Source organism: Apis cerana, linkage group LG13 (assembly GCF_029169275.1).
Source record: "Apis cerana isolate GH-2021 linkage group LG13, AcerK_1.0, whole genome shotgun sequence".
Lineage (NCBI taxonomy): Eukaryota > Metazoa > Arthropoda > Insecta > Hymenoptera > Apidae > Apis > Apis cerana.
Window position 1 is genome coordinate 10,859,989 of NC_083864.1, and position 72,089 is coordinate 10,932,077.

The window sequence follows — 72,089 nt, forward strand, 5'->3', positions numbered from 1 at the left end:
TAGAAGTAAATTATTTTATAAAAGAAAAATTATTTTATTTTTCTTAAGAAGCATAATTAAAAGTTTCGACTTGGACGAGAAGAATAATTCTCTGCTTCGACGAGTGTAACGTCCAATCATAAATAATTCATTTCGTTGAACATGAAAGAATATTTACAAAACATGCGAAGAATAGTTATGAGAAGATATATTACGCTAATTTACATGAAAATGGTACTTTTTGCATATATTTATTTATAAAAGAATTACAATTTCTTTCTTGATTTAATTAATCTTTTTAATAGAGAGCATAGAAAGTAATACAATTACGATCGAAATTTTAACATATATGCTTTTTCTTTATCATGATTAATATATCATGATTTATCATGATTTATTTATTGCAATAATATTATTGCATCTATCAATTAATATATGAAATGAAATATTATATTTTTGCATATGATACAAAAAATTGCATCGATTATCGTATTCAAAATTCTATTATAAAAGCAAAATTGATCTTTATATGTTTTTTATTTATCTATTTGCAAAGATTTAGTAAAAAAAATCTAGAAGTATGCGACATATCCGAAAATATCGATCTTTTTCCGATCCGTGTCAATATTTTCCCTCGAGAATAATATTTTTGCAGGAACACGATACTCATCGTGGATCCGATCGCGAAAATTTCGGATTTCTTGAAAATGTGAAAATTCTCCAGAATCTCGACGAATCGAATAACAGTTTCTTCAGAAATTAAAAAACTAAAAAACTAAAAAAATTGCAGGAATCCCGATAAATCTCGTATATTTTCGAAAGAACCCGTTCCAATACCGAGATAAATTTTCGACTTCTCGCGACTTTTTCTTTTTTCTAATAACGAAAAAATTATTTTCCAAATTCCACTCGAAATTCATGTTCCAAAGTATACAAAGTGTTAATACATTCGCGGAACATGCGTTCGTAATCTTTAAAATCTTTTTCCAATTTCTTCTAAGAGTTTCACCGTAAGTCGGATTTCACGCGTCAATGTTTCGCAGTTTCACAGCATGAAAAAAAAAAGGATAAGACATAGGTAAAGCTAGTTCTATCGGTATTCGCTTGTACAAGGTATGCGGTATAAGGTTCCTGGGCCTTTGACCCCACCGAGCTCGTCATGGAAAATCCGTCATGGCGACCCCTTCTTTTCCATGGAAGACCTCTTTGTAATGCACGATGGCGGAAAGCATACGCCGTGGTATTTCAATCGTGTCGCCTGTGCATCATGACCGGCGCAATCGCGAATGCAACGACTTTCATTATTCCCCTCGCTCTTCCGTGATATCGACGTTTCATTGCACTCGCCAGATCAAAGAATCGCTCCTTTCTCCAACTTCTATGAATACCTTACGTGGCCAACAACGTCGCTATTTCTGCTTTATTTTCGTCCTCTTACGTTCCATGTAATAAATCGTCGTCCACGCATTTCCACAATTTATGCGTTTTATAGTTTTGCAAAATCGTTCGTTGCGTAATCATTATATCTGTGTAATATTTACACGCGTGAATTCGTAAAAGATAACGATAACGTAAAAGATTCGATATAACGCTCGATCGAATAACCTATATATCAACACGTTTTCTAATCTCCTTTTACGGCCGCAAAAAAAAAAAATGTATCGAAAAATAGAATACACGTGCACGAAGTTTTAAGTCTGAACGTAATAAATAATTTAATATTTAAATTAGTTCGAGTTATATTACACGTATAGAACGTTCCATGCTTTCTTCGAAATTATATTTCAGGTATCGAGAGATGGAACGATATAAGATAACGAGACTTCGAAATGTTTTAAAATAATATATAAAGAATAAATCGATTTAATTAAATTTAACAGGTTTATCGGGCAAAAGATTTTTCAAATCGCGCACAATGAGGCGAAATGAGTTAGAACGCGAACAGACCATGCTCTGTTCGAGGATTAAGTTTGTTTAGAACGTTCGAACAACGAACGACACAATAATTAACGAGGGCCCATTAAAAGAACCGGTCTCGCTAGGGAAAAGCAAGCTGTTAGCAGGTCTACAATAAGAGAAAAATCCGAGGCCCTACGCTATTTATTGTTGGAGCTACGTTAGGCTCTGTTCACACGGAACGATCACGGACACGCGATTAGAGTAGTATCGCAGATCGATCGCATTCGATCGCAAACGAAATCACCGGTTAAATCGATCGTTCAACCTTCGCCCGAATCAAAATATCACCGCGCGCCGTAAGAATCTCGTTCGCCAACGTGTCGTTTCATCCATCCAGAGACAAACTTCTTTTCTTCCATTGATCGCATATCGATATATACAACAATATCGCGTATTGGTGATCGATCATAAACAATCACAAATTCCTAACGATACATCTTCTTTATTTTTTAACAAATTCAATAATGTTAACGTAACAATTTATCTTATTAATATCTAATTTATTCTTTATTTACGAACATTTCGTTTCATTTTCGGACGTTATTTAGTTTCGTTGATTAATTTTCTCTATAAATAATTTAAACTTTCTCAAACCGGTAGCATAAAAGCGATACTTAAATTAATTGGACGTAGAAAAGTCCGATTATTCTTTTCTCTGTAAGAAAGACATTAAAACTTTTTCTTTTTTCCTTTTTTTTAAACAACTTAGAAAAATCGAAAGAAATATGCGTTTAAAAATTAATATTTTTCGAATTGTAAATATGCTTCGTTTTTTTACAATTACAGAGAAAGTATTCCACGTATTCCCTCTTGGTTTTATCGCATGCTTAATACGTTACATGGGTGGGAACATTGTCCCAAGTGACAAAAAATTGCTTATAACTTTGAAAATAATAATTTTTCCATTTACACGTTTATTAGGATCTTTTTTTCTTCATTCGATCGAAAGTTAGGAAATCGTGTGAAGGAAGCCTCACGGATATGCCCCAAGTGTCCCGGGAATACAAGTTTGCTCGTATATTTTTCCATTCCACCGGCGAGTAAATTGCGACGTAAACACTTTAATTTTATCGAGGTGTAATAGATGTTACGGCCAATTTTTTATACGTTTTGTAATTTGACGGAAGATAAAAAGGACAGCTCGAGACGAGTTAGAGCGTGAAATGAACAAGTGTCGGAAGATAGAACTGTTGACGAATGAAATTGAGAGTGAATAGATAAGATTTTCTTTTTTTTTTTCTCTAAAAAAATGAAGCAGGTTCATTGAAAATACTCGGAAGAATGTAAAAGACAAGCGAATAAATACGACATATACACGTATATACAAATATATTTCATCTTATATACATTTTGTTCGAGATTCATCAAATATTTCTTATGTCAAATATTCTTATCTGTCCAACGAATAATTAATAAGCGTATACGTCGAGAATTTTCGTAACGAGATAGATGTAGGAAAAAGCTTGTTTACTCTCTGTATAATACGACTCGACGCATCAATCCGTTGTTCAAGTTCTCTGGTTGTAAAGTTTTTTTGCATCGATCCACTTTGTGATCGATGACACGATCCATTAATGGACGACTTTTATTAATTTACTTTGCCTTCGATCCCCACTCACGTCGATGAGTCAATGGACTATTAACATATAACGTATCGTTCGTCTCGTTCGAGCCTAGCCTCATTAGTTACGCGTCTCTTTGAGAATTCAAGGCTTCCATTATACTTTTTACGGTAGCGTACGCGTACTCAACCTTGCGTACGAATAATAACCGCGCTCGATTTTAATTATTTCACCGCGGCAAACTCGTTCCACCGCGGGACGATATGCAACGAGATCATCTCTTATATTTTTCGCGTTAAAGTATCATCGTCGAGATGGCCTTGCGCCAAGGTCACGCTACTCCTGCGCCCGATACGCATAATAAACACGGATAATTACTACACGAGTATTTCGCTGCTTCAACTTCCTTCGCAATTACCGATGCCATATATAAAAAATTGGTAAAACACGCTATTATTACGACACAACGCAAACATTTTTCCCCCTTTCATATTTTTCTTACAATTCTTTCGGATATTAATCGCGTTAAAGAACGTAATTCTTTTCTTTCCCCCTCGATGACAAAAAAGGGGGTAGCGAATTTCGCACGTTAATCATCGAAAATAACGGCAAGAGATAGGCGACACGGCCGAGATTATCTTGACAGAGATCGGATCGGAGCCTTCAACATCGAAACCTTCAATTTGAGAAGGAGAGCCTCTAAAACGAGGAAGTTGTGCCCGTTATTGTAAATACACGTTTCGCCTCCCTCGATCATTTTAACGCGGCCATTAGAAAGAAGAAGAAGAAAAAAAAGGAGAAGCAGCATCGGAGGATCGAAGCATCGAAGTAACGCGAATCGACCGCGGATGCAAAAAAGAAAGCGACGACGAGGGAATAGCGTTGAGATCATTACGCAACGTGTGACAGGACGTTGTCATAAAAGAGGAGCTTGCATAAAATAAGGAGATTCGTAAAATTGAAATAACGTACGATGTTCGTTATTTTTGAAACGTTTGCTTTACCGGAGGGTAAATCGCTTTCAGATTTGGAGAAGAAGCGAGACGAAATTGTCCGTGCATGCGTAATTAAGCTGTCAGAGTGAAAAAACGTGGTGACATTTAAGGCGAAAAAGAGAAGTCGTCGGGTATAAACGAACCTCGCGTTAAGACGAAGAAGCGGACTATGTCTACGTTTAGGACAGAGAGATTCGCAGAGTTCAAAGAGGGAGACATCGAGTACTCCTGGAAATCGTAAAATCTTTCAAAGATGGAATACTTGGAATTAGGGGTCTTTCGAAAGACAGGCACGGACTATAATAGGTATTGTAAATTTATAGGAAACAAGTTTTAGAAAAAATAATTTTCGTTAGATACAGAGTTAATTGCTGATTTTATTTCGAATTAATTATTTTTTAAATCCATTTTTTGAATATTACAATATCAATTTTATAGGTATTGAATAAATCATTAAATAGCTGTAGAAATATCGTAAATAGAAGCATATTTGTATCACTATATTATTGCTATATACCGAGACTTTATTTTATCAATATCTATAATTTGTAATTTGCGATTGTATATTAAAATAAAGAACGGTAAGAAAAATAATAGAGAAACAACGTTATCGCATATCGGTATAGTATATTCCTTTTCGGAATTGAAATAAAATACAGCTTCGTTGTTGCAGGGTGGTTAGTTTCGAGAATCAATATCGTTCGATCACCTCCTAGATAGATAGACCGCGATTGTAATCTATTGCTGATTTTTAACCGGTTAAGTTATTGTCGTCGTTCCTTAAAACATCGAGGCGTTTAACGCGAAAGATCGAAGCTACGGTTAAAAAAGAAGAAGAAAAGGAGAGCCGAGGGGGTCCAGGAGAACCCGTTTTACGACTCTTACTTCTTCTTCCCTCGTGGTCATCGTCGGCCATCATCTTTCCTTTTTTTTTCTCTCTCTTTCTTTATTTAGCTTTATTTCGTCCGACATTTTCGACCGGGAATCAAGCAAGAATTCGCTACCGCAGAATTTCACCGATCAACCTCTTACTCTTTTCTTCTCTCCTCTTCCTCTGCTTCTTTTATTCCCTTTCGCGAATAAGATCGGATTCATCGCGTTATCCGCATTGTCTTATCTCGCCTTGTCTCAAATTTTTCCCTTTCTTTCTCGATAACGATGGACATAAAGACGACGCGTCACTAATATTCGTTCGAATCGAATATCGTCTTTGCAAAGTTCAGTCGTTCGATGTAACGTTACGCAATACGAACGCATAAGGAACGAGGAGTACCGTGGGAAGGGAATAATTGAGAAGGAAATTTAATCGAAAGCCGATCAACTGTCGGATGTGGGACACGCGACAAAATAATCGTTCCGAACGATTCAGAATTCATTTCGTTTCTCCGTTTCCCCCGATGCCCGCATATCCTCCAATTCCATTCGAACTGATTTGTAAATTGCTCGTCCACCCGCTTCCCTACCTAAACAATGGTGTTACGTCAGAACAGTGAGCTCGTGTCCGCTACGAAAATACGGGTCTTTAAATTGCCATATATCTCCCCTCGTGCATCCACCGCGCTTGGCCATATGGTTTCGCGTTAATAAATTAATGGGGCCATCTCGCGTGCCGCTACATTTTCGTACGTAAAGGGTGTAAATTGTTCAAGCTGCGTCGTTGCTAACTTTTTCTTCTTGCACGTGTAGAAAAAAAAATGTTCAACCGATTAAGGATGATAAACCATCGTTGTATAATCAAAATGAAAAAAGTGATAGGATAATAATGACGTTGGAGAGGAATATAATTACGCGTACATCTCAGTTTCGGCAATCGACGATTGGAGCAATGCCTATTATTATCTGTAAATATTTAAATGTTAATAATTACGGGGAAGATTTGTGTGATTTTTCACATAGATTTTTAAAATTAAGAAATCTTGACATATCGCGTCTTGCCATCTCATCGGAGAAATTATCTCTACTGTGTATCTCGATGATGAAACTTCACTGATTTCAAATAGGATTTCTTAGGGTCGCGAGTTCGTAATTTCACTTGTAAAGATTCTCCATATTAGAAGAGATACTCGTGTTTCGCGTGTGTTCGGGCAATCGATCCGCTCGAAGCGATTTTCACTCGCATTCAGCAAAATTATTCATCGGTCGGTCGCATGCAAATTATCTCTCCAGGGAAAGGTGCACGCGCGCGCGTATGTGTGATGTCCCTCTCGTTACGCTTTTGCACGATAATTCGTTTACGTTCGGAACGGTCGTGTTTCTTCGAGATCTTCGAATTTATAGCGGTGTTGCTTTATGATGTATCTTTGATTCAGCACGTTCGATAATTCGTTATATCAATTTACTCGATATTAATTGGAAATATATAGAATATTAGAAATATATAGAAATTTCCTCGAACAAAATTTCTGATATATAATACTGTTATTGAATCGCTAATTTTTATTCAAATCCGTTCCACAAATTTTATTATTTATTACTTATTTATTTATTATTTATAGAACGATAAAGCAAAATTTAAAAATAATAAAATTTCTACTTTAACGATACATCGAAATCATAATTTTCAGATTGCTAAATATTTTAAAGAAAGTTTATCCATAAAATCCTATATATCATTCAAATATCGTTTAATATATTCCAACCATTGAAAAAAATATCTAAGATAAAAAAAATTTTTCGAAATCATCGAAAGAAATGTCAAATCTCGACGAGACGAAATCGCGTTTAAGAAATAGTGACAAAATCGAAATCCTTCGTAGAGAAAACGTTAAGAGCCATTCGATGCGCCTTTTACGATCCGGCTTTGCATTCGAATCGTGGAACCGTGCAGCAATGCACCTTCTTAAATATTCTCTACGTATTCCCGGTACAACCGTGTGATTTCCTCCTACTGAACGTTTTTCTTTCTAAACGAATCCTCAACGACGATTGGAAGGGTCGCCGATCCTGAATAACGTTCGATCACCTTGAACTTTCTTCTCGCTTCTTGCGTACAGCGTGCTATTTCCTCAGTTATATATTCCTCGATTAGGGACGCATGATTCCACGGAATATGCTTATCAAAATCTACAAATTTTAGAAACTCGTTGTTACAAAGCTAGAATTTAACTTTCTTCTCGCGAAGTCTCGTGTGTTTCAATTTTTAGTCATTTATTGATCACATTTCATTGCTGTGATGCAGAGAAGAAAAATATTTATGAAAATATCTAAGAATACAAGTACAGAATGTGTTAAACATATTTTGAACACATGTATACGTGCAATTATGTTCCAAAGTATTGACGATATAAACCATTAATTATACGTCATATTGTTTTATATCGATTGACATTAACGTTTGATTGAAGTCATTTTTCGAATATAAATTTCTATAAATACAATGTATAAAAAAATTTCAATAAATTAATTATTCACGTTAAAACTGTCTATTGATGGTAAAGATTAGTAAAGATTGGCTAAATATCAACGTCAATCGATGCTTGACAGCAGCTAACACGATTAAAATATTTTAGACATTCTCGTATCACGTCAGAAGTGCCAAATCATCTGTCTTAATCGCCAATTAAGAATCATTCGAGCTTTCTTAGCTTTTTCTTCTCGAAAAATTTGTCGAATAAATTAATTGTGCCACATTTTATTTATTTATTTATTTAATTCTTTTCTTTTCTTTTCTTTTTTGCTTAGCAAAATAAGAAAGAACTTCTTCATTTCGAATAATACTTTTAAATATTTATTTCAATCTTTCAATCAATTAAATCTCATTTAATATTAAAGATATATGAAAAAGATATATAATGGATGATGTTTTAATAGTTTAAATTTACAAAATATAATTAATATTTTAGCATCAATCATAGAATATTTCGTAAAAAAAATTAAAGTTTACCAAGATTTGCTAATAGTAATAAATTAATTTTAACTAATTTAAATAAAATTTCATACTTTATTCGAAAAGAGAGAAGAAAAGAAGAGACAAAATTTGAATAAAAATATAAAAATAATTTAATATTCAAAATATTCAGAAATATATCTTGTTAGAAATCTTGAAATATCCTTATTTGGAGATTTCTTATGTCTTTTTTTTTGCACTATGAAAAATTAAAAATGTCAATTAGTAAATAATTAGTTTTAATAGCACAATCCAAATTCTATGCTATAATAAGTAATTTCTATAAAAAATAATTCATTATTCCGTATTTCGTTTCGTTTAATGATCAAAACGTTAACAAAAAGATGGCGATACTTACTTGAATACTTCCTACATTAAAATCCTTGTTATTCTTTCCACACCAATTCACAGGCTCCCTCTGTTTGACAGTAGCGACACTTACATGCGGAATTATTCCTTCCAGTTAACACCTCCTTTGCCATAGCCGGATCGAAAGGATTGCGTGATGAGAGAAAAAGAGAGAGAAAGAGAGAGAGAGGGAGAGGGAGAGAGAAAGAGAGAGAGGGAGAGGGAGAGAGAAAGAGAAAGTGGACAAGGTAGTCGGTAGGAAATCAGGGCTCAGAGCAAGATTTCTGGACAATCCCCAACCAGGCACCTGCGGGCATGTTTGTAAGCTGAAAAGAAGCGTTGACGAAAAAGTAAGATACTATGGAAGAAAAGGATACCTAAGTAAAAGGAAACCTTCAGGCTAACGTATACCTACGAATGTTGGAGAATGGGTGATATAAGCGAGATTATATAACTCAAACTTCAATTGCTTATAATTTAATAAATAAGCTTTAACCAACATTTTTATGTATCAACTTCGACATCAATCTTTCAAAGCATCGCGAACATGTTAACATTTTATATATGATAAACGGAATAAAAAATATTTTTCCAATATCTCGAAAACTGAAGATCCACTAACATATAATATATTTCAAGATCATCGAAATCGATTAGATGATTCCTAAATAATTATTCTTGATCTTATATCTATATATGTGTACGTTGAATTTCGATTTTCTCAAAAAACGAAGATATAAACGGTGAAATTTGATCGATGCTTTTTATTTACTTTTACATGTAGAATAATCTCTCGAGAATTCAATACTTGATTTATTCAAAAGCGGAATCTTGAACATAACTTATGTTTATTCTTACATTCTTTATTATTCTTTATCGTACGTAAAATCACTCTCTTCCTGTTTATACCACCTGTCTTAGAAACACCCTGTATAGTAGAAAGAGGAGAAGGACAGAGATAGAGAGAGAAAGAGAGGAAAAGAAATGGAAAAAGAAAAAAAAAGAGAGAAAGGTAGAAGAACGAGGAAAAAAATTAGACGCATCTCACGGATGGGTAGACCGGTTCGTCTGGTCCTTGATTTGAAGCCAACAGTGTGTCTCTCTTCTTTTTCTTTGATTTTGATCTCCCTCGATCCTCCCTCGGTTCGCTCCGCTCGATTCCATCCCTGCGTAGTTGTCGTCTCCGATCAGGTCACCCCTCCACCCTTCCATCCTTTTCCATCCTTTTTCCCGAGGGCGTTGCCTGCTTCCTCGTCTTTTCCAGATTTATTATTTTGAGACCACGCAATAAGATCGCGTATCTTTAATTGAATCCACTGTCTCAACTTTTCCATGAAACGTTATATGGACAAGATGAAAATTTGAAGTAAGCTAAAACTGAAATATTTTAGTAAAAATATATGATTTGATCTTTTTTCTTTTTATTAATGTTTGAAACTATCAGGAAATAGTATACGATTCTGTATCGAGTCAACGTTAAAAATACGCCTTTTCTATAAATATTTATTTATAATGTTTATAATAAATAATGAATCAAATAAGATGAAATTTAACTAGAATTCATTGTAATAAAATTGGAAATGTTAATAATAAATGAAATAACAATCTACTTTTCAATAAACCTTAATATAATGAAAATTTTTGATTTTTTTAAAAAATAAGTTCGCAGCAGAGAATTTATTCGAGTTTAATCGATCGATCGATCAAAAGTTGCCTGATGTAAACGGGATTTTATGCTATATTGATAAACGCTGACATAAGAATTACTGTCATAAATCGCGACATATTTCACGCTGTCATGAAAAAATTACATAACGCTCAATTCATTCTTTTACGCGTCAAGTTTTCGACAGAGGCAGAGGAAAACGTAGTGTATCGCGTATAACATAACCTCTTGCGCTTCGTCATTAATTTGTATTCTCTTCGAGAATACTCGCTTGATACCACGTCCACGCTGTGAACGTGAGTCTTGTATCATAAAAAATTAATTTTCCTGATAATTTCATTGATTTCCTTAAAGATAAACTGAATTATTAATAGACTAACTAAATAATAACAATATACTGATCGTTTTAATTGTTCTTGTTTACAATTTTATTTAAAAAAATATGATTTATCGCAAATAATAAATTTGATTTACCTGTGTGGCTCGAACTATTAACGATTTTTTGACAAGAAAAATTTTTAGTTGGAATAATAATGAGGAAAAAATCGCATATGGGAAATGTCTTGTTCCTTCATGGTCCAGTTACTTTAGTACCTAAACACGTTTCAACTGAATGTAGGTTCCTTTTTATAAAAATTATTTGCGTCAGATTTATCGGTGCGAGGCATAAACAACTCGATTTTCACTATTTTTCGCAGTTTTTCTTTCAACGATTCGAAATTGCAAAACGATATGAATAATTTCGCTTTTTAGTAAATGATAAATTTCAATAAAATATCAAAGTTAAAATATAATTAAAGAAGAATATTGAATATTGAAATAAAATAAATAAAAATTGTACCAAAAAATCTAAAAAAATTTAAACAAATAAAATGATTAAATCGGATACAAATTAAACAAAACAAAATAAAAAAAAATTAAGTAAAGATATTAAATTCTTACTCGATTATTGAAATATATTTATTATGACGATAATTGGTTGAAAAAAATTACAGATGCGACTCGTATTGATTATTCAGTATAAAGAAATTTATTCTTTTATAATATCAAATGTGATGCAAATGACGTTTAACGTCAAATATTTATTTTGCAATTAAACAAATCACTTTATTTCGTTTTTTTTACTATTTTGAAAAAAATAAAAAGAACAATTATTTAATTATTTTCACTATAATAATATTCAAAAAAAAAAAATGTAAAAAATATTTATTAAATACTTATCAAATTTAACAGATCGGTGTTCAACAATCATTTTGTATTTACATACTATTCAATGAATTCCAAGAGATTATTTTAAATTTATATTCGTTATAAATCTTTTTTTGTTTGTAAATTTATTAAAAAAAATTAATCGAGACGATATAAATGTCATGTTAATATAATTATTCAACATTTATAATAATGTTTTATACATTTATTTAATTTTCACGTAAAATATACATATAAGTTCACGTTTAAATCATTCGTTATTACTAAATTAATCAATTATCGAATGCCAAATCTTAGACTTGTAATTTTAAGATTTCAAGAAACAATTTACACTAAATAATTCGTTTTCTTTCTATCAATTCTATCAGAAAAGCATAGATTAACAATAATCGAGCTAAGTTCATCGATTATTGTATTATTCTAATCATAGATGACTATGAGTCACGTAATCTCGTATCGAGTTGACTGAAAAATATTTTATGAATTAATGCATGAGCAGTTGTAGTAATAAATGTATATACATACAGATCGAGACTCGAGACTCGTTTTGCGTTTAAATTTCATTTTAAATCGGGCAAACTTGCGAAATCAAGGCGAAACGGCTCTCAACTTATGACGTCTATCCACTTTTTCACCTTAATCTTGGAAAATATGATCGAACAAAATGAATCGCGCAAAAGTATTGTCATTATTCTATTTCTATAAAATATAATAAATAATAAATAAAATTATAATTAATATTAATGGTTGTAACAAAAGTACTGTTATCGAATGAATTGATGCAATAACTTTTTACAAGTATAAGGAAAACGAATTTAAATAAATAAAATATTTTCAAATGAAATTTTATATACTCCAATTTAAAAGTCTTTCATATAAAATATTATTTTAAAAGTTTTTTTCAATAAATAAAATATTTATTTTTAAAATTAAATTTATAGTCTAAAATAAAATACAGCCTCTCGTTTTTATTTGTTATTATTATTATTCAAAATAATATTTTATCTTGTCCATCATATATCTTCAAATTTATTGGGAACATACAATATTAATCGGTATTATTTCTTTTCGTAGATCACAGAGTAAGGGAAAAGTGACATCTTCTGCATGAAATATAATCTTTAGTTTCTCTTATAGTTTTTACGTAATATCATTCAATCACATTTTCATAATTGCAAGTTTGGTGAATATAAAAGGTATTTCATAATTTTTTTTTTTAATTGAGAAGTTAATTTTTCATTATTCGTTCACGTTCTATAAATGCAGTATACAATCGATATTTTTATGTATAAACTTTTATATTTGTTTTGGCCTCTAGGTGTAAAAATGACTTTCCAAAGATATCCCACGAGTACAATAATACTCTGTAAAAGTGAAAAATTATGATTTAAAATTCTAAAAATTGGAAAAATTTCTATTCACACGGGGAGAAAAAAAAATTATTTGTTCACAGATCAATTATTAAACTGAGATCTATTTAAAAATTTGTTTAAACAGAGAAGAGAAAAAAATGATAAAAGAGAAAAGAGTAATAAAAAATAACGGATGTATTAACGAATTCGAATCTGAACCACATTGCGAACAATAAATAAAAGGAATAAAAATTCTAATATAAAATATAAAACAAAAATTTGTATATTTATTATATAGCCCTAAGTGAAAACAAATTTACAGCTATATGTAAGTAATACATGAGAAAAGATCAAATTAAATTGAAAATTTATTAGGTAACTTGATAAGAAATCAGGAGCAAAGTATATTTTAACCTTCGTTCTTCATCGACGTATTCTTATGCACATTTTTAGAAATATTACATCAGAAGTATTAAATTTGCGTTATAGAAATATTATATTTCTAGAAAATATTAATATATAGTAATTTATAAATATTCAAATATAAACACATTATAATTTCCTGGTAAAATAAAATATAATTTCAATTGTTTTTGCAATTAATCCTAAAATATTCCGTTGATATGTAACATCGTTCACATAATTTATTAATTATCTTTTTAAATTTCTTTCACTATTTCAAATTACATGCTCTACATTCGATCTATTTCCGTTTTTATGATTTCAAACACAGTTTAAAGACTCGTACTATATTATCCAATTTCGATTAATTTATAGTGGAACGAAATATACATATTTTTAATCAAAATTGAACGCAATCTATTCACGAAGAAAATTTAATCTGTGAGTGTGAATTGAAAATTAGAAGAGAAAGAAAAAAAACAGAAGATACTTACATATTACACTACACAGATGATATTTATCTTTCTATAGATACGAGCAATTGATGCAATCGTAATCTAATTTTTTATATTACGATATTAATTATATACGAAAGTAAATATTTCTCTAAAGCTGTGCAGCTTATTTTTTTTTTTTTTTTTTACGTGAAAAACAGCATAGTGCGTTTCGTCGGTGATTAATTAGATAAAGAACACAGAAATATATAGATTCAGCGTTTGGACGTTTGAAAAATAGTTGCGAAATATGTAAAAGACACTTCGTTATGTTATTAATAGCTGTTAAAGTAAGTTGTATAAAGTAAGTTTATCTGTCGCCATCTATCGTGAATACAAGATTTCGCTAAATTTTTCTCATTTTCTCTTCTTCTCCTTTTTTTTAATTTTCTTTTCTTGAAGCAAAAATTACGAAGATCGTTCTACATCTATGAAATTACATGACATTCAGTCATTTTAATTCGCAAAGGACACTTAAACGGTAAAATTTAGCTAATATTTCATTAACCGTATTCAGTATTTTCTCTTTCAATCGAGATTTCTCTTCTAAATAATTAGTTTATTCGTTATCGATTCTTGTCTTGTTTTTAAATAAGAATCGCATATTTCTTTTTAACGAATCGTATGTACCACTAAATTCAGAAGAGCATTCGCTTCATATTTTTATCGCTTCTGTATCTTTCATTTTGTTTTTCAGTTATATAATTATATAATAGAATTAATAGTTTACGATCCATTGAAGAACGCTTGTATCACTTCCACCTGTGGAAATTAGTCGAGTGTCGTCTTGAAGGAACGAAACGTTCGTAACGTGACTTGAATGACCACCGTATGCGTGACATAAAGACTGGAATAAAGAAATTATTTGTTATCATATATCATATATTTATAATAACACATACGTATTTTATTTTTTTCATTTTTCTCAAAAATATAATTGTAAAATTATGATTATCTTTCCAATCTTATTAACTGCAAATATTTATAAATAGTTTATTTTTTATAGAATATGGGTATAAAAATGTGAATAAAAAATAAATAAAAAAAATATAGAATTATATATTTTTTATATTTATCATTTAACCATATTCAATCAATGAGAATTAATTTTATTCATGTTATATTTTTTACAAATTTTTAAATTTCATTTTCTCGAGAACTCAAATGCAATTCAACGTAAATGTTTTCGTTATTCTTGATATTTTATTTTAACTTTCTAATAACGTTAATTTAAAGCATTACCTTTGGTTGACAAGCAGGATAAGAGAATAACTTTACTTTTCCGAAATCATCTCCGGTTGCGAGCAATTTCGAATCACTGCTTCGCGTGCAATTATTTACGTCTGTACCATCGGCACCTTCGGGCCATATTCCAATCGTTTCGAATGATATTACACAGGTATGACTTGCCCATTCCATGTCCCTCATTATCGATGATTGTGGAATCTGACGACAGACTCCGGGATTCCCTAAAATATTATATAAAATTTTATTTATATGCTTTTCTTATGTATCTTTTGAATCAATTTTTTGTTATTAACATTTAACGAAATATCACGCAAAACGATGTTTTAATGTGATTTTAATTTTTTTAATAGTTAAAAAAAATATTTAAAAATTAAATTCGTTTATTTTAATTATTTTAATTCGTCATAATATAATAATGAAATTTAATATAGGCAAAAGTAAAATAAAATAGATGTTTTTTTCAGTAATAAAAAAATCAAAAAAATAAAATAAAATTTCATCTATTTTTTATCTAATGTTTTATTTACAATCTCCTATTAAATTTCTTGAATAATTTAATATGAACAGCACATGATGTGGCAAAAGACGTTAAAAGAATATGGAACTCTTTACTTACAATATAATACCTCATAATCGCCGCTATTGCTACGTAAATATTGACCATCTGCTGACCAGTCCAAATGAGTTATAAAACTGGAATGTCCCTGAAACAAATTTTCATCGTTTAAACATAGAAAAAAATATTCCTCGCTTCTATCTTCTAAATGCCTCGCAAATAAAAAAAAATTATGTCAATGGCTCCCTTGAAAGCAACTAAATAGAGTTGGCCCAGTTTACAGGCCATTACTATGGAAAGAGTGTCAACAATTGGTGCAAACAATGACTACCGTGCGTGCTCGCGGTAAGCAATTTTTAAACAGAAATGTCTGCTCATATGTGACTATGAATAGCTATGATAATATTGCATCACTTATAAAGACATTACATTCGTCGCGTTGATGATAAATTTTAAAGATTTTTCATAATAATTTTAAATACATATATCAGAATAATAAAAAAATTATCAATTTTACATATAATATGAAATAATTTCATTGATTGCACATCTAATACAATAATAAAAAAAACCAAAGTTAAAAAAATGTATATAATTCTTTGTAATTCTTCTAAAGTTAAATTAATAATTTTTATTATTGTAATTATTTTGCCTTGCTCTAATAATTTTCTTTTTCACAAATTATTGAAAAAAGAATATATTAAAAAATAAATAAAAATAAAATAATAAAAATTGATATTTACTGTTTTTCATCGAAAATTTAAAAAATTTGTTACAATATTAATATATAATTTATTCTAAAGAATTGCATTTACAAATGTAATAATAAATGTGAAAATCTGTCATAAAAATTCATTGAGAAATCTATTAGACGCAAAAAATCGTTATAATTATTATTATAAGAAATATTTTATATATTTTAAATTCGTATTTTTATCGATTATATAGATATAAAATTAAATTATTTTTTATAAAATTTTCAATAATTTATAATGTAATGTCTCTATTTCATTTTTGATCAACTAAAAACATGTCTTACACCACGTCTGCGTATCCGCTTTGGCTAGAAATCAAGAAATAATATATGTAATAATTTGTGGTTCTAATCGTTTGTGAATTTTACTAGTCTGAATTCTGAAAATTTTAAATACATTTTGTTTTAATAATGTAATATTGTAATCAATGAAAATATATTTATACACATATATATTTGTTCATAAATGAAATATCTTTCTCTTAAACAAACGAATGACGAATAATGAAACATTTACAATGATTGGATATGATTATAAATTAATTTACTATATATACTCATTTAAAAAAATAAAAAATGATCCTTCCATAAATATATATTCTTTTAAAAGAATAAAATAAATTATTTTTTAATTACTTAACATCGATATACGTATGTATATTCATATTATTGCATGCTCATCAATAAAAATAAATATATGTATGTAATAATAATATTATCTGAACATATAAAACATGGAAGACTATCACGAAATGAAAATATACAAATGACTATAGATCAAATTTTATGATGCATAAAAGCAATTTGTACAGCGTCCAATTTTAAATCTTTAATTATCAATAGACATTCAATATTGATTAGTATCTATGTGTAATTTTATATTTCTTTTTCAAATATCAATAATCATAAATATATACAAGGATATAAACAACAACATAAATAATTTCTCAAAGAAATTACTTATATATGATTATACATACATTTAATAATAAATAACTATTAAAAAATATTACATAAAGCATTTTAAATAATTTAAATAATAAAATAAAAGATATATTTATATTACATATTAAATTAAGATTATATATTTAAAAAAGAATTTATCATATATATATATATAATATATATATATATATATAATTATGTCTATACATACGTATTAATTTTTAATTTTTACATGATAATATTTCTTTTGGTTCAATTATTATTAATTTTAAAAATTTATAATAAAAATAATCTTACCATACATCGTCCAACTCGACTATATTTAATAGCATCTTCATTAACTTGATAAATATAAATATAGTTATCTCTGGAACCCAATGCTAATAGAGTACCATCTGGTGAAAATCGAACGACCTGAAATTAAATTATAAAGTTAATTTCATCAATGGAATAAAGATTCTTATAACTTTTTAAATTTAGTTTTAAATATTTGAATAAAAATATGAAAAGAAAATAAAATATTTAATATATTTGATAAAACTTTCTTAAAATTTATTTTATAAGTATTTTTTTTAATCAATGTATACAATTTTTACAATATATATGTATATATATATATATGTATATATATATATATGTATATAGAGGGAGAAAAAGAAAAATATTTATTGATATATAATATCATATATAATTGCATAAAAAATTATTTTTATCTGAATTAACAATTTACCTGAATAGGTTCTGAACCATCACTATGATGAGTATATAATTCTCGCGTTTCACTATCGATTGCTAACCATTTTCCAGAAGTGCATCCGACCACCATAACATTACCATCTGGTGAGAATCCGATGCTCTGTGCTTGTTCCTAAATAAATGAAGATTTTGTTTAATTACTACACGAAATTGTAATTTTATGTTATTTTCCACAATTTGAATTATGAAATAGAATGTACTACTTTATAAAGTATTAAATAGTCATTAAAGTATATGATTACGATTTAATTGATTTTATGTTATTTCGAATCATTATTTGTTTCAAATTTTGTATAATGTTTTCGATAAATGTAAAATATTTCTCAATTAAAGTATAATCTGAGTATATTAAATACTCGCACTATTCATTTACTACATGCTATATTAAAAAATAAATATTTATATTATAATAATTTATACTAACCCCAATATCTTTACTCCAAACAACAGTGTGACTGAGACTATCCCACATTTGTAATAATCTATCGTGACCTGCTGTTGCAAATTGAGGTAGAGTTGGATGAGCAGCGAGCCCCCAAACCTCTTCAGCGTGACCTAACATGGCTGGATTGAATCCCATTCCTACATCACCGACTAAAATGCAATTCCTCGTTGTTCCTATCAGCAATTGCGAACCTCTGCCTTCCGCGAGTGTTCGAATTCCACCGAAATGATCTTCAATCTGTTAAATATAAAACGTATTATTATTAGAAAAATGTTTTTTCATTTATTTCTATATATATATCTTTCGTTTTCTAAGTTCTAAGTAAAAAAAAAAAGATAATTTTTAATCAATTATTATGTTTATCCTTCACACATTTCAACGTCTCATCTTTGCATCTCATCAATGATCAATTCCAATTTCTAAATAGACACTAATAATCATTTTTCTTTTATTCTTGGAACGAACATTTCCAAGAAAAATATTTAGGTGATTATTTAGGCCTTTATAAACTATATATACGTATATACATGGCGAACACTATGATCGATCTATTATGATCGATCGTTATTAAAAAAAAATTATTTATCATTATTTTATATTATATATTCTGATTGATTCTGCTTACTTGTGCTTCTTCTCCTGTTAAGTTTAAAGATTCGTCGAAATACAAAATTTTGCCATCTTTGCCACCACCGGTGACGATAAAACCATCTTTCAGAACACAAATTGAAAATATCGATCCTTCGTGAACGTTCCTCACTATTTTAGAAATTGTGTTTGTTCCTGTAAATAAAATATTTTAATTACAAATATTATTCTTTTACCTTAATAATCTCGAATACGATATTAATTCAAATGTTGAAATGACGTCAAAACAAAACAAATAACAACGATCCGGATAAATTTAGAAATTGTAATGTATTAAAGTTTAGTTTTCAATTGTCAAGTAAAAAAAAAAAAAAAAAATTAAATACAGATACTCAACACGTGAGAATTGGAAGGAAAAAATCGAAATCTTAATTTCACTAATACGATTTTTCTTTTTATTTTACCTCTGCCCCAAACAATGATGTTACCGTTGCTATCACCGGTAAGAACATCACCGTTTTGATTAAACGCTACACAGGTGACGTATCTTGGTTTTTCTCTGCTCTCGAAAATCCCCATCCGCTTGTACAGCATACCACCATTATCGAGGGACCAAAAAGACAGGTGTCCTTTCCCACAGGACACGATCTGGTTCCGTTCCAGCGGATGCCACTCCGCGCATACCACCGTGTCCACTGAGCACTGCAATTGACCATCGTCGTTCATTGAATGGACCGGTTCCGGTTTCGCACATTCACGAATCCGTATGTGTTTCTTTGTGACCCAAACTATATATTTTCTATTCTTTCTTGCACATTTATGATTCCGCTAATATATAATATTCTTGGAAATGAATCGATACCGTACAATACGTCGACCTTGATACGTGTATTTATCTTCTATATAGAAACGACGATATTATTTAATATATCGATATACAATAATATAATACAAAATTTCAATTTTATATAAATACAACTCTTCGAAATATGGAAAATAATTAATTTGAATATAATAAAATTGCAAGAAATTTAAAACAAGTGTAAAAAATAAATATTTTTTTATCTATTTATTATATATATATATTATATATTAAAAATTTTTGAAATTGCTGATACGAAAAAATATATATCTACTATTTTCAGATTTTTACGATCATAATAAATTTTAACAATTGCTTTATGCAGAATAATATTTGAGTTATCGGAATTTATAGCGAATGATAAGAATGAAAGAATGAGAAATAGTAACTATACGTTTCCTATAATCTATAGGTTTAAACTAAAACTAATTAATTGCGACAATTGTATCAGCGAATTGGAACATACCTTTGTTTCAGTTATCTTGGTACCTCGTTCTCCTTTCTGCCAATCCCAGATCGAGATATTGTGATCAGAGGTCTCGTCGATCGCACACAAGTAATTTCCACCGTCTGCCTTCGAGAACGAGAGGCAACAAATCGAACCATCGAATTCGCCGTTACCAATCACGCAAAGAGTTGCCAAACTGACCGAATTCCATATCCTTATGTGTGGCTGAAAAAATTTTTACGATTAAGTCCTAAGATATACACGTAGATATGTTACAAATATTTATCAGAGAGTGGAATGAAAAATAATATTAGATCGACAAAAATTAGAAAATAGATAAAAAAAATATCAATGGTAAAATTTGTTATATTTTCGAAATATATTTATCTATCTTGTTCATTTCTACGCTTTGAATCTAATGAAACGAAGTATATCGTATGACATAATAAATCTTAGATTCGTCTAATTGTAATTATAAATGCTCCATTATTTTAATATCAATAACAAATTATTATTTTAGTATCAATAATAAAATTATAAAATCGAAAACGATTTTCATTTTCATCCATCTTCCGATTAATTCTAATTTAATCGCGTTCTTACCATGGCATCTCGCCTATCGGTCCCACATACTTGACCAGTGGCGACTACCATTTTGTTCGGATGAATGGCTATGCTGAAATATATTCAATCAATTATATTCAATAGTGAAAAAGAAAAAAAAAAGCTTAATACTTTTTTTATAATAATAAAAATTTTATAGTATCGATCTAGAGAAAAATACACTTCAACTTTTTAAACGTTGTATTAAAAGAAAAAAAATAAAATTTTCAATAGCGATCTTTCCTTACTATATCGTTGTTAAATCACGATTATCTCACCATTTGATATCGTCCGTATGACCCAGGTAATGCCTCTGGCTGTGCTCCTCCATGTTGTACAATACCACCACAGCTGCGACGAAATAAACGATTTCACCGGTGGGTAGTAGATGCAAATTGCTTCGACAATCCCTGCCTCGGTAACCATACACCCAGTCGAGTTTCAATTTGCTCTGGGGCGGTGTGCTGACTTTGTGAAGGTCGTACGACTCCGTCAAAAGCGTCGGAACGTAGAGGACAACAGGTCGTCCCCGCAGGTACATACGGACGGTATTCTCCTCCTCGTTGTACTGCATGTCTCTCGTGCTGCGAATTTATAAATATCCTGTTTCCTTCTTCAAAGACCGATCTTTTTATCTCTGCGAGCGAAATTTATGCGTTTTTTCATCAATTCTTAACACATTCACGGAAAATCTTGAAACTTTAATCTCCGTCGAATGATTTCTTCGTGGAATATTAAGTCAAAAGACAGTAACGATTTTCTTACGAGTTGCAAATAACAGATTGGGAATCACGTTTTCTCTATAAAAACACTACTATTGATCAACTACTACTTTCATCTTTTACCCGTCACTTGCAATTTGTGCGTCATTTACCACGCAACGATCACTTTATCTATATTTTTAATTATCAGATCAAGGCCGAACTATCGTCTTATCGATTTATTTTACTTTGAATGATGTTACACCTACCGTGTTTAAATGGTAAACCGATTGATAAATTGCAGAACTTTCCGTGACGATCTACTCTCGAAACCGCGAAAGAATGAGTCACTCGTTGCGCGCGTTCGCTTTTATTACCCGACCAGGCATAGTTTTGCGCGTTACCACGTTACGTCATTCTTGCCTTCCTTTCCGTTTCCCCGTCCCAACTCTCCTCATCCGCGATTACGATCAAGGACTGTCTGCCGTTCGAGACGCGATTTACGACTCGCTTGAAAAAACCCGAAATTGCCCATTCCGTGAAAAGAAAAACAGTAGACCGTTTTATTTCTTCTCTCGATTTAGGATACGTTTTTGCGTTAATGGCGACCGTGAATTACTCGGATGTTGAATGAATGCCGGCTGGAGCGAACATTTCATCCAAGCGATATGTGTACAGTCAATCGCGAAAGTATCTTACAAAGAAATTTGATCGATCTGAAAATTTTTGTTTTAATAAAAATTTACGTAAAATAAATAAAATAATTTACATAAAATACGTAACGCGAATATTTGTACAAATTGAAATATTATTCACTCTCGATAATAAATTTTTTCAACCGAATAAAATTTATCTACCAATTTTTATTCCATCAAATTTTTATCTACTTTATATCAAATTAATACCATACCATGCCATCAAAAATTACATAATCCAACTCTTTGCGTGCAAATAAACTTTATAACTAAAAAGTTAAGGAGTATCGAAGCGTATTTAAATACCAAGCGAAAACGGATACGATGAAAATGAATCGGTAAAGCGTGAAGAGGAACTTTGTTTGTTCGCCAATTTTTTACCAACTGTCTATAAGATCCGCTGGTAAACAGCTTGTACCAGGAAACTGGGAATTCACGGTTGTATAACGACAGAAATTGCGATTCACTTTCTTCGGGAATGCAATGGCTCTTTTGTGCGATGAACGACCGTTGTATTCACGTGACTTTCATACCTGTCGCCTTGGAACCTTTCTTAGAAAGTGCTCGAACAGAATTATCCTCGAATATTTATCGCATAGTTATTTTGCGAATGATTCAAGTTTATGGGAAAAGATCGAGATTACATATCGAGATTGATTTAACGATTAAGACATAATATAGGATGAATACAGATTCACAATTATTCGCTATTTGGATTATTTTTAGTACAATGAGTAATTTTTACTCGTTTTATAACATTTTCTCAATTATCGTATCGAATTTATTCAGAATGAAAATGTATCCTGTTTCTTCTACACCCCCTTTTTTGTACGCTACTTTTTGTTATCCTTCGTTCATTTGGTACACGGTGACTTTAACGCGTGGATTCGCGGTACATACCGAATACCGGTTTGCGCTTGTCTCTTCGTTCCCCTGCCATTTAACGGAATTTATGATTATGTCGTCGATCTTTAACCCCTGTAGAAATTACGATTGATTCGACTGCGAAATCTTCTTGCAAATATTTTTAAACAAACATATTCTAAAGTTTGTTTGCACTTACGATTAAAAGAACGTAGCACCGTTATATAATTAAATTTCCATGTTATTTCCAAAGTACTGTCATTTCGAATAAAATTCATTGTCGTTATATCTCGTAATAATAATCTCGTTTAGTTAAAAATATATATACATCATTTTTGCTATATAATTTTCCCTTCAGATTTATCCTCTCAAACTTTTAACTCTACCTTTTCTTTTCCATTATTAAAAATAAATTATCGAGTAGTTTTAATCGCGAATTAAATACGAAATTTCGAAAAATTCTCGAAATTTTGTACGAGATATGTCCACGATATATCATTATTGTATAAAAAAGATAACAACACAGAAAACATGCTATAATGTGCAATACATATACAAGATTGTTACTAAACATTTGCTCATTCGAAAAACAGAAAAGAGATAGTTTCGAGCAAAAAGTACCTGTTAGACTGCGAATTCTCGTGCATACGTGTACTATATTTGTCTACATATATTCATTGAAATATAGAATATTTGTTTTGAGCGTAAAAAAAATCCGCAATCTAATGAATTAATCAATGTGTTAATAATAATTAAAAAAAAAAGAAGGAGGAAAAAAATAAGGATAATAAAAGCTCGAAAACGTTACTCGAAAGATCGTAAGTAGGTTACGGAAGGCTGATCGAGGAGAGATAGGAAGGTGAGCCGCGTTCCAAACAAGGTTTTCCTTTCACGAGCGAAAAAGAAAGCCATGCTCGGGTTAATACGTTCCAACTAGGCGTATACCATTTAAAATTAGAATTTTTTTAATTAGGATACATCTATTCACGGTTCTCGAGCGAATACATAATGTATAATTCACGCTTTTTACCCCGATTCCATTTGACGAAGGTAGGCTCATCGCTAGGAAATCTCGTTCCTCTATCCACGTTCGAGGTCGAACGTTTTATCATAGTAATTAATGGCATGCTATACGAGTTCTATCGTAGTAACGTAAGCTTTATAACTTGCTATGAAGTACGTTAGTATCTCGTTCGTTATTTGGATCGATTGGATGCGCGTTCGTAGATCGGGAGTATCAATCGTTAAACTTTATGCAATATGACATCGATACGTTGCAATCAAATATATATATATTTTTTTAATGTTTAACAAAACGAGTTTCAAAGTATTATCGTTTGATCAAAAGAAAAGTCTAATAGTGTAAAAATGATTCAAATTTACGATACCGCCATAACAGTTACAAGATCCTTTTTATTTTACGTAATCATTAATTTACACGCGATCGACAAATTGGTTTTTTTTTAATCTATAAAAGATTACAACGAATAAACAAACGAATGAACGAAAAACTATTCGTACTTGTTATTACTCACCTGAAAGAAGTTTAAAAAGATGCATTTTATAAGGCAATTGTACACGTGTAACGTGCACGTGGCCGACACGATTACAGCCGATGCACGTGTCGTATTCGTTTCTCTTAACCTTTTCACGATTGACTGGATATGTATATTTTTTTTTAATCTTGTTTTTCGAATTGCATTTCCGTTACAAATAAAAAAAGATTTAGATTTCTCTATACATAAAATTCAGATTCTATTGGTATTAATGCTATCTCTGTTGTCTCGTGAATTCTCGTAACATTAGACAATATTTGTTAATGATTAATTTTTATATTTAATAATCTATATTTAACAACTTGTTAAAAAATTGATAAAAAAAATAATATGCACACATTGCATTCGCGAAAAGGTTAAAGGTTTTCGATGTAAAATACGAAAATGTATCTTTATTTACCCATGTTTCACGTTGTTCAGCGCCGGGGGCTTGAAGAGGTTGAACAGAGACTTGGTGGAGGCTGACAATCTATAATGAACGAAAATGCAAACGAAAACCATGCGGTGCTGAACGGAGTGAGAGAAGTTAGAGAAAAAGTGAAAAATAAATAAATAAACGAATAAAGAACACGTAAAAAAGGATGAAGTAAACAAAGTGACGAGCCGTACGTGCTTTTTTTTTTCCTTTTTTTTCCATGGACCATTTGCGCTTTCTCGCCTGCGATGCGATGAGAAGAATTATCCACTTCCGGTAACCGATTCTCTCGATTCAGTTACCACCAAAGGGAAGCTCGGACGAATGGAAAACAAACGGGAGATGGTTATATGCTTTCCACGATTAATGAGCTGTGAAGCGAATTCACGTCGCGAGACATAATCGATAGTCCGTTGCTCCGTCAATGTTGCTCGCTAGACGCCTCTTTCATTCCAACCTTACCGTCAAAATTATTAATTTAAATAATAATGAATTTCCATCCATCCAGAAGTAAAACTTTCGAGAATGGGAACCCGTGTATAAATACTATGTGTCTTTATTCGTTTGTAAGTTTGTAAGGATTTCTTTTCGATCGATATATTTTTACCATCGAAATTAAAAAAAACTAAACTTTCATAGCTGTAAGATTGAGAACAAATCGTTAGTTTTAAAAGCAAAAAAGAAACAAAGTCTCTCCAAGACTCTAATAATCGGTCACCGTGACCGACTTCAACTCGCTTTCAGAGAACATTGCACTCTAATAATTCCACAAACTTGACGAGAAGGTGTTTCCTATTTTTATTCGTGCTCTGGTATTCGCTTTCATTCATCGAAGGATTAAAAAAAAACGCATACGACCGTCACGCAACGTAGTAGTAAAACGTTCAAGGAAGCGAAAAAAGAAAGGTGCGCTTGGACAAGGGTTAAAATCGAGTCGAGTCCTCGAGTAAATAAGAGGAAAGCAAGCAAATGTGCATTCACTCGTTAATATCGCTTACCTGCCACCCACGAGTTGCGAATTGCTTCCCTGATTTTGCGGGGAATGCGTAAAATCCCCTGTGGACGACCACCGTTTCGCCCTTCTTAAGCTGCTTTGGGGTGGCCCGTTTGATCTTGCTGTCGGTGATCTATCGAATAACAGGATTAATGCGTGACAGGAAATCACAATTACCTTCGGTTGCGAATTTGTCCCATCGTCCACGGGATTCCGATTCGATTTGTCGCATTAAACGACATTTTTCCACCCTCCCACTGCCATCACACGTGACATTTTACAATTTTCACGCGAAATTCACATTTTCACGATACGATAAAGATGTCATATGATTCCATGATTTTCTATTACTCACATTCTCTGTTACTCTATTTAAATATACTATACTTTGAATTTATTTCTTTTAACGGAATAAAATTTATTCGTACAAATTAATTGAAAATTCCTAACAGATTTTTAAAATTTAATTCGAACGATTAAATCAAAGTTAGGTTAAAATTTTTTATTACTTTTTAACAATGATGATTGTCAACAATGTTTTACGCTAGTTAATAATTTAAATAGAAATTTTATTAATTAACGTCAATATATAAAATTTTATTCCTATCTTGTGCATAATTCCTTTTTTTAATTTTCATGCTGTAAGTATAAAGAAATTATTAAGAAATAATTTCTTTATACTTAAAATAAATTATTAAGAAATAACGATGCAAGTATAACGAATAATAATAAAAATATATCATTTATATAAATATATTTAACTATGGAGATTTTACTATAACCAAATATATAATACTAAAAGAGAATAAGATTTCTCAATTCGTATTATATCTAAAGTACAAAATTGATCTCCGATATAATATTAAATCTAAATCATAATTCAATTACAAACACATGAGCACGAGCACAAGCGAAAATTACGAGTTCTAAATACAGACGTGTTAATTATATTATATTCGTTAGCATGCATATCTAAAAAAGAAAAATGATACATTTAAGTTTCAATCTCATGGAAGAGTATTTATTTCTTATAACGTAGAAAAAGTATCATTTTCCATCGCATTTATCTACTCTCTATATAAAAGAAAAACTATTTATTTTACTCGATTTTTTGTTAAAAAAGGAGGAAAAATATAGTAAGTGAATTAATTTAATTTTCGAGTACCTGGCTACTGGCAGTGGTGTGGCTCTAGGACTTGGCGATGGCACCGGGGAAACACTACTACTACTGGGACTGTCCGAATGTAAAGAACCCGTCGATTGATAATGAACTGACCTTCTGAAAGTTAATTAATCGTTAATTTTTTTTTGGATGGAAAAAATAAAGAAAAAAAAGATAGAGAAAAACGATCGACAGTTATAATATTAACCAATTTCGACAATAGTAATATATATTATAAGTATAAAAATAAATTAATTCGAAAAAGCGCGATCAACAGAGAAAAAAACGATATACCTTTGAGGAAGTTGAGAGGAATGAGTGTAACTGACTGGCCTCCGTGGACTGGAAATCGAATCTCGAACATCTTGAGAAGATCCCGAGGATGATGAATTCCTCAAGCAACCAGTTTGACGTAAACGTACATCTTTCGCTGGTGTTGAATTTTGATTACCTAATAACATACAATTTTAATAAGATTAATATTGCATACGGTTGCATAACCGTATTTTTAATATCATTTCAATAGATCTTGTTCTAATTATTTATATATAATTCTAAGTTTTATCTCTTAAAACATTTAAATAATGGGAAAGAAGAAAGATCGAGTAAGATCTTTATGGTTATCGATTAAGGCCGGTTCATGTATTTTTCACCGATACATTATCATCGAAATAAACTGAACTATCCGTGAATTATGCGCGATACCGTTTTAAACCTTTTCAGATACCGATGTTATAAACGTTCGTTTCAAAAGTGTACGTTCTGGTTGGCAGGAACTGGAATAGTATCTCGGAATAGATAGAACTGCAATTGCCCGATGAAATTGCCTCGCGAATGGCGAACGAAACGAAACGGAACGTGACCCTAAGCAGTGTGGCGTGTTAACAGGTAAACCCGATGAACTTTGTTTCAAATGGGCTCAGCCTCGTCAGGCTTCTCTACCTATTTGTGATTCGCGACATAGCTTTTGCTATATGCCACCATAGCTTTTGTAACGATTTCCGTCCAAACTTGCGTTTTGAAAATTTATAATATCATTTTCTTCTGCTCCACGCTTCCACGTTTCAAGCTTCGTAATTGCCCCAATCAAATTGGCAAGGATCAATCTCAAACAATTTCCATTATTTTCTTACTCTAAAGAAATAATTTAATTTTTCCTTCTATTATTTCTAAAGTTTATCCGATATTTAATATTTATACAATTCAAATATTTTATATATTTGATAATTCTATACACGTTCTAGACCATAATACGTTCATCTTTATTGGTTTTTCTACTTTTGTTCCGTCGCGTCGTATCGAGAATCAATAATGGCTCAGCCCTGTTCCACGCGAAAGTAATAAAAGATCAAATACTAATTATTCCATCTGATTGACGTATTCAACTTTGCACGATTTGCCACGCCTCGAGTTTTCGTTATTTCAAATACGGGTCACGAACAGATATCATTTATAAAGCAAAGCAGAAGATATCGATCAAAGGAAATTTTATTTATTCCACTATAATCTATCGAGTGTTCAGTTTTTATTCTCGAAACTTTTGCACGACAATTATGATATTATTTATATTCTAAAACTTTCTGAAACTTATCGTTCATCCTTTCTGTCAAGATTTTTTCCTCTAATTTCTCTAATTTCCGAAAACATTGTAATAAAAATACCTTATCACACCTTCGATAAGAATTTGCTTGCCAATGAAAGGCAAGTTGAATATATTAGTAACTCGCGATTTTAAGCATACAAAATAATCGGTAAGGATCGTGATTCTGGCTTGTACTTACTCCTAAGCGATACGTGCCCGTTTCTTAAGGGCGAGGACACCATTCTCTCGTTTCTCCTCTCGTTCCTCTCATCCTCCCTTTTTTCGCGTCCTTCCAACAGTGCGATCCGCCTTAACGCGTCCGCGAGAGTAGCGCGAAGACAAACTATCTCGTCCCTTTGCGCCAAGGATTGCCTCTCGAGATCCGCGACTCGGCCCAACAGGGATCCGGTCTCGCACTCCAACATCTCGTCTGTAAAAGGGAATTCTCGTTCATCGGATCGAACATCGGAGGACAATCGTTATCGCTTCGCCAATTTTATACAATTTTTCCTCTTTCCATAAATATATTTTGTCAATCTATAAACATCGTTGTATTTTCTCTTTTATCAGTTTTGTGCAATTCTGCGCGATAACAACTAATGATTGTTTTAAACTTTTCGTTTCAATACTTTGCAATTTAACCATTATATCTGCTCGAATATGTCCATAGGAAAATAAATAACTTATTTTTTCCTGTTATTTTCATTTATAAAAAAATATTATAATCACAGAAAATTGAGACAGATATTATTAAATGATTATTAAAAAATGATCTATTGAAACTCTCTGCTTTTTCATCTTTTACTTCTATCTATGCATATAACATTGGTTTATAATTTGTAATTAAACATCGAGTATGTAATATATTTTTTCAATGAAACGTGTACAATTTGATACACGAAAAATAATAAACAAATAATAAATAATAAAACATTGTAAATTTTGTCCTTTTATATAATACTCACGCCACGCCTGCTCCGCTTCATCGATGGTGTCCATCGTGTCCGGCGTGGACATTGCGATTAACCCCTTACGGTGACCCCGACGTATTAATACGTTATTCAATTGAACTGATTAACAAGCGCAAACAGAGCCAATATGCTGTCTCGACTATACGTCCTCTCCACTGAGTCACTTTTCTTTCGAAACGCGAAACAACCACGCCAATGCTTCATCGGACGGATAATCAATTAATAAACACATTGTTGATTATCATAGACAAAAAATTAATTGACGATTTTAATCATTTTCCCAATGATGGATACTAGTTTTTTTTTTTTCATATTTCCAACAGTCTTTTATGAATTCATTATGCATTGAACCAATTGATCTTTTTACAACCTTTATCTCGTCCCACTGTTTCATATATTTCGATTGATCGATTTATCATCGTTTATCTCCTGATTGAACAATTCAATATATAAGATGGACCACATCTATCATGACCACTTCAATTATTTTCATTTCAGGTTATAATTTTTTTTCTTTCATAAATAAATCTTCGAGATAATAATATTTGAATTTTTTAAATTTAAAAAAAAAAAAAATAAATTTCTATTTAAACGATTATTTTCAATATTGTCGTGCGTCGAAGCGAACTCGAGTAGCTGAAAATCCATATTAATCACGTCAAAAAAGATTTAATTCGTGAAAATAATTGTAACGATCGTATCAAATAATACATTCGCAACTAATATATATTCATTGGAATCATGGGATATGTTGTTAATATTAGATAACGATGTTTATGCTCATACAAATTTTAGATATATATGTAGATATTTTCTCATCATAGAAATAAAAGGAAAATCTTATTATTTAGTCGAAATTATATTAATATAATTTATTCTTATGAATTGCAAATATGATTATTAATAATTATTTCGAATAAATGCAACTTTGAAATATGAGAAAAAAGAATCTTGAATCGAATAAGTTAACAAATGAGGCTTAAAATCAACTTATTAATTTAAAATCTTAAAGGATCGCGTTTAAAATTAATTAATGCTGAAACGAGATTTCAGCATTTAAAAAAAAATTATTTAGTTAATAATTTTTATATAAAATTAATAAGATAAAATTTGTATAATAAACTTAATTTATTATACGTATTATATATAAAATCCGATTATATTTCGATATTATTTTCGATCTCTTACTTATTATAGTACACTATAATTACAAATTTCTATTATTTTTTATTATTTTTAATTTTCTAAATTTGACATTTCGAAAGAAATGAAAAAGAGAAAATAGTTACGGATACATTAAGAAAAGATGTTTGTTTTTTTCGTGACAATATTATTAAGAAAGAATATACAAGGGAATCGTCTCACGGAGTTTACAACGTACGTACCTACACATTTAGTCCGATTATATGCAAATCATTTTGTAACGTACAATTATTTAATAACCCACTTCCCATAATTTGAACATAAATTGGTAACAGCAAAGTGTTCCATTTACCTTGATAAAAAAGATATTATTAAGATTATTGAGATAATGTGTTAATAATTATAGTTTTTACATTTATCCATTCATTTATATATGCCATAGAAAAAAAGTTTTCGTAATCTTTTAAAATAGATTAGATAAAATAGATTTTTGATGTTATCGCTACGTTCGAATTCAGAGGTCAACGTTACACTCTCTTATTTCGATTATTACTTATTACGAGAATTTCATAAACCGATACTAATTGACGAACGAACCATGAAACACGATCTTGAAATTATTTGCGTGACGTGATACGCCATGAATCGAATAATAATTGAATAATAATGATCACGAATCGAATGTCGAAAATCGCGATCAACGGTTTGGATCAATTATTGCCAATAAACGGGGCGCAATTAACGCGACGGAAAGTGAGTTCAGAGAACGAACGCGACGCGAATCGAGCAATCCAAGTTGGGGAAGAGTTGACATCGTCTCTAAAACGTGAATATTCATTGAAAGTGAAACGTGCGCAAACCCGTTACGAATCGCGAACAATTCGTACACACAATTCTCATCAACTATTTCGTGTTCGAAACGCTAACTTCTCGATATTTTTTCTTTTTATTATATACATGTATCTAACTTTAATAATTTCATTTATATATTATTCCATCTTTTATATGAATGCTTTTTTTATACTATATTTTAATATTTGAATAATTGGATTTTCAAGTTATAATCTTTATTAAATATAAATTTTCGATAAAACTTTCTCTCTTTCTCTCTCTCTCTCTCTCTTCTCTTCTTTTCTCTACAATAATTCATAACGATTCATAACAAAATCTTTATTTTATGTTATGAATATAGCATCTTTCCATTAAATTATCAATAACGTAATAAAATAAAATATTTATATTATCATGTTGTAATATTATAATACGATAATAGATATTATAATGCAAAAATATAAAAATAATCGATTATTTTTAATTACGAAACGTGAATCGTTAAAACATCGTTCAGAATGCATGACTCTGCGATTTCAAAAACGATCTTCGATAATGGATAACTAAATATGAAGAGAAACGGAAAAATACATTCGAATTGATTAGTTCTTTATAGTAGGATTTACGTAATCTACCCAGAAAATGAAAAATTAAAAAATAATAGAAAAAAAAAAAATTAAAAATTTCAAATCGATAGGATTGTTTCTATACGAATTTTATATAATTTATTACATAAATGATATATAAAATAATGAGAAAAAAATTTGATTTCTCGTAATAATTAATAATGTAGAACAATATAAAATATTTTAATACTATTTTAATACTATTTTATGTATATTAAATATTTCAAAGATATTGTATAAATAATGTAGTTTAATTAAATTGAAAAAAATACTATTAATAATTATTTGATATTTATGATATTTATTATATATGGTTTTCATCTTTTTTTATTCTGTCATTAAAAGAAATGTAAAATATTGCAAATATTGTAACACGCCAATTTTTTTCAATAATTTCACTTCACTTTTCAAAAATATTATTAATAGTTTTAAATACTATTAAAACAACAATTACTAATAATGCTAACAATTATTAGTCATATCTTTCAAAATATATTAATTATTTATACAAATATATGTACAATGTACAGAATTATTAATATATATTAATTACTCGTGCAATATTTATATACAATACTTATCGCAGAAAATTTTGCCCTTGATATAATTTAGATTAATTTTAATTAATATAAGAAAAGCGTCAAGTATAAGTATTATTCTCGTTGTGATAGATTAATAATTTTTTAACAAAATGTATATTTTCGTCACCAGACATATAAATAGAATATCGGCATTATATAAATCTACGTATCTTTGAGAGATACGAAAAAACATTTAACGTTCCTTCTTTTTAACGAGATAAGCACCGAATGAGTTACAATAAAATATCAAATAACTATAGTAAGTTGCATTAAATATTTAAAAGTTTAGTTATATTCGATACTTTTCGTTCAAAAAAATATTTATACACGATATGATTTTATTGCAAAAATAAATATAGAACAGATTACAATTTTTTTTCTTTTTTTTGTTTTTTTTAAAGACAACTATATGATTTGAAATATTGTTTTGAATCGTTGTAATCAATAATCGGTAAGAAATAATAATAAATTAATCACTAGTGGAAAAAAATGTAATTTAATTAACAACTTTTGTTATTGTGTAAAAATATAGAGATGAAGAAGTCATAATTGAAGAAATGATTAAATCAATTGTAAAATTTATTAATATTAAATTTTCTTAACGAAACGTATTATTCGATAATGTATAATTTATTTTATATTCAAAGATTATTATTATAGAAGAAAGGATTATTATTATAGGATTATTATATAGAATTATTATTATAGAAGAAAGGAAAGAAACAATATTTATTACATTGAAATAAATAAAAAATTATTAAGAATTAATTATTATATTAATTTCATCAACGATAAAATATTTTATAGTATATTTCACGTGTTAAAATTCTTACAAATTTTACACATTTTAATTTCTAATTCATCATATCATTCGAAATTTTCATTCGAAATATCATTGATCGATAGAACAAACGATAAATAATTAAACGCAAATAGAATCACTCATTGTTTCCAAAACAAGAAATTATTTGTTGTCAAACGTTTTCAAAATTTGCACAAACATCGAAATGGATATTTAAGATCGACATTTTGAAACCATATAATAATATAAACTAATTCTTGTTATTTACGAGATAATTCGTGATCAAATATTGTTTCAAACCTATTCTTATTTATAAAGTTGACACGTTTTTACACGAGTTATCCTAATATCGCACTAAGAAAGAAAGAAAGAAGAACGAGAAATATTTAAACAATCCTTTAAACGTTAAAGTTTAATCTTTGAACGTGTATCGCACAAGTGACATAAATTTTTTATATTTATTGGATCATTTTACGATATGAATTCATATTATATCATTATTAATATTATTATTATTATTATTATTATTATTATTATTATTATTACTATTATTACTATGATTAACTATCATTTTATTATTATATTATTATTTTATATATATATAAAACTTTCATATTGTTATTTCTATTATGCAATAATTTTAATCATAATATAAATATGTACACATATGCAACATAAGCACTTAAGGGATGATTAAAAATTCAAAAAAATATTCTCCACCTCATTCTGATTCTCATCTTCGCCAAAATTCTCCCCTCACGTGTAACATCATCATGCACTTTGACAAATAACAAAACTTGGAGAAGAAATCTGCACCGTACACGATGTGAAAAAAAAAATATGCGACCGGAGCATAAACGATTCACTTTATATTCGATTATTTACGATTAATCGTGATTAATCGCCTATAACTATAACTAAACTTATAACGTGGCATATCCCTGCTTGTTCGATATTCGGGGAAAAAATAAAAATCGCTTCGTTTCAACGAAGACACGCGCACATAGAACGTGGAAAGAATCGGGTTGGATCGGGTCAAAGCGAAAGGGCTTTGCACTTTCCCTCGAAAGTAGTTTTCACGACACCGACGTTTTCATCGCGGGACCGTGTAACACGTGTGTTTTCCGTACGGCCGCCCCAACGTTACTGCCAGCCCGAGAGTACAGCTGCTTAGCCGCGATCAATACGTTCTAGATACTCCAGATGATCCAGATGACTCGACTACGCTACGCGAACCATTGACTGGGGTCACGATAAGCACACGATATATCCTATACATATACATATACCGATTATTCTTTCTGCCTTCACCGATTTGCTTTTATTTTTTCGCACGATAAATGTACGATACTCCATTTTTTTTTAAATAAATCTTTTTTTTAAATAGATAAACCATTAATTTATATTATAGTACAATTAAAAATTCAAAATATTTTTCTCCTTTTTTATTTTCGAAAAAATTTTTCAAGCTTATGATGAAATCCATTCAATATGACTTTTTCCTTTAAAAAACTTTATCAAAGAATTTAGATTAAAGATGCTATTGTGTTCATAAATCTAATATTTTTTTATTTCTTTTTTATTAATAGCCCAATAGATAAATAGGATCAATTTTCTTCCATTAATATCAACGTATCAATTTTTTTTAATTTTGTTGTTTTTATTATATTTCTTTATCTATTATTTCACAATTGCAATTATTTATTTCCATTCCACTTTTCTTAAAGAGAACATATAACAAAAACACAATAATTTATGTATCATACGTAATATATTACCATACGCAATGATTTTTATAATTATTCCATAAATAATACTTATATGATTATAATTTTTATATCATAGCATAATCAATTATAAATTTGATAAAAAATATTTTTTTTCCATTATAGATATTTTTACATATTTATTTTAGTAATTGCTTTTAAGTTTCCGTTTCCTTCGATAATTATCCCATAAATCAAGATTCCCTACACAATCGAACACATTTCCGGAGATGAGATTAGATGTGTTCGATTTATCCTTTAGATTTATACTATTCGTCTCTAATGAACGAATCGTATCCTGGATATCGAACACACCCTAACACTATTCTTTGAAATTATCTTGTCCTATATCGAGGGAGTTGTCCCATTAAAATTACTTGTATTATATCATCCTTCGGCACTATTCCAGCGAATGCAGTCTAGAAAATAAAAATCGAATCAAGAGAAATCCTCGTTTAAATCTTTGCCAAGCGAACGTTCTACATACAAAAAATTACATATTTTTGCAAAATATTATAACATTGAGGATTAAATTTGAGGATTATATATTTTTATTAGATTTAACAAAAATTATTTATGTATATTTTTAGTTATGTACTTCTCTTCATCATTAGATTTTTGTTAATTAAATACTAGGAAGTTTTATAACATCTAAGGATATATATTGTATCGATAATAATATAATAAATTAATAAAATCATTAAATAATTAAAAGTTTATAAAATCATTAGATAATAAATGTTCATGCAACCAGGTCTTGAAACATTCGAATATTCAAATGGATAAATATTGACAAAATTTCGTGAAATTCTATCCAAAAATTTGTTATTCGACCAAATAAGCGAAATGATGGATCGATAATAACGAAAGAACAGGATGAGGATGGCACACCTTCGCATAACGTCATCGAGCCTTGAATGACTTACATAACAAGTGACATCGGCCACCATACAATGTCTATTTTCCTCATTTACGACGCACATTCGATTGATTCTGCGACGAAGCGTCTCTTCAGTACTGTTCCAATTGTCAAATTATGATCCCACATTTTCTCTATTACCCCACATCTACTCTATCATTGAAATTACGAGTTTCAATACAGAATATCTTTTATTTTTGTCTTTATTTTTCTAATTTTCGACGTTGATTTGCAATTAATACCATTGCGCGTTGTATTTTTTTATTAACATTCAAATTGATTGATTTTAAATTGTCTTGTTTTTGCATGTTAAAAAATTAAAAAGTGTAGTAAAGTATATTTTTTTAAAACACTTAATATGTATTGGTTTTTATCCAAATAAAAATATAATTACGCATATTTAATTATACATTATTTATCTGATATATGGATAGATATGCATTATGAAAATATATATTAGAAATCAATAATTTTAGCTTTAAACAATTATCACTGTTCAATGAATATTCAGATTATATGTTTATCGTAAATCATCATTTTTGTAAATCAAAAAGAAAAAATAATATTTTTTTCTTTGACTCTTTATTTTTTGATAAAATCAAGCTAGGAAATTAGCCTATGATAAATTGCCATAACTGTAATTTCTGTTCATAGAACCGTACCGAGTTACTACACAATGACTACACAACTAGGTGAAATAATATTACATTTAAACTTATTTTTTATTATTTTTTCTTTTTTTTTTTATAATTTCCGCTCAATTATTATGCTTTATACCACACGAACAAATGTTCTAATATTTATGAATAAGAAATGCAGGTATTTACAAATATATAATAAAAAAAAAAACTTACTCATTTCTTGTTTCGCGTTGTGTGTCGTATGCCCGTTTACGTGCATCGTTGTGTCCGAATTTTTCTTTTCATACTGATATTGCTCCTTCGTTGAGGACTCCGTGTCTGGAAAAAGAAATAAATATAATTATTATTATGAATCGCAATTTTTATACATAATAAGAATAGTTATTAGTATTAGTAATTAAACTACTAGAAGAAAAAGATATTATAGATAATATCTATAGATATTATAAATAAATATCTTGAAAAAGAATTATTATTTTTATTAATTACCGAAATTAATTATTCTTCCAATATATGAATTCTTCAAATATATGAATTATGTGCACGTGTAAATGAATTTCTGATAATAATTTTCAATTTGATAAAAATATACAATATATTCTGTAATATATTGTAATATATAATAATATAATATAATTTTGAATTAATATGACGTATAGGATATCGAAATATCGGAAAACCGCGGAATAATAAAAGTAAAAAAAAAAATAAAAAAAAAAAGAAGAATAATATTACGAAGTTGCAAAAATGTTAACCGCATCATGATTCGCATGATTTCGCTCGTCATGATGTCTTTAATTTGAAAATCGGCCGCCAAATTGCCACAAATTGTTTATTTTTATTTGATAATTGCGGTTTTCAATAAGAATCTTCGACTTCGTTTGCTCCTGTGTTCAATTCAATTTCTTTTGTGCTTAATATATTAATCATTATATGATATGATTACATAATATTGCATTTTATTTATTATATTATTTTACTATTTTATTTATTATATTTTTTTATCTTTCTTTATTATATAGTTGTATACGATACGATGTATAAGAAAAAAAGTTAAATATTTTTTCCCCCTTTTCTTCGTTGTTTAATTCTTTAATTTTATCATTTAATCAGAAAAAAAGAATAAAAACTTGCGCCGCGACTTTGACCAATGAAAACGAATGGCGCTACATGATCGCGAATATAGCTAATGTTGTTTTAGAAACTAGAACGTGTTGCATCTTCGTTTATATTCTATATAAAAAAAAAAAAGAAGAAAAAAAAGAAGAAGAAAATTTTATTAAATTTTACTATGAATTCAGATGCAATAAACATATTTCATCAATTCGATTCATCAAAATTAGAAAATTATTTTTACTTTTCATTTTATATTTATTGTAATAAATAATATTATTATTTATTATAATATTTTATTTAATTGAATTCATATAAAAGTTAAAATTATACAATTTTTGCTATGAATTTAAAAAATTATCAGATTTTGAAAGTAAAATTTAATATATTATATTGTATAATTATAAATCGTTTTTTCTTAAAAATTATTTGTTTATATTTCTTTTAATTAAAAGATTTAGAAATAATAAATTGATCAAAGTTATTTGAATAATATTATACTTTTTTTTAAAATGAAAAAAAAGTAATTAAATATGTTCAATTTATATATTCCTTTCTAAGTATGAATAAAATCAATTATTAATCGTGTTCAAACATCCTAAGTTTTCTTCACTTCTCGATTCGATACAACCTTGATTAACCGGTTTAATGGAGACCGGGACATGTCGTTTAAATAATCTATCGGATAATCTAGACTTGGATTAAATAGATATATCAGAATATTAAACATTAGACACAGGATTCCAAATCAATTTATTCTCAAATTTTAAAATTAATAATTTTTGCAATTTCGTTAATCATCTTTACATTTTGTGGAGACGAATTTATATACTATGATGAATTTTAATTTAAATATTCTTTTTAAACTATAATTTTAAAATCATTAAAATAATAATATTCTAAATATTATATCTTTTTATATAGTAATTTATTCCTGTAATTATTAATATCATTATGTCTTCTAAAATATAAATATATAAATATCATTTATTGGCAAATTTTTAAATTTTCTACAATACGATTTATTTTTTCTAAATACGTATATGTTCATGTAAAAAATAATTCGTCCAACCAAATCATATTTTTTCTTATTGCAATTACAAAAGAAAAAATGGGTATTTTAAAACAAAATTATATTCTCGATACATGATTTTGAAATTTGATATATAGTCGTACATTAATGTTATATAATTGTAACGAAAAAGTAAATATTTTTATTGAAATCAATCTTTCAAAAATATCCCACAAATATTTTAAATATTTTATTTTAATAGTATTCGAATCTTATTACGAAATAAATCTTTTATATCTTTTCATTTAGATTTATACATGTGTACGTATATATCGAATTCGATCCCATCGCTATTTGTAGTTGAAATGATCGTTTCGAAAAGTGGCAAAAGGGATAATATTCTCGGAAAGATGATCGGAGAGGAACTGTGAATCAGGATATATCAAAAGAGACCTATACCTGAGAGAGTCCTTCTATAATATATAAATATATATTAATATATAGACATAATCATTTCACCCGAAGCGGTAATCGCTGAAATAGCGAGAGACGCGGGAACGAGTTGAAATACAAAACCAGTAAGCATTGACCTGGTCAGAATGTTGCCTTATTGGTGCATAAGACTGGCCCCCACGAAGCTTATTTTACGATACCGCCTTGTGAACAGATACGAGTATATTTCTTTCTTTCTTTCTTTCTTTCTCTCTCTCTCTCTGTCTGTCTCTCTCTCTCTCTTTTTCTCCTCGCGTTCTCTACCATATACGCGTATATATATTAAACGCGACGCGGATAATTGGTTCGCCATTCGTAAGCAACCTCGATATCAAGTCAGCGTTAAGATTCACCATCGGTGTATGATTCCATCATTGATGTATTCCTGGGAAGCATGCTCGACAAAAATTTCTGTAATGCTTGTGAAATAAATCCGCTTTGTGAAACACGCTTCTTGGTATCGTGTTTAATGAATTAATATCGGGAAGCCGGTATATTAGTGGCGCTAGAATCGCAAACGTTTATTTTATGAGTTAAATAGGGATATTCTTGCATTTATAGTGTGTAGAGAATCTTATTTGTGTAGAGAAACTCATTTCTCAAAATGATGGAAATGACGAAAATTCTTTTAATTTGAGATTATTAATTTTATAAATTGATTAATTTCTATCAATTTATAGGATAAGATAAATAAAAAATTACATCTTTTTTTACAAAATTTCTTTTTCGAATAAATCGTTCTTGAAAATATATCGACTACGTACTATGAATTAAGTTATCTAAAACGAAGAAAATTTCATTTGCTATCCATCCTTTATAAATCTCATTTCTATCTTATAAAGTTTGAATCATCCTGACCTACTTCTTATCCGAAAGAATCTGACCATGATCTATCTCACACAAAATGTTTCGTCTTAATTTAATATCTCGCGAACTATTAAAATTATCGACAAAATGTTTTACAAGAAAGTTGTTTCGTTCAAAGGGAGGCATTTATATCATGCAAATAATTTATAGTTTCAAAATAATGGAAAATATAAAGATAACACAAAAGACAAAAAATTCATGAAAAAGTAAAATATCGCCTGCTTTTATTCCACGAATGTAGATCAACATTTTGTATCGTAGTAATATTTTTATAACATTGTTGGAAATGATTCACCATCACATTCTTTCATCCCTTTGTCACTTATTCTCGTTCCTCGATTGCCTCATGGTGCATATTTCTCGTTACTTTCTTTCTTATGTAAGCCAGACAAGAAGGAATGACAATCTCTCGTGGTGGACATCAGATTATGTTAATATTAAACTGGATTTGCATTCACGCAAATTGATGTCACGATATATGAATGATTCCCGTTGCGTATTGATAGAACGTGGCTCGAGCTCGAATGAAACTCGCCAGTCTTGTTAAATATAATTCTTGCCTACCAGAATTGATTACTCGCTGAAAGTAGATCAGGTTCGTTGATAAGAGTGGGAAAAATCTTTAATTTGTATCATATCATATATTGCGATAAATGCAAATTGCTGAAAGCTTGGCAAGCTTGGCAAGAAATAAAACTTGAACGGAAGAAAATGAATATTAGAAATTATATCTATGTCAAATTTGTGCAAGATAAAAATATTTGATTCGTGTCGAATGAGTGTAGATCAGATACATTTCATATAATCTGTACGATATTTCACAGTGCAATAAAATGTAATAATATAATAATTATATAAACATATAAGTTTAAATTTGATTATACATACAATAATTGATTATTTTAAATTACCAATATTTGTAAAAATACATAATTTCATAGTAAATATAATTAAATATAATAGAAGATCAGCATCATGCACGTTTTTATTAGTAATTCTAATATTAATTACAGATATAACATTAAAGATATAATTTGATAATTTTAATTTAATAACTTTGTAGGATCTTAAAATAAATTCTTGATAGAAATAATCTCGAATGGTATAATTGTTATTTTTTTTTCTAAATTTTATTCTTTATTTAATCAGAAAATTAGTTAGTTTTCTGGTAAATTTCACTTGGATATGCAATATGTTTCCCGTGATAAAATCATAGTTTTCTCGGAGAAGTTTCTCGCTACGGCAACACACGGCCTGTATATTCATTAGACTTAATGAAGCATCTTAATTAATTTGGAACAGTTTATGTAACGCTAGACAGTTGCGTTAGAGCATTATAGAGATGGGCATCGTCCTTCTTCCTAGTCTCGCGTTTATTTTAAAACCAGATTATTTTAAAAGTAGAAAAATTACAAGATAATTTAAGAACTAAAATCTAAGCGTTTCATTTGCTCGTGTACCTAATTTTTCTAAATATAATTTTAATGAATAGGCATATTTATATTCGATACGTTGTTCAATAAAAAAATATATTGAAAAAAATTTGCACTTATTCAATTCAATATTTCGTACAAAGATTGTAATAACATTTAAAGTTAAAAAATAATTTATTTATTTTATAGATTTTTAGATATTTTATAGATATTAATACCGTGCGCATAAACAGTTACACATATAAATGCAATAAAATATTTATAATCATATGATTAAGTATTTATAAGATGATTCTACATAATTCTAATTATAGCAAAATAGTAATAATTAACAAAATATTCAAAATTTTTCATTTTACAATTAAGTAACAAAATTTAATAAGAATTTAGGATCTAAATTTAAAAAAAAATGTTTCAATATTAATATTTATATTATATTTCCTATTATTATTACGATAAATTTGCCAATAAAATTACGCAATGATATAATAATTAAATTTAATATTTCTTACTTTTCTTATAATAAATTATAAAGGTCCTTACAGGTGAGTAATGTAATATAATAATATAATAATTAAAATCATGTTTCTAAAAAAAAACGTATATTTACTATTTCTTATTATTTAACTCTAGACTATCGTTTAAAATTATCATAACTAGTAACGCTTCAACATGCATTATATCGTATGCTCTCAAAAAAAAAAAAAAGACCTTGAGAGTTTAAAATAAAACACAGAGCGACTACTAAAAATAAATCTTTATAGAAACAAATATTCATAGAACTAGATCTGTTGAACTTTAAGCAGATTGTATTATGCTATCTGAAGATGATATAATTTTAATATTAAATGGTTCCGCCCCCAAATCAAATAATCGAATATTTTCCATGTTCAATAACTTTTAAATTCTTTTTTAGTTTTTTTTACGAAATTTAGATTATTTGAATATTTACTTGAAGAAGTTTCGGAAAATTTTTAAACAAGCATTTAAGCAAAGAATAGAATAAAATATTCAAATAGAATGGAAAAAACTTATAAAAATTCAACTTTAATCTTACAATTTTTAAAGTTAAATACAATTTTTAACTTTAATTAATTATACATGACGATATATCTGTATACTTAATACCAATTCAAAGAACAAAGTTTACGATTTTTTCTCATTTTTGTTAAAAGATTTGTTTTTTTAATTAAATTTATCCTCAAAATAATAAGTTACAGGTTCGTGTTACGCATAACCGTGTTAAAAAAATTACAATGTTTCAAGTTGAAAGATTCAACGTGAATATTAATTTCGTAAGATCAAAAATGCACGGAAGTGCAAGAAAGATACAACCAAACAGTAGTTGTGCAAATCTTGATGTCATTTCATGTCTAATTTCAAGCGATCTTATCCCATCTTCTCAGTGGAATACGCAGCTCATTTTCTCAAGTATTCTTCTCAAGTACTTTCATGACGGGTTTTTGTAGTTGTACACGGATACACTAATAGTATCGATCTTTAAAAGATACCGATTTCTATGCTTTTGTGCTCAACAAGTGCTCAACATAATTTAAAACTTTTTTTCATCAAAATACATTATTGTTATAAATAAAATATCGTTAAAAATAAAATTTTTCATCTTAAAAATTATAATGTATCGCGAAAATCTAATAATCGTAGTTTTAAAATGTATATATGCTAGTTGAAAAGGTTGAGAAACGTTGGTGCAAAGTATTTATTCCAAATCTTCTCGCGAATTAAAATTAAAAATTATTTATTATAATTGAAGAATCAAAATTACTCGTTCGAGATATACAATTAAAAACAGTATATGAGATCGACGTCAATGCAAAAAATTGATTTGGTATGCGCATAGACCGTTATCAATGTGTCTAAGATTCAACACGCGTAGAGGGAAACGCGCGACGTTGGCGCGTGATTAGAAGTTGGAAAATCGATGACGACTATACTTGCATAAATTTTATTCAACATTAACTCTCCGTCTCTTGCTACTGTGTCATTAGCACGAAGGATATAGTACCGAAATTTGCATAATAGCATCATCCCACATTGCGTTCAACTAAGAACTCCATAAACAAGAAACGCGTTTTGTATACGCAACGTATTGAATAGAAACATAGCGAAGCGAGACAAATCGTACCTTTTTCTACGATGGAAATAATAATTTTAAATTATTATAAAAAGATATGTAATTTTTCAAATTTTAAATATCCTTTAATATATCTTTTTTTGTTATTAATAAATTATTTTATATTTTTATTTTATGAATCGAATATAATAAAATCGAATAATCGTCCAAAAACCTCTATAACGTTACAATTTTTTCACCATTCTTCTCATTCTCTAATAACTTCTCTTTCAAGATTAATATTAATTAATTATCTGGAACAAGAATATATCGTATACGGTATATAAATAAAATGTTATTATCGCCATTGATATAATTTCATGGAATAATTGAAATTCCAATCGAATGAATTTCGCGTTAGTAGATTTCTACTTTGCCGCCATTGCTACATGCATATACTGGACTTGGAGGTCACTCAACTGCAACGCGATGCAAACTATGCATTTGCATGTTCCAAGCATACAATTAACAGACAAACCTTCTTCAATATGTATTTTGATTTACAACTATTTCAATCGATCGTTAAGACGTTTTCTTTGCCGTTTTCGAGACAAACGTTTCAAATGTTTGCCTAAAGTTCATCGATTTACCGATTCGTTTATCGAGGAACACGCGATAGTGTGCACCAAGGTCAGTAAACTGCAATACTATGCAAGCTGCGCATTCACGTGTCGACGAGAGAATTAATGCGCCAACTCTGTTGAAACTTATCTACTTTCTAACCACGTAATACACGATTTTCGATTTATTTATATTTTAGAAATATTTTAAAATCATTTTTAAATCTTTTCTTTCTTTTTTTCTTTTTTTCTTCTTTTTTTTTTTAATAATTAAATAACGCGTCATTTTCCTTTTATCGATATAATCACACAAATATTTCAATCGAGGGATATGTACGTATATCAATTTTGCTTTTTCTCTATCATTACTTCGTTTTTCATGATAAAATAAATTTTTCAGTTTATCGTTTACTATTTATCTACTTTATTATATAAAATAAATACTATTGTTACATAAAAATACTACAATTACATAAAAAAAATATATTATGTTTCTTATGTTACGTTTCTATATTACATTTCTCATGAGAATAATTTTTCTTTTTTAATAAAATTAAAATTAAGACTTTAATAGAATTGAAGTTAAAAATACATTTCATAGCGTGTTTCAATCGTAGTACATAAAATAAAAATGTTTGAATACTTTATTAAGCGAGCATATGTGTCATCAATGAGTCCAACATCCAAGCAGAATATATCTTTAAAAACTTAATTTGCAATTCTTTTACGTATCGCCACGATTAAATTGTGAAGGTTCTCAATAATAAACTTGATGCCGATATTATCCTTCCAAAATTATGACAATTTTCCACGTTATATCGACGACCTAAACGACCATCTTGCGATTCACTATTCCAACAACCTTGACATTTATCGCAACTAATCGCAAACAACGTGTTCTCTGTCACGAAAACACACCGTGCCTTATTATTATATTCCATTTACTAAAGATAGGAGAACAATATCAGCATTGTAATTCTTTGGAAAATAATTCGCATGTTATCTTTTAATTTCTTTCAAAATTTTATTTCATATATATATGTATGTATATATATATATATATATATATATATATATATATATATATATATATGTAATTACGTACATATTGAAAAAAGTGGAAGTTTTATAAATTTTTAGAAAATTATTTTTTTCTGTTCGGTGAAAAACAAACGAAATACGAAATTTCTACGAAGGAAGATTTAGCGGAAAATAAAGAGAACAAGATTCGAAGCGTACCGCTTTGCCAATTACGAGGTCTGAATTGTGACAATGGGCCAACGGCGTGCTGGGTTTCTCACGACATTCACCATCGTAATTTCTCTCGGTATTGTCTAACTACACAGTTGTGTCACGTAAAGACTGGATCTTTCATCGGCGGCGTGTTGATAACGCGAAAAAAAAGCAGGACGCAATAACGGTGCTGATTGAAAAATCTCACGGCGATATCTTCTTTACGGTTCGCCGTCCACACTCTCGCCCTTAACTTCTACTTACTTTCTGTATGTACATTTACTTATTGTACATTTTAATCTTTTTTTTTTTTCTTCCTATTGAACAAGAATACCAAAAATTCTCGTTATTTTTTCATATATCACAAAAAAAAGATACAAAAGATGAAAAAAAAAAAAAGAAATTTTTATTCGTGAAAATAATTATTTTTATTCCGTTTAATAGACAACAACAATTATAAATGTATCTGATAAAATATCTCGTAACGAAGCGATTCATTTTAAAAACTCATTCGTTACAGTATAAAAATTCCGCAAAACGAACAAATAGATCAATATATATATATATACACATATTATTCGCATAACATAATTCATGTTATTAACTTGAATTTTATCGCTTGAAAACAGTTAATCCGATATATTTATATATATTATTCATATAATCCACGTTATTAACTTATTTTATTGCTTAAGAACAGTTAATCAAATATATTTATATGTATTATTCATATAACATAATCTATATTGTTAAATTATTTTATTACTCAAAAAACAGTTAATTTGATAAATAATCAAATGATCGTTAATTATTGAATAACACACTGTATTTTATGTAGTTAACGGATATCATTTCGGATATCAAGTAGATAAATATCAAGCAAAATACATTTTTTTTACAGTAACTATTGGTTCAAAAGAAAAAATAAATTTTTACGAATTTATAAATTGTCATTTTCTAATCAATTTGCAGTCAAATTGTGCAGATTTTATGAGATCGGATATATGCTAAATGAATAGCATTCGATCAAACGTTATTTTTACATCGATTCGAAACGATTTTTAGAGAAAAGTTGAATATGGTAATCCGTTTCGAAGGTGTGGGAAGTGCTTTCACCAATCACTTACTGACGAAACAAAATTTCGCACACTATGGAGAGGGAAATCGCGCAACGCGTTGTGCTTTCTGTTAATCGTATCATTGTATTGCGACGAAGTAATTCGACTTTCTTTCAAGTAGACATCGATGTCGTATGATTACAATAGATAACATTCTATAATATAAATATGATTTTACACGATAAACAATTTCAACGTTATTACGCATTTTTGAGAAATTATTAAATATCAGATTCATCGATTGGATAATTGTATTGTTTAACAACATTCAATTTTATGTCAATCTTTTATTTAATATTTTAAAGATGTTGATGAAAGTTTCATTTCTATTTCGAATAAATATAAATACATATATAATAAGTATGATGGATAGATGTACAAAGTATAATAAGTATAAAATAAGTATCAAATTTGGACAATTTGAGTAATTTTATCTTTTAATAATCTGGAAAAATAATAGAAATAAAAGGAGAATGATATTTTGAAAAGAGAATTTCAAAAGCGTTATAACTTATAATTATTAATTATTAATGGCATTAATTATTCATTTCAAGACATTGTTTCAAAACAACATTATGTTAAATACCATAATAAACATACACAATCGACCTATTTTGTAATGCAAAATTCGTTACTACGCATACAGAATGTTTCACCACGAATGCTACAAATAAAGTATTAGAAATATTAGAAAAATTATATTGAAAATTCTTCGCTTATTTTAATCTTATTTTAAAAATTAACGTATCACATATATCATGTTTCAATTTATTTCTTTGATAAATTAATACTTGAATTGCTATTATATTAACGATAAAAATATATTAATTAAAAAAAAAATCAAAAAAAGAAAAATTGTATTCTAAATAAAAATATCACGAGTCATAATGTTTATCCTGTGGAATTTAATTTATCACGTTTTATCATACCGATAAAAATAATAAAGATATTTATTATTCGAAATAAATAAAATCCAATTTTCTATTAATTTTATTTAGATTCTGAAGAGAAATTTCAATAAAATTTTCATTGTTATTAAGATATATAACATGATATTTTGACATTTAACGAGACATCTTATCTTCCTCGAAATCCAATTTAAATTTGATCCAAGTTTATCCCAAGGTTAAAATGTATCGTGTAAATTTTCGCATACATTCAATCACGTATCTTCATCGCGTTATCGTCATTATAACTACGATAATTCCTTTGTTAGATTTACTTTATATTCTCCATTCATGTTCATAAATTCATACAAATTTTTAATTTTTTTTATAAAAACACGAATATACACAATATTTATATAGACATTACGATATATTTTATTAATAAATAAAGAAAATGAAAAACGAAATAGAAAACGAAATAAATGCCATATAATATCAAATAAACATAATTTTATAAAAATATATTTGAATTTCTCTTATTCTAAATTCATTAGAAATTTTCCTAATCTTGACCAATATTAATTCCAATTCAAAACCAATAAAAAAAACACCGACTCATGATGAACATTTCAGTAGAAGAGAGAGAGAGCGAGAGAGAGAGAGAGAGAGAGAGAGAGAGAGAGAGAGAGAGAGAGAGATAGAAAATGCATTACCTGTCTGCGAAACGATCGTGCGGTATGCACGATCGGTCGGAGTGGACTTCTTCCACGGGTAGGTTAGTCAGCAGCGTAAATAACGACACGATAGCCGGGAGCGGAGGCTAGTGGGGTCAGAGAGACAGAGGCAAGATACGGATATTTCCTCGGATATTTGCATACAATCCGGCTGGACGCGAATTCACGGCGTTCAAGAATCCGTAGAAAGTGGTGTTGTCCTTCTTCCCTTTTCGCTTTCCTCCCTTCTACAGGTGACGCGGTTTCCGTTTTGTGGGCGTCGTCGATTCTCACTCACGATTCATGTTCTCACCCTTGTTTTATTCATCGAGAAAAGCGGGTGGTTGGCGAATTTTTTCAAGCGCAAAGCGAAATTTAATCGACCTCGAACGACACCGTGAAGTCGAGTCGATACCGATTTACGGAAAGGTATCGTGGAAACACGCATCCAAAGAGCGCGGAGACACGATAACCAAGTGATCGCGAAGCAGTGGCGGGCGAAAGGAACCGCACGCTCAACAACCCAGCCAAGCACTGTTCAGGCCAACAGGTGAGCCGTGCCACCAGTTTACGGCCAGTGACGTATCACTCGCGTGTTCTATTCAGGGCAACAGGTGTGAACTATACAACCCAGTGACGTAGCTTGCCGATTCGGGAACCGATCGCATGCGTCATTCTTTCCAATGTTAAAAATATCAAATATTTTTATTTCCCACATTTTTCTATCGTTTTAAATTTTCCATGACTGTCTGAATTTTCCCCATTTCTATATTTATAAAACATCTTTATTGATTTATTCTTGTGTTTTAAATTATTCTTTATAACTTTTTACGAAAAAAAATTGGAAAAATATTTATACGTGATAATTATTACATATTATACAAATTATAAACAATGTGAATTTCGTATTTGCAAATTAAAAATGAAATTTTTTATGAAACTAAATGATCGAGGAGTAAAAGTATGTTACTTGAATATTATACGACATCTGTATTCACCGTCAGCTGGCAAAGTTGGGTCAATTTGGACTCGTGTTATTTCATGTGAAAGTTAAAATTGATATTAATCTATATCGTTACATGAATTGTACAAAATTTGATTATTTCGCTATATTATTCATATTATTTCATTAAAAAAATAAATATTGAAATATAATTATTATTTATTAATAACTATTCAGACTAATACATTTCTGAAATATATACATATAATATATATGATACAGATCATAGATGAATCAATATTTGATTGATTAATTAAGAATTAATCAATGCAAATTATAATATAATATTATAAGAAAATTGATAGAACGAAAAATTTAATTACATTTTTCAAGAATTTTGACAATGATAAGAATTTACGTTGTTTCACTTATAATACTTTTAATTCCTTCTACTGAATCGCAAATCGATCGATAATAAAAAAATTGAAATAAATAGATTTATAGAATGGAATCGAAATAAGTTTATAAACTTTGAATAAATGTTTTTTGTATGTATCGTCAAAAATATATATTTAATATGACGAACTGATTGAAAAATGACTTCTTCAGCAAGAATGGAAATTTTGCCGCGAGACTTTTGTTAAAATTAATAGAAAGTCAAATGATCGGTAAATTGTTTGCGAAGATCTTGCAATTTTTCGAGAACACTGCGTTCTTAACCAATATAAACACCTGGCAGATTTTTCAATTAATTATTTGATTTCTGTAAAAAGCTACAAGTAATAATACTGATAATTGAAGCAATATTGTATCAAAAGGGAAGCAAATTCATTTATAACAATATTTCGAAAATTAAAGAAAAAATTGCTTATAAAATTATTTGTTGATTGAAAAAAAATAATAAAAAGAATATTAATTGATGAGAATATATAAAAATATATTTTTTTCAAAAATAATTACTTGTTGTTAATAAAAAAAAAAAGAATTTACTTATTTCATTTTTTCTTCTTATTTCCTGTTAATATAACCGTATTTTTGTTTTCTCATTTATTATTTTATAATAATAAAATATATAATAGTAACCGAGTCATTAATTTATAAATAATTCGTATCAATCTACTTCAAATTTTTCATTTCACGCAACATTTTCTCATATAGTTTAAGCAAGATATCTTTTACACGTATAATCATTATCGCATGTAAATTCATACGTTGTTATCGTATATTAATATTCTAATCATGTTTCTATTTTTTATTAGATTTTATTTGATTAAACAAGTTCATAAGAAAGTAGATGTAGCGAAAGCATCTTGTATCTTTCGTACGAATCAATCGAACCACACGTTGCCTCCAATTCGATTCCGATATTCATAATCGATTCAATCTTTAAATAAGATATAAAAATTTATTTCATTTAATTCTTTTTCCAAAAAAAATTAAAAAACTTAATTAAAAAACTAAAAAACTTTACTACAAATCAAAAAAATGTTTATAGAAGACAAGTTATAAGTTCAATAAAATTGAATTACAAAAACAGAAATATAACATAAAACCAGACATTGTTCTTAAATTACATAAAAAGCACAATAAATTTCCTCAAAAATTAAAATTGTAATAATAATGAAAATCAAATAATTTATATTTCATATTCCATATTAAAAATACCGTTACCGTTACCGTTCGTAGGTAATATAATGGCTCTACAAGCGAACGTGACATCTATCTTCATCATATATTCTGAAATACCAATCTGAAAAAGATTAGAGTGTTTCATACGCCATCTAGCGTGGAACAATATAAGTATATACTCAAAAAGTGCAAAAAAGTTATGTGTTTATTTATACTATTAAATTTTAAAAATAGAGAATTAAATTAAAGAATGTTATCCATCATCTTAATAAAATATTTATCACGAAAAATATAATCGTGTTCGTAGCTTATTAGCTTATATTATTTTTTTTACAAAATATTTTGTACCATTGTACCATTTATATTATAGTGATATATATTATATATTGTTCTTTTCTAAGAAAATTTATTTATTTTTCACAGAAATTCTCCTTTTGTTGTACGTGTTTGCAAAAGATTCAAATTTTTAATTGTGCAGCACAAGCAACAAAAGAAACGGCGCAGAAGACTAAATCTGAAAATAAAATCTAAGTTAAGAGATTGTTTATCAATATTTTATATTTCCATCATTGAAAATGAAAAATAATTAATAGTTAAAAACATAAGAAAAAAAAAAAGAAAAGAATATAAACTTCCAATAAAATATATTACTTTGCCATTTAATTATCTATTTATTTACAATACATTCTTTCATCCATTATTATATATTTATTTAATCATGCATTAAACTTAATTCTAAATACATTTTATTTGATTGATATTTTTATGATGTAATTTTTTGCTGTCTGAATCAAACTTATATAGAAAACATTTTAAACATTCTTAAAATTTATTCTAAATGTTTTTTTTACATTTTAATTTATATAAAAATTTAATATTTCGTTTAATATTGCCTACCGAAAAATATTATTTTTACAGAATTTTCTACATTCTACATTCATAATAACGACAATTTTCAATTGTTTAGAATATAATACATGAATTATATGTAGTCAAAGAAAATGCAAATAAGAATATACCAATGATAATCATTCACCTAACTACGAAAGATTTTATTGTTTTAAAATGAGGAAGTTGAAGAATGGCAAACAATTTATTATCACGTTAAAAAATAGAAATATTATTTTAAAAAATATTAGAATGCAACATAAAGGAAGAGGAATTTTAATAAAAAGAAAAAAATAAATCCTATCTATTGGAAAATTAAATATTTCTTTCGATTTTACTTACACATATAAGAATCGAAAGATTTATCTCAAGAATTCGGAATTCTTTCTGTTCTATTTCATTGAAAGATGAAGAATACGCGAAACAAATTATACAATATAGTTTGCCAATAATGAATAATTAATTTCTAATATTTTGTAATATTTGATTGTATACTTCTATTTATTTTCATCAAAATTGTATCTTTAACAAACTCAATTCTTGAATTAATAATTAAAAAAATAATTTATATCAAAAAGAAGAAACATTAATAACTGCAAAAAAATTAAATTATTAAAATATTGTTAAATAATTTGAAAATAATTTGAAAGACATTCATCAATAAGAAAAATATATTTTTTAATATCTTAAATAACAAATGCTCTTAATAAAGAGTACTGAAAAGAAAAAAAACAGACAAAAAAATAGCCAGAAGAATTATCAAAATAATCCACTCAATATAAACCCGAACAAACCATAAGTGGAACATCTTTTCGCATTAACATTAACATTAAATTTTCCAAGAAAACACAAAGAGTATTTTATTATATTTGCAAATCAATTCTTAATTGATCGAAAAAAAAAAAAAAATAAAAAAAAGAAAGATAGAAGACATACATTCACAATAAGATGATACTTCAATCATTTACGAAAATATAATTTATGCAAATATATTTTATTATACATAATATTAATAGCGGAAAAATTGCAATTATAGATCAGAGATCGTACAACCATTTTAGCTTTTTTAATTGCTCTAAATAGTCGAAGAGCAGAAACATACTTTTAAAGTCCATATGAAAGTATTATGAGTAATTATATAAATATCATTTTTCAAATACAATGAATTTAATGCAAAATTGGCTATTATTCTAAATAAACGAAGAATTATTTCAAATATTCTGATATCATAAATCGCGATAATGTATAAACTATAGTATATACTATAAATTCAAATTTAAAAAATAAAAAAATAAAAAATAAGTTAATTTACAATCAAAATTAAAAGCAATCGCGATATTTTGTATAACGCAATATTAAAGCAAACGTGACTTTCATTTAACGCAACACTAATTCAACCCATTATTAATTAATCGCAACACTAATAAAAAATCGCGATACCCATGATAATTGGATTCGATGAGCCAGCATGCTACTCTTCAGATGATAATACAACAAATATCACATCATATTTATATAAAACGAGCAGAATGACAGAATAGTAACAATAACTTCCCATTCTTTGGATCCAGAAAATAAGAAGGAAAAACATAAAGGAATATGCAAAAAAAAAAAAACAAAATATGCTTTTATATTTTCTTTCTTTTTTTATAGGACATTTGTTAAGAAAAATATTGTTACTTTTACTTTTGGACAAATTATTTGTGAAATATATACTTATAATATGTGTGTGTATATATATATATAACTGAGTAATTTAATAAAAAAAGAACAAAAATACTTACATATGTTTTCTTCGATATAGAAATTTAAATTTTATTTCTTCTTCATAAAAGATCATTTATCGAAAATCTTTAAAATCAGCTCTTTATCTGCGCATAAAAGAAGTCAAATCTTTAAAACATAATAAATATATAAAAGATATAAAATTAAATTAAATAAAATAAAAAGTTCAAATCCTATTTTAAAAGTTCTTCATACAAATTAATGATAATTCTAATAGTCTAATTAACGAATAGAAAAATAAAATAAATTATTCTTTAAACAATTATCAATGATATTAATATTTAATATATTAATAATTGAAGAAATGTTAATAAAATTAATAAAATTAATAAAATAATAGTGTAAAAAATACAAAGAATAATTGTCAAATATGTATTATAGGATAGATACCTGAAAGCGTCTAACCGTCACGAGTTTCGACAACGAAATGACATCTCGCGCCACGATTCGATATATTACATTACAAATTGGGAAGGGTATATGTTCAACAACAAGTATAAATATGTCGAATGTGCTACGAATGTAAACGTTCCTGAAAAAGTTTGAGATTTCAAATGTAAACAAATACAAAAATAATATTATACGAATTAAATGTATAGATAAATAATGTTTAAAAAATAGGATGTATATAAAAAGCATAAGAATACTATATGAATTGATTATATTGATTAATTACTTCTATCTTTATGCAAATAAAACATCAAAAAGAGATTTATAATATTTTTTATAAAATAAAACATACCTTATTATAAAAATTGTCGAATTAACTCTTAATTATCATATTTTATACGCTCAAAGTCATCCCACTTTCGAAACAATCAAACGATTATCTATCAAAAATATTCAATTTTGCTATAATAATGATTACATAAACAAGGCTTAATTATCTTAAAAATTGAACTTAATAATTAATAATAATACAATATCCTATCAATAAAAATTATACGTAATTATGCACTTTTACGACAAAACACATCCCGTCACTATAGTTTTCAACTATAGACTGATGCTATGCGTAGTGCACACTATGATACGCACTTATTCATTTCGTTTATAGAATAAAATATATATATATTAAAATTTATTTATAAATAAAATCTTTAAAAGTGAATCTTTTACATTAATGGCAATTTATTTCTTTTATATCACGCATAGCTTTCTCTATTCAATATTGTATATAATAAGTAAAATCAGGTTGCCAACTATCATATCGATAATGGTTTAGGTAGAAATCTGTAGATTTTTAATAATATTTTAAAATACGAAATGTTTAATTTGTTACAATTTTCAATAATTCTACTATATTATTAATTTTATAATTTTCCGATTTAAATAATATTTTATAATATTATTACATATTAAATTTAATAATTTTATAAAAAATATATCGTATGTATAGAGTAACATTTGAATCTAATCCTTACATTTATTTATGTCGTATATTTTTGTATAGTATTGTATATTATGAATAAGAAATCGAAACATATTTTATTTTATTTAATATTATTGTCATTTTAATATTAAAGTGAATTAATAAAAGAAAATTCACAGTAAGTTGCATAAGCTGCGGTGTCCGAGTGGTTAAGGAGTTGGACTCGAAATCCAATGGGTTTTTCCCGCATAGGTTCGAATCCTATCCGTAGCGATTTTTTTTTGAAGTTCTTCTATATATATTCTATATATAAAGTTCTCTTATATATATATAAGTATTATTTAAAAAAAATAATATCATTTTTTGATAAAATCTTCATAATGATACATAACATGTAATAAAGATTATTTAGACCAATATAATTATTTTTCTAGAATATTATATAAAATCTGATGAAAAAGTTTCAAAATTTTATTTATCAAAAATGCAAAAACTAACATATGAATACGAAAAATTATTTATTAATAATAATATATTTTAATGTAATTTTTCAATATAAAAAAAAATTTTTAAAATTGAATAAAAAAGAGGAATGTAATAAAGAAATTCATTTTGTGAATAATTATCCATTTATTTTATTAAATTAACGAATTGGAAATATTAATTGATTGAGCGTGATGGTACGATGAATCACATATAATTAATATCATTTTGTTATTTTAATTTGAAACATAAAACAACATTCTTGTTCTTCATCGTTCCAGATTTTCCATTTAAGATCATAAGTCCGCTGAAACAAAAATATATTTCAATTGATATTCATTTTAATCTAATGTATGAAAATATTTATGTATATATTATTTTAATATAGAAATTAATTATAATTAATATATTGTTAATTGTTCCTTTATTTATATTATACTTCAATTTATTTCATTAGTTATATTTTTAACTCAAAAATGATGATCTAATGCAATATTTTTAATTATATTAATTATATTTAGATTTTTGTTTCGTTGTAAAATAAAAAAATTATTATAATTGAAAACTATAAAAGAAAAGCATATAAATTAAATTTATAATTTTGATATTTTAATAATTTAGTATTAATTGAATAAGACAGATGTAATTAAAATTTTAATACAACATAATTAAAAATAAAATCTATTATTTTCGAAGCCTTTAACGGCAATCAATATTTTTTAAATGTTTGAGAACTGTCAGAAATAAATAAATCATTGATACGAATTCAAGATTAAATAACAATATATTGAATTTTGAATTGTCCCTGAAAGAAAAGAAAGAAAGAAAAATTTGAAAAAGGAAAATGTTATAAATAATATTCGTTATGATTTATCAATAATATTAATTAAAATCTTTTAATTAAATTTATATTTATATAATCTATAATGAAAACTTGTGAATTTTTTCTATATCTAAATTCATAGAATAAATAAATTAGTTTAAGAAATGATTAAAAAAATATCATGTCATCGTATAAAGTTCAATTATTTCTAATACTTACAACAGGATATTTCTTTAAAATTGGTATTTCTACGTGATATGTATTTCTTGATCCTGCTTCAATTGGACAGGAAGTTGACAAGCAAGCATCGGGATTCATTCCCAAAAATGGAATATCCATTACCTGACTCGCCCAAAATATTCGTCCTTGTACTTTGTCCGAGGAGAAGGCTGAAAAATTAAAATAAAAAAATAGAATATTTCATTAGTTCATATTATTATTATTATTCTTCATTCCGATATAAAATTTTTAAAACTTTATATAATATAAACTTAACTATGAATCAATTTTATAAATTTTATTTTTCTTTCTATATTATAATAAATAATATCATATTTACCAGGCGTATAATGGAATGTCATATTTCCAATAACTCCTCTTTTTATTTTACATGGCTTTCCCTCTGCGATTTCTTTGCAAGGCTCTATATATACTTCATGAATTGTACAATTTGTCTGGGTATTGGCTGTAAAAAAAGAATAAAATCTTGTATCAAAATATTGAATCAAAATGCAAAAATAAATTTTATTAGGCAAAATTTAAAATTTTTTAATGACTATTTTTATTTTGATTATGATTATACTTTAAGTTATTTATCACACAGAAAAAGATAAAAAAAACTTATATTCGATTAAAAATAATGTATAAATAATATTATGCATATATTATTATATTTTTTTATATATTTAAGTTGAAAATCATAATAGCACAAATTAAAATTTTTAAAAAATTTCAAACCATTTCAAAGAAATGAATAATAAGTTAATATTTTAAAAAGAAGAACAGTTTTTTTTTCGTATGTTTTTATATTTTTTGATTTCGATAAGGCATTGATTTTAAATTGTATACATTTAATATGTTATATATGTACAAATTATTTAAAATGAAATAAAATTATAGCATAATTTCATTTTCTATTTATTGAATTTGTACAATTATGATTCTCAATCTCCTTTTTTTTCATCTTAATTTATTAAGATTGAAAATGAGTTCGTCAATATGTAATATTTTTAACTAATTTTTTTAATTAATAATATCTTATTAAGACTATTTTTAATAAACAGGATAGAAAATTACAATGCATTATTCATATTGTTTCGGAATAAAAAAAAAATTTTCTTTGTTTTTCTTCTTGTTTCGAAATAAAATGATATTTTTACCTGATATATACAATTTATATAGATATTAAATTGATTTGCGCCCTATTAAATTTTTTCGCTACTTTAAATTTATATGTATATAAATTTTTCGCAAAACATATGCTTTTTTATTTATTTAAAATAAGAAATTATTTTTTAAAAAAATACGAACAATAATTTAAAAAATTTCTTTAGAATTTTTCTTCAATTTTCTTTTAATATTAAATTTTTTATTATTAAATTATATTTATTATATTATATATTTATTATAAATTTTTTTTTGTTAAATTTTCATTTAATAATTATTCAAAAAAGATCATTTTTAGACAACTGTTACAACGTTGAATAGAAGTATATGTTACGGATAATTTATATCAATACTATAGTTAATATAAAATTACAGCTAAAATTTATTTTTTCTTCGCATACCACATATTATATTGCATTCATATTTAATAAAGTATCATATGCATAAAATGATATGAATATCTCTTTGAATTTTTCATTGAAAGACTAGATAAATATCAATCGCGACAACGGTACTGCTGGCCGATCAGCTGATTCATTTCATTATCTTTCCATCTTGCCTTACTTATTTGAATTAAATTACTTATTATTTAAATGATAAGCATCAGCCGACATTTTTACATTTTTTTTAAAGATTATCCATGAATGAGAAACAATTTATGATTCGTTTAAATTTATCGAAGAAATTAATTGGATTAATCGAGAAAAAATAACCAAGTCTCTAACATGTGACATTAATTTTAAATTAAAAAAAAAAAGAGAATCAAAATTAGATTGAAATTATTTCGATGATATATGTTTCAAGATTAAAAACAAATTGTATCTTAAAAACATTTGAATTATCACATTTTTTTTTCAGTATGATAGAACTGCTGCCATGATAGAACTTGTAGCAATAAGAGAAGAAGAGATTCACTTGTAACAACTATAGAAAAATGAAAAAAATTATTCATAAAATTATCATTAAAAAAACAAATCAAGAAAATATATTTTATCACCTAATAATTAGTAGTTATCGAATTAATAAATTCTTATTTCAATTTTTGATCATTTTCTTGGAGTTTTGAACCTTCGATTTCCACGAAAATATCAAAAGCAAAAATAGTTATTTTTCGTTAACGATACATAATAAAACAAAACATGATTTATTGATTTGTTTGATATTTTTTTATTTATCGTTTTTCATTAAATGCAAGAAATAGCCAAATTCGAAACAATAATGAACAGTTCATTGCACATAACGATCAAAAATCTGAGGTAAATAGACATACCTAACATCTTACACTACCACACAAGTAAAAAATTTTTCTTTTCATTATCGATTGATTTTTCATTCATCAAACTCATCGATCATTGTCACTTTAAACGTCGATCAAATAAATGGAAGAATCCAATACTCACGATCAGGATAAGGACATTGCCTCCAAGGTACTAATTCAGCGTAGACGATGGACAGAGCGAAGAGAAAGAAGGCGAAGAAGAACATACCGTTTCGATTCATCTTCGATGGACTGTCGTTGCGAAGTGAAGGAAAAGACGCTTATGTTGGCCTATGAACAGAACGCGTACGATGGACGAGGGGAGAGGACTGAGAGTGGGGCCATAGGTCAATTGAAATTGTGTCTTGAGCCACGAGTAAACTGTGCGGAGGGCAGCTCCACGTTATCACGCTACACTCTTCTTCCGTTGATTCACACTGGCTATCGCTATTTCCGCAATCGGTAAAACGCACCAAAATATTTCAATACTTACAATGGAAGACACTTATAAATATTAAGCTCTTTTTAAGATCACTTTTATTCACAATTTTGAAAATATTCGAGATGATACGATTGTTCGAACGGAGAAAATCGTATCTCGATCGATCGAAAATTGATTTCTTGTTTTCATTGGATGCCAAATCGTTTGTTTCTTCTTCTTGTTTATTTTTCACAAGTCATATCGAATACTCTTATCAATAAGAAATACATACATATATGTACTGATAAGTAAAAATAATGAAACTATTACTTTTATCGTGGTGTTGTTTAATCTATTGTTTTATACTTAATTTTTTTAATTTTTTTTATTATATTATATATATAATACATAATAAAAAGATACACAGATATGTTTATCTTACTTAGAAGTTAATGATCATTTTTGTATCTCATTATATAGTTAAAACTAACGAAATTGATTAGAAACCAACGAAATTATTTTATTTTATTTTATTTTTTTAAATAGTTATCATTCACGAAGAAAACATGTTTAACTCTCGAAGTAGAGATATGTGAAAAACAATTTAGTTACAGAATTACGAAAAAAAAAGTTCTTAAAAACGCGATCAATATTCATTATAATTTTACAAAGATTAAAATTATACAAAATCATCGAGTTTGATTATAAAACTTAAAATTTTTCATTTTCTTGATACTTGACCTCTTTCTAAGTTGGATCATCGAGTCAATTGCGTCAGAACGTTGCAAGGAATTAGTTTCGAAGATTATATTCTGCATAATTACCCTTATCATACACGTTATATACGATAAAGGATAAAAAAAAGATTATTTTAAGCAGTAAGGAGGGCAGAATATAGTACGATAACGAGATGAGACACGTTTGAATCATCAGATAGAAACAAAAAATGAACGGATTACTAGGTGGATGGGCAAAGGGCTGCCGCTATGCGATCTCCAAGATGGCCAATCAAAGACCGAGGCCTCGGGAAAAATAATTGGACACAATTGTTAAATTGTGCATTTCCTGATAAAAGTGGGCTGGTCATACCGGAACACAGTCTGGACATCGTCGATTCTGCCGAAATTTCAAATATGTCTCGCCCAGTCGATCCTCCTTTCGATTTAATTTCGCTCGTTAGAGACCACGTGTACTTGTGATTCTTATTGAATTTGATCAAGAGATAGAAAGAATGGAACAATATCGATCGCTAAAATAAAATGGACGAATGTTTTCATTTTCTTTTTTTTTTTTTACAATATATTTTAATTTATAAAATATTATTTAACAAAGAAATTGTATTTTGTCTTTATATCCTCAAATCGAATATTTTATACGTAATATGATAAATACAAACTTAAAGTTTTATTACATAGAAATGTAAAAAATTTGTTTAAAAATATCTTTCTATCGATACAATGAATAACGCGAAGATCATAAAGCTATTTAACTCTCTATCCATTAAAAGTTCTTCTCGAGTTTCGCTTTGGTTACTTACTTTGAACAAAGTTTCACCTAATTTCATCATTTTAATTTTCTCGTGCCAAAAATATGACGCAACTTTGTAACGATTTATACAGAATCAGGCCAGTGTTTCTTAAACTGCGATCTATGCTCTATTATAATCGTTTCTCAATTTTGTATAATGTTGCATAATAATTCATCGATATTATTTATATTATGCTTGTGCGTAGAACGAAATCGATATAATTAATAATTTAAGCTTTTAAGCGTTCAACTTTAACATCATTAAAATAAAAAAAAATTTAAATAATTACTTTCACCAAATTAAAAAAATCTTGAGATTGTAGTTTACAAGACGAATATTTTCATCCAAATGTACGTAGGATATGTCTAATCTTGAGCAAACTTAAAAACAAACAAATATCGTCATTTTTCAAATCGATCGTCGCTTATCTTCGGATTCTACTATTTTATATATATATAAAATATCAATTATATAAATTATCAATTTGTTATTAACATTTTCATTTATCTTTCAGAGATATCAATTTTATGAATTATTTTTTTAAAATTTTCGTTCTAACGTTTCTTCCATTTATCGTACAAATTTGTAATAAATTTTCTTTTTTCTAACATTATCGCTTTTTTCCATTTTGTTTTTTTTTTTCCCATAAAATCTTACTGTCTACTAATTTTAAAACGCATCACTAACTGACTATCTTACTTTTCATATTTCATGCAAATTAAATACAAATTTCTTCTCATTTAACTAATATTATTAGTTAATAAAATAATATGAAAAAATATTTGAAAATTATCATAGAATGAACGAAACGAATTATTATTATTATTATAATCGCAAGATCGTCATTTAATTTTAACGAGTAATCAACCGTAATTAAAAAAGAGATAGAATAGTTAAGATCATAATTAAATTAGGTGATGGATGATCGGAAGCGAAATAATTATTATTCACAGCGTCGATTAGAGACCAGTCCATAGTCTGGGTCCATAATAGCAGATCACTTAGTGATGGTCTGTACACTGTGAGTTATAACAGTTAACACGCGATTATTCAATTGAAAGAAATGGTTGATTCACGAGGAACTAGACGGCGTGTAGTTTAGAAAATCTTTTCGTAAATCGCAACCGCTTTTCGTGTTATTTCTTCGATCGAATCGAGATAAAGTCTTAAATCAAACAATCAAGAATTTAATTTTTATTTACTTTTAATAAATTTAATTATTTTTCATTATTTTTATTTTTTCTATATTATTATTATTATATTTATTTATATTATTATTATTATATTATTATTTATTATACACTATTATTATTATTATATACTAACGCGAGAAGTGAATTCGTTCCAAGTTTTAATCGAATGTCACCGATTTGGAAAAATAATGACACAATTGCAAAATTTTTATATATATCATTGATTTCTGACAAAACGATAAAATAATTTCTTGATCTTAAAAATTACCTTATATTTATTGTTTTTTAAAGTTTTAATAATATTTTATTACTTATTTTCTCTTTATTTATCTTTGTGCAAATAATTATACTATTACAACTTTTCCAAAAATAAAGAAATAATAATAATTAAAAGAAATAAAAATATTGTGAAACAAATTACAAATATTACGAACAAAATAGGTTAAAAAAATTTTATCTATTCGTACGATCAAATCGATATAACGTAATAAAATATGTTTAGAAAATGATTAGCAATACAAAATAATGTAACAATTAGATTTAAATCTTAAATTGAAATAAAAAAAAATAACATGAAATATATAATTGTAATAAAATTGTAATATTAATAAAATTCAAAATATTTGTAATTCCTACAATTTTTATAATTCTTTTGATTTTTAATGATAATGAATTTTAAATTGTCATTTTCATAATCATCACAAATCTTTCACCAAACCATTTTATTCAACATTTAAAGTATTCGTTAAATGAAAAATTGACATCAAATCTCCTTATTTCTCTTCACTTATTTATTAAATACAAGATTTAACAAGATAATAATATACTTATAATAATACGAATATTAAAATAATGATATCAATGATATTATTATCGAAACATTCCTACAAATAATTAACTGTACAAAATTTAATATAGATAATAATGAAACCAAAAATATAGATAATGTTAAAAACAGTACCAGCTACAAGATATAACTGGAATCATGTCTGGAAGATATTATTAGGACATGAAAAAAATTTATAAAAGAGGTACGATATATAATGATGCTTAATAACAAATATTTCGAGAATCATCGAATATTGGCATATTAATTAAATTAACGTCGAATTTACAGTTAACATTGGATCATGTCTCACGTGAATTCGATAACAAGAATCGATATTAATTGAGAACCGAAGCGGTGTGTCGCTCTTTTACGTAATCAACACATCATTGGTAATAATTGAAATCATTGTAGCAATCGTCATTGCAAAGGAGCGGATATCGATTCTTTGGTATCAACGTTACGTGTGCTTGTTCGACTGTAATCGAAACTGTTTGTTTTCCCAATTATTTCACGCGATAAATCCCGTTTAATAAACTGATAAATAAATAATGAAAACGAAAATTCCAAAAATTTACCTCTTTTCTTTCCTTTCGATAGATTATTATAGAATTTTAATTTTAATTTCGTTCTAATAATGTTCGAAATTGTAATTATTTTGAATGAACGAATTATTTCTTTCTTTTTTCTTTTAAATTTTCAAAGCACAAAGAAGAAAGATTGCTCATAAGTGGGGACAAGGAGTCGTGTCTTTTATAAAATTGGCAAAGACTCGCGAACGAAAGACTCGCTTTTTGGGCAAACTCTGTTTTCTATTCAACGAATCGATATTATCGAAGTGGGACACGGGCATTCGTGTCGGTGATTTTCTATTCAAAGTCAAACGCCAATTCATTGCAATTTTATTTCATTTTTCTTTCCGTTTTTTAAATTTTTTTTGTGAAATAAAAAAGTCAATTTAAATAATTTCGTATTAATTTATCAAAATTTGCTTGTAATTCGTTATTTAATATATTCTCTCGCGTCATATTTCTTAAATTGTTAGAACGAAAATAACATTCGTTGAATTGTTTTAAACGAAAACAATAGCACACTTGGCAGAAAATTTCTTCCGCTTCCTCGAAATGACAATGTTCGACACGCCACTCGGTCGACGACGTTTCCACGTCTCTTTGGCAAAAATTCATTTTTGCTTCCAATTCTCAATCTGCGCATTCGCGTTAACTGCTTGAGCTTATTCTCGATCGAGACGATAGAATCGATCTGTTCCATCGATTGGAACCGATCGATCGGAAAAACCTAACGTACAATCTATTCAGATAGAATATAATGTCTCGACACATTTGAAACATATTTGTCCATTTTATATATCGAGTTTTTATATGGACGATTTAAATCTGTTTCGTACGAGATATTCAAAAAAATATTACCATAAATTTTAACATAAAAATACGTCTTATGCATATAATTACTTTTCTAATATTATTTTCATTAATTATATTATTATAATGAAATTTGAGAATTCATCGTTGCCTTTGTCTAAAAACAGAACAGAAAGTATAATATAATATAATACTGGATGAACATTTAATTTTTAATTGATAGATTTAGATTCTCATTAACAAAATATTCCTTATACATTATTATTGTATATCATTTGTTTCTAATTATATCGAAAAGAATCTATGATTGCATCGAAAGATTCGAACACTTAGAACACTCGGAAAGTTTTTATAAATACAATATGTGTATTAAAAATTGTTAAATAACACATCATAATTCATATGTACATGTATTCAAAATGATTTCATTTATTAAGTTTGTATTTGTTTGATTAAATTCGCGGCAATTAACAAATTAACAATAAAATTAACAATTTTATTTCGAATACTATATAAATCGTAAACTAACGAATCATTTTAATTATAACGTTAATGCGTTTAAACTTAAATCACTTAGGAAAAAATAAAATTTAATAAAATATTTCAAAAAGGAATACATAAAAATCGCGTTCCCGTCATCAAAAATATTTTTTCTGATCTTTTTTCATTTTTATTTCGTTTCTTCATACGCAAATTCGTTAATAATTTACTCGACGATTAGATATCAAGGAATCAAGTTCGATACGATAGAATATATTAACGATTGAATTTATATGAATTTATATGATTTTATATGAATTTATATGATTTTGACGAAATAAAATTTAATAAAAAATAGAAAGAGAAAGAGAATGAAAAGGAAGGAAAAATGATCTTTCTACCACCTATTGAAATATTTTTGCATTTGGTATTTAACGAGATGGAAAATACTCTACATTTTTCTTGTTTCGTATCAATTTTCGTTGATTTTTCCATAAATTTCAATCATATTCATTCAATTGATCATTTCCATGTATGAATGCATTCATACTTTATAATAAAAATATATAATAATAACATATACAATTATAATAACATAATAATAGGTGAGATTGAATACTATGTGTACGTATTCTCTTCTATATAAAGAATATAATAACGAAATATAAGAACGAAAAAAGATAAGAAATAAATATTTAAAATATATATTTAAAAATTAAAAATTTAAAAATAAAAATTTGAAATAACAAATTTATAGACAAGTTGCATGAAAGAAAATACAATTTTTCTAATTGAAAATTCTCTAAAAAATTTTGATGAAGATTTTGATCAATTTTTTGATAATTTATCCCTATTATTTTTAAATCAGATGTAAAATTTCCTGTAACTTCTGTCCCACCAATAATTAAAAATGATAAAATTCTTCTTTTTTAAAACAATAAACGTACATTGTTTACAATACAAGTTACACAAGTTTACAAATTATTTAAATTTACAATTTTTACATAAATTTGATATTGAATTGCATTGAAATCAATTGAAAAATAATCGCTTATAATAAATATTTTATAACATTTACGTATACTTTTGGATTTTTTCAGTATACATATTGATTTTAAATAGTCCCAATATACATGTGTATACTTATTGTATTTTAAATATTTTTACATAACACATATACATATTATATTTATATAATTTTTCTATACCAAGTGTTCAAATATTTCTATAAACCATTGTAAGTACATAATAAAAATACATATACAATTAAAACGAAAATAACATTCGTTAAATTGTTTTAAATGAAAACAATAGCACACTTGGCAGAAAATTTTTTATACAATAACTTTTTTGATAAGATATTTTTAAAACATTCATAAGATGTTTCTCTTTTGATTGAAATGTATCTACAAAATATGTATTATTTATAATATTTCAAAGTGATTGATTAATTGTAATTGTACAAGATAAAAAATTATACGCTATAATTGGTCGTTCGTTTAATTGACGAATAAACAATCAAATTCAATGATTACTTCCTCTGTATAAATATATAAATGATTTCTTAAAATCAACGATAATACCGTGAAAGGTATTTATATTTTGATTAACGTTATTCGATGTATCATTTTTTTTATTTTGTTATAATATTCATAATAGTTCTTAAAATATATATATATATAAGATTTAAAATTAATTAAATGAGGCAGTTATCATTTGTATGTATATATGTAAAATACGTTTTATATGTATACCGATGATGAGTATTCGGTTTACTAATAATTTATAATAAATTATAGAGGCGAAGTTAAATGAATCTATAAGAATCTTAAATAATTTGTATTATTTAACTGTTGTATCCTATTCCTTATTTTATCTACATATTATTTAAAACGCTAATCTTCAATTAGTATTGTAGTATCGATGCAAATTATATTTCGATGAACGCACAACTGTCTAAATGATACTTAAATAGAAATTTAAATATTGTAACAAGTATCTTTTTATATTTTTGTATATTATTTGTATTTTAAATAATTTTGCACTGTTAAATAAATCATAAATGTTCATATAGGTACAATATTCATAATTTAATTATAAAATATTAAATTATATCTTGTATTTTATATTTGAAACGACAAAAATAAATTTTATCCTTTAAACTTTAAATATATAATATAAATATTATACTTAGACCATAAGATATTTATAGATTTAACAATACTATTTGAGGATTAACGCATTTCTCACGTTTCTTTCAACGAATTAAACGAATTAAATGCATTAAACGCAAGATTAGTTCTTATTATCTTTTGTGATATATTAGAGGTTATGGTTTTGAACATGTATAGAGAAATAAAAAAATTTGTATTCTTAAAAAATTAATTATTCTTGATATAATTAATAAATGTAAAATAAATGTAACGAAGAAATTTTTATTCTTTTATTTTACTTCCTAAATTTTTATCGATATAATAAATTGTTATTATTATAATATATAATTAAAATACAAATAAAATTATTGTTAAAAAAAATTATTAAAAAAAAATTAAGTAACAAGTAAATTGTGTATCATCAGAATTAAATATTTTCGAGATCAATGATGCAACTAAAAATTCTTAATTTTCAATTCTATGATAAAAATACAGATAGTTTTACAGATTCCCTGACACACTTATACGCATTTTAATGTGCAAAACCATAATCTCTATCTCAAAGTAATAATTAATCGCATTAATACACATGAAATAGAGCGTAATTAGTTCTTCGATCTTTCTTATCAATTATCTTTTTATTTTGTAAAAAATACTAATTTTTTCAATATCTGTTCACTATTTAGGAATTCGAGAGAATCATCTTTTATTGAGGTGAATTGAAAAAACGATACACTTTTGACTATTTAAAATTCGTTAAAAGCATGAAATGAAAACTTTTTTTTTTTTCTTAATATCTTTTCGCTCTATAGTTTTTCACATGAACAAAGGATTCCATAAGATTTACACAACATAAATTGGATCTTTGCATACCGATATCCTCGCTTCTTGTAAAATCCTCAGTCTCGGTCCCAGAGGAACTCCCATTTTTTGCAATCTTTCCTCGCTTAGATAAGGAAGCTCCACCATTCCGACTTTTTCTTTCTCGAAAGCATTTGCATATTTCTAGTTTCAAGTAAAAATTATTTATTTAGTATATAAATAAATAAACGTAACATATTTAAATATTATTTCTTTCGTTCTATAAAATAAATATAAAAATCGAATATTTTCATTATGTTTATAATAATCTAATTGATCGGATATAATTTTAATTTTGCTAAATGATCACAATTAAAAAATTAATCAAATATAAATCAAATAAATGATAATAATGAAGATCAAACAATGTTCACAGTTTAAAAAATTTTAAATATCGTTTTATATCATGAAATATGAAATTTTCTTCTATTTACTTTTATCGTAATTATTATAGAAAACATATTTCAAAATATTTTATAGTATTTTAAAATTATATAAATATGAAATATATTTAATTTTTAATAAAAATAAAATTTAATTTTGTTATTATATAAATAAAATAAATATTTTAATAAATGTTAAAATATTAAAATATTAAAATTAATATTAAAATTAAATGTTAAAAATGTTAAATAAATAAATAAATGTTTCAATATGTATAAAAATAAAAATTACAGATTCTAACAATTGATATCTGTATAATATTTATTTTAATATAAAAGTTAATAGAGAGAGAGAAGGAGAGAGAGAGAGAGAAAGAGAAAGAGAGAGAGAGAGAGAGAGAGAGAGAGAGAGAGAGAGAGAGAATGCATATTGACGATAATCTTTTGAAAGATTATTAAAAGAAGAAAGAAAGCGATGATTCGAATTACTTACCTCATACCCAAGTTCCCTGAGGAATAGTCTGATGAGCGGTGGTTCCGTGCCGAAAAACTTGGTGAGTTTTTTCACTCTGGAAGGATTGGAGAGAGCTGGTAGTTCCGAATCCTTGATCAATGGTTGAGACTGCGATCTCACCATTGCCATACTCGTTTGGGTCCTCAGTGCAGCAATCTCTCCCCTTATGTTCTCCATTTCCTGCGAATACCTGATAGTAGTGAGTTTCGACTCGTTTTTCCGCTTATTTTTACTCTCTTTCCAATTTGTTACACTCTTTTGTTGTTGGATCTGATTCGAAGATAATTCGATATCGATTCATAAATTGAAAAAATTGGATGAATTTATATCGAAATACAGATTTAATATGTTGATAAAAAATTGAATAAAATACGATAGAAAACTTCTTCTCTATAAAAATAACTGCCATAAAAGATCTTTTAACATCATTTCCAAACTATTCTAACTATTCGTTCGATAAATATTAACGAGACTCTCTCTCACCTGTATCATTAAATGTTGCGTTCTCATCTCTGAACTCAGGTGTGCTACCGATCTGGCAAGTGTAACCACATGAGATTCTAGTCGTTGAAAGCGTTTGTTAATGCTCTGTAACGATGCAACGATAATCTTTAATCAATTCCACGTTATATAACATAATATGTGGAATAAATTTTAAAAACATTGAAATAATACAAGACGTCAATATATTCATAGGAGTTTAAAAAGTTAAAAATTCAGCTCATAATTTTTTTATTTAATAAATTTATAAAATGGACAGTTTTATTTTATCTTTACCGACAAGAAATTTCGTGAAATAAAATAATTTCTCTAACTGACCTTGATATCTTTGGCTTTCTTCATTCTGTCGTCAATCGCGTGGGATCTACGTTTATCATGGTGCCTCGTTACAGGTGGTCTGGACGAGACGGATGATGTCGGCAATGATGAGACGGAACCATAACTGGCTAAGCCTCTGGCTTTACGTCTCTTTTTCACACTTCCACCGAGTAATTTCAATACCTGTAATATATTCATAATCCAATGTATTATAACTCTTTATGTCACGATATAGATGGATATATTTCAATTTATTTTGTTATCCATCGTTTCTATCAAATTTAAAAATGCGACTTGGAGATAAAAGTCAATGTTCGAATCTCCAGATGTTAAAAATACCAATGCAAAAGAATATTACGTTAATCGCGAGGATAGGATAATCAGGTACAAATAATGTGTATTTCGTGTGATAAAAATAACGAAATCTATGATAAGCACAACTTAAAAAAATAGAAAACAAATTAGAAAATTCATTATACGGAAAAAAATGCAATTAAAAAAGAAAATAGTAAATAATTCAATACGAAAAGATATAATAATTTCAAAAAATCAAAAGAATATTTAACGTAATGACCATTTAATATTATCGAAAATTTAAAAAGATTTATCGCTATCGAATTAATAAACTAAAAATTAAGAAAAAATTTTGCAACGATATGTTCTCTTGAAAATAAGATCATTTCTATGTACAAGAAATTATTATTTCCCTTATATTTAACCTTATACGAAGATTGACGAGCTAAATTTAAAATTATATCGGTCGAAATCGCTAAAATATTGATACGAATTTAGTAATAAATTCGTTATTCAAAAATCTAAAATAAACATATCGATCCAATATAATCGATATACATGTAAAATGTATATAAAAAAGAAATAGAAGTTATCGACTTATCGTTACTATAAATGAAAAATGAAATCTTTTTCCTTTGGATGCAAAAAAATTTTCCTTCTTATTAACATTTGTTCTTTTTGCATATCGCATCACACATGATATAGAATATTATTCGAATATGAAAAGAAAAATATTGAAAAAATCAATATTTCAAAATTTTCTATAAAAATACGTCTTACCTCGCTATACATATTTTCCAAACCCTCCAATTGTTTCCTAATCGTTCTCGCGTCATTCGTGCTTAAATCAGAATCACTTCTATCCAACATCGAATCTAAATCGAGTCCAGTTGTGGTCGAAGTTAAATCGCCAGCTTCGACACCGAAAACTGAATAAACATAAGTTATAATCTCAAGGAACGAATAATCATCAATACGTGAACAAAAAAAAAAGATCACTCACGATGAGAGAATTTCTTAGCAGCTTCTTTCTTGGAAGTCGAGGCACCACGATGCTTCGAACTACTCGAGAATCCTCTCTTCTCCATGGCCTTGCTGTAATCGCTGTAATTAGGTTTCGATCCGTATGGTAAGCTAAAAGACCCACAAACATGCAACTGTTAGCATCGCGAAGAAAGCCGCAAAAAGATGGTTAAATTTCATCCGAAACAAGTTCTATGATGTATACTAAATATATAAATAATGTATATTAAATAAAAGATTCAATGGAAAACAAATACATGCTATACATTGATATTTTAAACTTTTTTCCTCATATATATATATATATGTTTTGTTCATTTTTAAATATACAATTTTTACATATAATATTTCTTCATGTATGTATTTAATGGATACGTTTAATACGTTTAGAATGGAAATGTTCGAAAGAAATAAATATGAAGAGATGTGTTAAATGTAATTGTGGTTTTCATTAAAAATAATTCCTCGCTTCTTATGTAAGGTTTTTTTTTTACTTTGAAAAATATTTTTCAAAAATTGTTATTTTAAAACGTTTACGTTATTATTTCTTGATATTTGCCAATATTTGTTGTAAATAAAAAAGATGATAAAGACGAATAATTTTATTTTCGTATCGTCATAATTTTTGAAAACATTAAATTGAAAAAGAATAACTTGTAGACAATTCAATAATGAGAATAAATAAACGATAGATATATTTATTACTAAGCGTTAAACAATTAACGATATCGCTAAAATTTTTTTTAATTGAAGAAAATGAAGGAAAAAGAAAATTGGCTC

The 72,089-nt window shown here is 27.4% G+C and overlaps 3 protein-coding genes, 1 long non-coding RNA gene and 1 other non-coding gene across 29 annotated transcripts in view; 1 reads left to right on the top strand and 4 right to left on the bottom strand.

Annotated features, from left to right (window-relative positions):
* Positions 1-14,536: 14,536 nt before the first annotated feature.
* On the bottom strand, positions 14,537-50,776 carry LOC108004027 (echinoderm microtubule-associated protein-like 2). 19 transcript variants are annotated; one of them, XM_062084153.1, is made up of 18 exons: positions 48,866-50,776; positions 37,520-37,624; positions 29,226-29,456; positions 27,739-27,895; positions 27,448-27,558; positions 26,287-26,415; positions 25,274-25,342; positions 21,336-21,641; positions 21,058-21,130; positions 20,473-20,679; positions 19,609-19,846; positions 19,182-19,339; positions 18,536-18,793; positions 18,086-18,223; positions 17,653-17,769; positions 15,717-15,804; positions 15,095-15,321; positions 14,537-14,699 (listed from the first exon to the last, which is right to left on the bottom strand). In XM_062084153.1, exons 2-18 carry the CDS (start codon positions 37,563-37,565, stop codon positions 14,571-14,573), a joined length of 2,682 nt encoding a protein of 893 aa, XP_061940137.1. In that variant the 5' UTR covers positions 37,566-37,624; positions 48,866-50,776; the 3' UTR covers positions 14,537-14,570. The 19 variants fall into 19 exon arrangements, with proteins under 19 accessions (XP_061940137.1, XP_016922156.1, XP_016922152.1 ...); XM_017066667.3 differs by having other exon boundaries at positions 27,448-27,561; XM_017066663.3 differs by lacking the exons at positions 37,520-37,624; positions 48,866-50,776 and adding exons at positions 29,992-30,426; positions 34,701-35,230 and having other exon boundaries at positions 27,448-27,561.
* Positions 50,777-54,108: 3,332 nt separating this feature from the next.
* LOC133667213 (uncharacterized) lies at positions 54,109-55,098 on the bottom strand. Its single transcript, XR_009832499.1, has 3 exons — positions 54,853-55,098; positions 54,501-54,642; positions 54,109-54,196 (listed from the first exon to the last, which is right to left on the bottom strand). It is a non-coding gene; the product is annotated as an uncharacterized LOC133667213 (long non-coding RNA).
* Positions 55,099-55,673: 575 nt separating this feature from the next.
* Positions 55,674-55,755, top strand: Trnas-cga (transfer RNA serine (anticodon CGA)). The gene has a single exon. It is a non-coding gene; the product is annotated as a tRNA-Ser (tRNA).
* A 337-nt stretch (positions 55,756-56,092) lies between these two features.
* LOC108004050 (MD-2-related lipid-recognition protein) lies at positions 56,093-60,083 on the bottom strand. The gene is made up of 4 exons (XM_017066703.3): positions 59,575-60,083; positions 57,348-57,473; positions 57,008-57,177; positions 56,093-56,272 (listed from the first exon to the last, which is right to left on the bottom strand). The coding sequence occupies exons 1-4, from the start codon at positions 59,672-59,674 to the stop codon at positions 56,189-56,191; spliced, it is 480 nt and encodes a 159-aa protein (XP_016922192.1). The 5' UTR covers positions 59,675-60,083; the 3' UTR covers positions 56,093-56,188.
* A 3,259-nt stretch (positions 60,084-63,342) lies between these two features.
* LOC108004049 (uncharacterized) overlaps positions 63,343-72,089 on the bottom strand; it is a 53,117-nt gene continuing 44,370 nt past the window's right edge. For 5 of the 7 annotated variants that reach the window (XM_028669809.2, XM_062084169.1, XM_062084165.1 and 2 more), the window contains 6 exons: positions 71,290-71,420; positions 71,067-71,215; positions 69,993-70,175; positions 69,657-69,761; positions 69,153-69,353; positions 63,343-68,420 (listed from right to left, as the gene is read on the bottom strand). In XM_028669809.2, coding sequence (XP_028525610.2) covers positions 68,259-68,420; positions 69,153-69,353; positions 69,657-69,761; positions 69,993-70,175; positions 71,067-71,215; positions 71,290-71,420 — 931 coding nt within the window. In that variant the 3' untranslated portion in view covers positions 63,343-68,258. Of the gene's footprint in view, positions 68,421-69,152; positions 69,364-69,656; positions 69,762-69,992; positions 70,176-71,066; positions 71,216-71,289; positions 71,421-72,089 lie in introns of all 7 variants that reach the window. The other 2 variants (XM_062084166.1, XM_062084167.1) reach the window with 2 other exon arrangements.

Excerpts from the sequence above, each read along its gene's own strand:
- LOC108004027 (XM_017066663.3), bottom strand. The coding sequence starts at position 30,043 with ATGTCCACGCCGGACACGATGGACACCATCGATGAAGCGGAGCAGGCG. Across the intron at positions 27,562-27,738 it reads TCCTCTCAACTTCCTCAAAG|AAGGTCAGTTCATTATCAAT; the intron begins GTATATCGTTTT and ends ATTAACTTTCAG. Across the intron at positions 15,805-17,652 it reads GTCGAGTTGGACGATGTATG|GGACATTCCAGTTTTATAAC; the intron begins GTAAGATTATTT and ends AATTTGTTTCAG.
- LOC108004050 (XM_017066703.3), bottom strand. The coding sequence starts at position 59,674 with ATGAATCGAAACGGTATGTTCTTCTTCGCCTTCTTTCTCTTCGCTCTG. Across the intron at positions 57,474-59,574 it reads GCAATGTCCTTATCCTGATC|CCAATACCCAGACAAATTGT; the intron begins GTGAGTATTGGA and ends CTTTTTTTACAG. Across the intron at positions 56,273-57,007 it reads TTTTAAAGAAATATCCTGTT|CGGACTTATGATCTTAAATG; the intron begins GTAAGTATTAGA and ends TTTTTGTTTCAG.